Source organism: Apteryx rowi, unplaced genomic scaffold, assembly GCF_003343035.1.
Source record: "Apteryx rowi isolate R43461 unplaced genomic scaffold, aptRow1 scaffold_1135, whole genome shotgun sequence".
Taxonomy (NCBI): Eukaryota; Metazoa; Chordata; class Aves; order Apterygiformes; family Apterygidae; genus Apteryx; species Apteryx rowi.
Window position 1 is genome coordinate 4,488 of NW_020447348.1, and position 72,089 is coordinate 76,576.

Here is a 72,089-nt window from a genome sequence, read left to right on the forward strand (position 1 = left end):
TCTTTCATTTCTGTCCCCTGGGTCCTTATAAACCTCATGGCAGTGTTGTGAATCTGCACAAAGAACCCAGTTCTGCAATTCCTTGGTAACACGTTTTGGAAATGCCATGAAAGTCGGTGGGAATTTCACATTTCAAAGTTTGCAGAAACAAATCCAAAGTGGTTTGCTTGTGACAGTTCAGCATTTTCTTATAGCACTAACCTGGTGGACAGAAATGTATCTTAAATTCTTTTGCTCTTACCTGTTCCAGGTTACTCTGAATATACTGCATACCTAAAGTGCCAGAAGGCTGTTTAACAGCAGTACCTTACAAATTCTTTGCACAGAGATGGTTGCAGAAAACTGGGAGGTGAGTTACAGGAAACACATTAACAAGCATTTGATACATTGGGGACCTATTAAACAGATGAATTTGCCTCTGCTGTTTTGGATTCATAGAAGATGACAACTAGAAGATTAAGTTATTACTGTCTTGAGCCTTTTCAACCCTGAGTGCATCTGCAGTTTGCAGCTTTTCTGGTTTGGATGGGTATTCTTCTGGTAAGCCAGAACTTTTTTAGAAAGAGCTGTGGTCCTGATATTTTGCAGAAATAGCCCTTGGGATATTCTTGGCCGCAGGCAGCTCTGAAGACCTGAATACGTTTATCTGGATAGCAGCCATGACAGTGAAAGGCAGCTCCTTGAATAAGGAAAAGCTGCAAAAATACTCTTCATAGGCTGGTAATTACTGTCTACATCAATAGGTGGTGCACTACGCTTGGGGAAATGGTGTAGAACTGCTGTTTCTGTTCCACTAATGAGCTTAAAAATCTGCATTTGGGAAAACTTGTTTCATTTCACCCAAATAATCAATTTCTGTAGCTTGAAAGCTGTAAGAGAACATAAAATTTTTATGTGTTTCTAAACTGACGTTGACATGGAAATAATTATTGAATTATATATATTTCAAGCTCTTGCATTCAAAAGGGCATTAAGTGTTGTATTTCTTTGTTTTGATGCTTTCAGTTAATGACCACTGTCATTTTATGAGTAGTTGGAGAGTATACTTAAATCTGGAATCATGTTCAGGAGATTTTGCTCATGTAATACAGCTGTAGAACCTGCATGAATGAACAGTGACAACCTTTCTTTCTACTATCCCTTTGTAGGTTTGGAAATTTCTTTTTCCTCTGCATTGGCTGAACTTGCATCATCACCTCTACTTTTCACCTGTTTATGCCATGTTCATGCAAAGGCACATGCTTTGGAGAGCCCCAGCTTGCTGAGCCTGCTGAAACGGGAAACAACATGCACCAGCCTGGCACTGGATCCGAGACAGTGAGTTCTGCTCAGGAGGAGCAAGGGAAGGGGAGACTGAATTCATCCCTCCTTGGCATCTGCTGTTTTGATTCCAGTCTAACCAGAGGATTCCTCTGTACATTGGGATCACAGGCTGTGGGAAATGTGGTTGTGCTAAGAAAGCTTATGGAAATATATTCTTATAAAAGTGAAAACCAGTCTCAAGTTCTGTTGTCCACCACAACTAGCAAAATTCAGGTGACAAGAGGAATATGCAATAGGCCCAATTCATTCACACAGAGGCAGTTTAAACAGTTCTGAAGACTTTTTAGTAACAGTCGCAGATGCAGTAAGGATTATTTGCACTGGAGACTTTGGGCTTCCAGCTTAGATAAAATTTGCCTAAAGACAGGAGCCTTGCATTCTCTTTGGTCATTTTCTGGAGAAGGGATGTATGATGAACTGATAAACAGGACATGTTTACCGAACACAAGTGGGTGATCGAGCCCACAGCATACGAGGAAGGAAAAAGATTGCTCTGAATCCTTTGGTATCTTCATTTATGCAGTCATATCACAGCTGAGCACTGTGTATGTCCCCAGCTCCTTAGCCTCTTTTCCCTGTCTTGCCTGGCCTCTCCCGCAATTCTGTTTGTATGCAGTACAGCCAGGTATTGCTGCAGCCTTTATCTTTCAGTTAGTTCCTACAAGTTGCTTTCCTTTCCTCGCAGGTTTCTTTGTTGTTCTGAATGCATGCTTTACCTGTTTGAACCCTGTTGTTTCGGCTGCAACTGTCCAGTTGCATTGCTGCTGATGCATACCTGCTAATAGTTACATTCACCAGAGATAATCCTTACAGGGAGGCAGGCAGCTTCTAAAGATGGTTAAGTTCACTTCATCAGAAGTCTGTTCAACCTTTTACATACCTGATGTTGGACACTCTAAAGGCTCCCTGAGCTGTCTGCAGTTTGTCTTGCTTACTTTCAGCTAGGGTCCTTGAGAGGAAAGACAATTTCTTCAATATTGTACATAACATAGATAAAATACTTGATTGTGCAGTAAGATTTCCTTACCACAAAACCTTTAGGCCAAACTATCTTCTAGATACTAATGAGGGTTGTGAAGTGGGTGATTTGTATTATTTCCTGACTTGATTTCCAAGTGAGTCCACTTTTGTAGATAAGGTACAAAATCACAGAATAAGGTTTTAATGTGGAGGTTAGCAAAGGACTGGTAAAATGAAAGTGTTCTCTGCCTAGCAGGGAGCTCTGTGTGATAGATCACAGAGAGTAAAGGAGAAATCACAWGGTGACAAAAGATAGGGCATTGTAGTTTCCTTTCAAAACCCCAACTTTAACTGTTTTTTTTTCTCCTTCCCTCAACAGTAGTCAGCAACAGTCCAGCTCTTAGTCCTAGCAATCACCCTTGCCTGCTTCCTAGCAAATTACATGGACCAAGAGAAGTCCTTCTCTCTTTTCAGTCCTTGTACAAACTTGCTGGCTTCTAGATAATCTGTGTTAACAAAGAAACTCTTAACATTTTAAAGCATTTTAAACATAAAAATAAAATTTTTACAACAACAACCAATATGTTGAAATACAAAAACAATGATTGAAATACTAACATTTAAAAAAATCATCAATGGTCAATGAGTAGAGGCAGGTTTTTACATGAAACTGTTTTACTCATTTAAGAAAGAATGGACTATATTTCATTATGCCAATTCCTGTTTGACTAATTCAGCTCACAGCTGTGGGCACATAGCAGCTACATTGAAGGCAATGTTTTGATATTTGCCTTTTTTTCTTTAAACAACTCACTACAAGCAAGAATGAAAAACTTTCTTTAGGAAGTTTTTAGGGCTTACTCCTCCTTGCACTGGTCATAGCTCCCTTTGGACTCCCAGCAGCTGAGATATCACTCCAACTTTTAGGTAGTGCATTCTTCAGGTTACCGGGACCTTCTTCTGGATGTCTTCTCCATGCTTCCTTCTGTGGATTCCTGATAAGCCTGTCTCACCTCTCCCCTTATCTCCTCTTGCTGTTGTTCTCGTGTTCCCTAGTATGTCCCCCCCACTGCCTCCCAAATTTCTTTCTCATTCCAGAAACACTACTGTTGAAATGGCAGGTCATTTTAAGGCTTTCAGAAAAGCACTTTGAAGCATCTTGAAAGACCTCAGATAGGAACAGTCTTTGGTTCTCATGGTGCTTTTTGTGATTGTTCTCAAAGGTTAGAAAGAGCAGACAGTTTTGTGTCTTATATAGAACTGAATGAAGTATAAGGGCCTAACAAAGCCTGATCTTCCTGACAGGACAACTGAATTCAGAGATTCCTTGCACTGACTTTTGCATGTAACTTCAAAAGCACAGAGGCACAGTCCTGCCAATTGCAATCTGAGCGTTAGCCAGCACACCTCTCCTAACACTGAGGAATGTGTGTGTTCTGCCTTTAAGTTCTCGATAGCAGTCTCATTTCCCTGCTACCTTTAAGAAAGACGATCCCTGTTTTGGCCACAAATCCTGGTTAGCCTATGGAAAACAAGGAAGGAATTATGTCTGTTATTGAAATTCTCATATTATGAGGCATGGTATTATGGACTTTCTTGTGGCCTTTTCAAAGGTGATGTTGAAACGAAGAGTCAAGCAGACAATCACACACATAAAAAGTTTTAAGCAGTCTTGGAATGCTCTAAGCAAATGTTTCACAATAAGCTAAGAAAGATATATTTGCAATAAGGCAAATGTAGTGTAAATTCTGTTCAGAAAGACAATAGAAAGTCAATTTCATCACTTTTAAAACTGCCAAAGGAGTTTAAAGCAGTTGTATGCATGTGTGGAATGTTAAAAGAGTTGAATTTTAAATGGTGTTGCACAGCAGGGTAGATTACTATAAGGTGTAGCTGAGCAAACAACTGAATTCTTTGCATTTTAAAGAAAATATATTTTACAATGGCTATTTTCTCCAAATCTTAGCTCTAACATGGAAATCCTTATTCTTATGTAACTAATCTAATTCAGCAATTAGCAAACCAGCAGACCCTGGGCTATAGCACATATATGCTTGGTGAGCACCAACTGATGCTTAATTTGATATTACCTACAAAAGTAGCTAATTTGGTAAAAAAGTGAGCATCAGCTGATGCGTAACACATTACCCTGAAATACTGCTGCATCCTCGGCCATATTCGGTATATGTTCAATAAATATTTTAGCATATTTATAGTAAACACAGAATTCAGAACAGCAAAGTACAGACCTGGACACATCCAGACACACTGCAGTGCTGTTATATCTTGCCCTGTTTTAGCTTTTAGAAGTCAGGTATTTGATGTAAATACTGGGTGTGAATATCTACCAATGTATCTAAGCAAGTAACTTTACTCATTCAATAGTCTCTTTTGGAACACTGGACATGCTTTATTTCATTTTTTTTTCCACAATTTATTTAAACATCTCACATATACAAAATACATTTTCTTTTTTTTTTGAGGAATGGTGATTCTTTTTTTTATCCATTGTAGAGGATGAAAATGAGATTTAAAAGCAGGAGCACCTGACTTTGGAAGAAGAGGACAAAGATGAGGAAAAATGATCCACATGCTTAAGCTGGGGGTGAGATAGGACATTCTAAGTTTTGAGACAGATTTCAAAGAAACAGAGAAGTTGTATATTAACGGCTGCTAGCACCATCAAAGTTCAAGTATTGGAAAGATAATCTGTAAAAATGAAATTAGCACCACTGTATTATAAGTGGAACTGAAAGTACTTCAGATCATATGAAGTACCTACAAAGGATGTGGATCACACTTGGTTTAGTGTATGAGGTAGTTTAAACCTTTGGAAGCTGTGGTTTTAAACTTCCTCTGTTGAAGATATTCAAAGGCCACAAGTGGTGCAAACTTTCATGATTTTTTTATTTTGTTTTTTCTTTACAAAGGTTGACATTTCCCAAAGCAAGGTGTTAAATCTTGAAAGACTTCCAAGTCCTTTTGGGGCTGCGTTAAATTTCATTGCACAATACTCCAATCAACTCTTCTCCTTCTTTTTCGCCCAGAGTTTAAGCAAGTAGATGAACAGAAGAAGTGGAAGGAGTCAGCTTTCATTATAAAAAAGAAATGACAAAGAGAATAATTTTGGGAGGGCTTTAAGTTAGTTTTAGTTCATTCATTTGAAACAGACTGGGCCAATGTCCAAACCGAATTCTTGGTCAGCGCCACCAATGTCCAAAGGTGCAATGTCAAGGATGGGCAAGCGAGATGGCTTATTTGTTCTGTATTCAATGATTGTTTTGCCCCATTCATTGTTCTTTCTCTGCAAGAGAAAATTCATTAGAATTGTTATTGCACTGTTCATAGTATTGAGAATTGTTTCAGATAATTGGTAACTTCTGAAAGAAATTCATATTAATTTTACTGCTATCGTTTGCAAATCAGATACCCAAGCCTAACTATTTAAATCTTGGATACAGAGAAAACATTTACTTTAATCTTCTGAAATAATATGTTTTATGCTCTGCATTAACTACTGTATTATACATACTGCTAATAAATCTGCAGAGAACCTTGTCTGAGTTGTTCAGGATTTAAGGATCCTGCCTGTCCTGCACCCTTGTGTACTACTTTCTCATCATTCTTCAGCTAATATAGAATTTGAGTCTGTTCCCTCTGAAATGCTTTTTCTTTTTTGCCACACTGCATAGTATAGGTAGGATTTATTTGTACTCCAGTCCTTGCACATTCATTAAAGACCTAGTATAATTGTTTTTACAGGCTATTTATCTTCACTGGGTAAAATTTTGCTGGACAGACTGATTATCTAGTCCTGTATCAAAGTGCAACTCTGTCTCAGTCATGGTGTCCATGCTTTGTGCTACTTACAGAGCAGCCATCCTCAAGAACACTGAAGGTGAATCTGCTGTTGCCCTCAGCTCGTAGTTCAACATCATTGGATCCCTGCAGTATAACAGCCTTCTTAAGGTTTCCGGTTTCCTCATCCATGTAGGCAATGCTGTTCTTGCAGTGGTAGGTGATGTTCTGGGAGGCATGGTTGGCCAGCAGACGCATGAAGGCAAGTTGGGTGGCCATATCCTTTGAGGTCACTCCTTCCTCATTGTATTCAAACTGAAAAACAGAAAGGAACCCAGTCAATTGTATATCTGGGGGATGGTGGATGTTTGTAATGGAAATGTGGTATGTGCTCTAGGAACATATAAAAAAGCCCAAAACACCCCACACAGAAATCTGGGCGCAGTTGTCAATTGCAACTGCAGAGCTAAAGAGCCTCAAATGAAACTAGGAAGAGGTAGGTTCAAAACCAGACACAAGTGGATGTGGGTAAGTTGTGGAACACTTTGTCCCCAGATATTACTATGCTAACAGTCTATGTGGGTTTAAGGTGAGATCAGGCAAGTTCAAGCATGTGAAATCCACTGTTTCCATAAATACACAGGAACAATGCCTGGCTTAAGAAAACTCTGAATTTGTTGGAGTCTAATAGAATACGTGTGTGGATATTATAAATACTTGCTTCATTCTTATATTTTTACAGCATCTGCTTTTAGCCACTGTAGCCACCTGGACCTTTCTGACTCAGTATGATCACTGTTATTTTCTTACATTAAAAATCTTGGACACGGGGATTTCATTATAAAACCAGCTCAATTTCATTTAAGAATTATTTAATTAGATCTCCTTAACTGTACAAAATTGATTTATTTTCATTAGGATGGTACAGTACCTAACATGCAGGTAGACATATTTCTTGTTTTTACATAAAATGGTGATTCTGAGTGTTATGGTGGCATAAACTTTGGGTCTGTTATGTTTTTGTAATATAAATATCTTTCCAGAAACATGTCAAAAGTAAATCTCAATTAAAAAAATAAGCAAAGATGTTTTGCTTACTTTTTCAGATAATTCCTGGACTGTTTTTAAACTGATGTACCATGCTCCAGTCCAGACTTCTCTTAGCAAAAGCCATTAATCATGCTGAATTGATCATTTGCAGATGCCATAAAAAGTTAGAACAATGCTGAGAAACCCTTTTAGCAAATTGTGATCCAAGTCAGAACTGGGACCATGTTCTCTCAAGGCAAAAGTTAGTTCCCTTCTTCATATTTCTCCTCTAAGAGAGGATTTCAATTATCATTATGTTTGCTAAGAGTCATTGGACAGAGAATTCTCTAGACAGCACTGCAGGAAACCAGTCATGCTCCAATACATCACTCACCTGACTGCCACCATTGATAGTTTCACCAAACCATATGTGCTTCTTGTCCTTGGGATTCTTGTTGACATACCAGTTCTTAGTGGGAATATTTTCAGGGTTAGCATGAATGCAAGTCTCACCAGTGGCAAAGTCACAGTATGCTCTAATGGCATCTGCAGAGCAGCCTTGGTTAGGATCAATCCAGTAGAAACCTGCCATGGAAGAAAGAAACATGAACAATAGTTCAGTCAGTCTCGCATTTGCATTCAGTTTATATTTAGCGGCTTGATATAGGAACTCTGATGTCATAAGTATCAGAATTAGGTATGGTATTAAGTTGATAATTGGGCAAAATATGTATTTTTGATAATTAATGTATAACAAATATTTGAAAGCTAAGCTTAAATATTACTGCGTTATTTTGAAAAGTTATTGCAATAATCACAACAATAGATATAAACAGCTTTTCAGAATGTCTTTGTATGCGAGTACTTTCAGTGGAGGCAGACAGAACTTCATTCATTTAGTATTTTCACTGGTTGGCCAAGGATACATCAAAGAAAGCTAATAAACTGAAAGTACTTGAGCTGGAAGGGTCAAATATCTGGCACTAACATACCGCTGCTCCATTCTGGGTGGCTAAGTCTTAGGTCACGGCATGTGCGAGCTGGGTTCTTTCTGGAGCCCTCGGGGGTCAGCAGGGTCTCAATTTGGTTGTTCAATGTTTTCAAAGTGGCATCAACTTCATAATCCTTGGGTCTGAGAGAAGGCTGATCAGCCCGGTAGTACTCTGCATCGTAGCCAACTTCGTATCCACCACCATTGGGACCAGGAGGACCAGGGGGACCAGGAGGACCAGGAGGACCCTAAAGTTGTTCAAAAACAAAAGAGAAGCAGCATCCTATTGTAAATATGGTTATCTCAGTTAACTTTGTCCACAAGTGCATAGTCTTGCTGAAGTCCCTCAGCTCTAACCTGAGCAGCACATATGGACCTGTCATGTAGTGACTACTATGTGCTACAGAAGTAGAAGATGCACAGGGTAGGACTACCACATTTTCTTTGTGTGTGCTGACTGGCCACAAGGAATGAACAAGGATTTCAGGTTTAGGCCCACTAGGACCTAAATATTTTAATTATAAATATATATTTAAAAAATAGATATAATAAATATGTTTAATGTTAAATAACAGACATTTGAAAGTCTCTTTTTTTTTTTTTTAAAATAAGGACATGTCTTCCCTTAAAGTACTAGGCTCTTGAAGCAGTTTTCTTCTATCTGTGACCTAGCTGTGCTAAATCAAAAAAAAAAAAAAAGTTACTCACAGTAGGGCCTTGGCTACCGTGAGAGCCACGTACACCAGCAGGGCCAATAGGTCCAGGGAGACCATTGCGACCATCTTTGCCTGGAGGACCAGAAGGACCAGGTGGACCCTAAAAGGAAACCTGAACAGTTTAATGACAGTAGAGAACACTGCAAATAGGGATTTACATAAATAGATGTGTACATACATATTCCACAATAAAAATGGGAGGGAGTTATTTGAATATGCTTTTAAGTTCACATACTCTTGGGCCAGCAGGACCGTTGTTACCAGGAGGACCTTGATCACCATGTTGGCCCTGTTGGGAAAACACACATACATAGTCATTAAAAAAAAAAAAATGCAGTGCCACACATTTGTGTCAGCATGATTCAAGAGGTAGCTACAGTCAAATGTATTTGAGGATGGGAATCTGGGATTAACCTAGCGTATTAGTGGAGTTGGGATTTAAAAAGCCTGTTTTGGGCAGCGTGGAGAGAGTGTAAAGAGATACTTAATGGGATAACCTATAGAAGTCTCTATAATGTCTCTCCAGATTTTCAGAGAAGGCTCCAAAATGAGAATCAGAATTCAAAAGGGAATACCAGAAATTAAAGGGAAGAAAATCTACAAATGACTTCTGCTTCTCTGTAAGACAAAAGCCCTACAATATTCTGCTCAAAATAAGCAATAATATGTAAGAAAGGCAGAGCTTTCTGAATTCTGTGCTGGCCAAATACAGTTGAGTTGCAGGGCATGCAAAGGTACTGACACACTTCTAAAGCCAACTATCAACAGCAAGATCAACTTGCCATTTTTGTGGGGAATGATGAGTATTAAAGAGGATCCTATGGCCTACGAAAGATGATGCAAATAGTTAATGGTATCAACCTGCAGGGCTGCACATACGTATCTCTATACTAGGGTGACCTTATTTACTTGTTTTGCTCTTTATATTCAAAATCCTGAAAATCATTTACTTACAGCGAGACCAGGAAGACCCTGCAATCCATTGTGTCCCTTCAAGCCAGGCAGACCTCTATGTCCCTTATCACCAGGTTCACCCTTCTCACCACGTGGACCTTGTGGGCCCTAGGAAAAGGATATAGGTGTCAGAGGAATAAAACAGAAAGCTTCAAGTAGATATTACTGTCAAAGAAAGAATTAGGCATGAGTATTCTACATTAGGCAAAAAGTTGCTCCTGATATATGCATATACATTCCTTCAACAAAGATGGAAGAGTGTCAATACTGAAAAGCTTCAGGATCGGTACCATGAGAGACAATGCTGATTCAGATTCTAGGTCTATAAATATTTGAAACCCCTTAAGTAGCACTTTTTGGGCCCCTATCTTGAGCACAGTTGTGGACTCTTAGTAATAAAGCCTGTGTTCTCTTTTTGCATCAGCGTAGTAATGTATTTAGAAATCAGACTTACAGCAAGACCTCTTGGACCAAAAGCACCAGCAGGACCGACAGCACCAACAGGACCCTGAAACAAGAACAGAGAAATGCATGTCACTGCTGTATCTCATACATGAAGTGTTCCATGCTTAACACACCTCTGCAGAAAGCAAAACAATTATCCACACATTACAGGGGTTTGACTCATAATGTATATATGATGGAAAAGCTTTTGTCTTAGGCCATGCAAAAAATAAGGTCTCATGAACTTACAGGGTCACCACGGTTTCCATGCTTTCCAGAAGGACCAACTTGACCATGAGGACCAGGAGCACCCACAGCACCACTGGGACCAGGGCTACCAGGAGCACCACGCTCACCCTGGGAACAAAGGAATGCAAGAGGAGAGACTGTGTGTTACCACTGACTTACACATACTGGAACAGTTCATCCATGAACATGAAATAAAGAAAAGAGCAAGTTACCTTGAAACCAGGAGCACCATCCCGGCCTGGAGGACCATCATTTCCAGGATTGCCCTGTTAAAATATCATTAGAATATTAAATTCCATCACTTCATCTCACATAGAGCTGTGTGTCAGCTTAATTGCTCCCAATGAGAGTAAGAAGACATTGAGATGGGATAGCATAAATCTTGAAGATAACAGACTCTTCCTTACAGATACCATTCTTACATTCCTTAAATATGTTAACATTTTCAGAAAAAGAAGATAGTCTTCAAATATTTTAGGTTCTATAAGACCAATACAGAAGAAAAGTACTGTACTACAGTATTTCTTTAAATGAAAAGTTTAAGACAATAGTGACCTTTATCTAACTTGCACTCTTGTAAAACTTGGATCTACTTAGGTAAAAAATGTCAGTGTGGAAAAAAACGGCAAGGACTTGAAACAGTAGTCACAGCTGAATACTCAGTTGTGGTACTTCACAAGCTTAAATAGCTTCCTTTGCGAGTGTTAATTTCACTTTTAACTGTTTTTCTGTATACACAAGCAAACCTTTTCCTTCAGAAAATTCCTATGGAGCAGGAACATTTTTTCTTTTAAACAATATTTGTAAAATAAAATCGACTATTCACTTATCTCTTTGAAATCCTGTGAGTCTCAGTATCAGCAATGCCTCAGGTTATCAAATAGCTTTCTCTGGGCCTCATCAGGAAAGCTTTTATAACAATCATCTTTACAGGAAGCAAGATAATGTGTGTTTATTTTATTTTAGCTGTCCTTATACTGTAAATCATCTATGGCCCCTCTATGTATGTCCTTCTTCAAGGTGAACTTCTAACTTGGATGGTTAAGTTTATTCTCTCCTCTAAGAACCAGGTTGCCAAAATGGGCTAGAAGAGCTGGGAGCAGGGCCCTCTCCTCCAAATAACTATCTGTAAAGCAGAGGCAAAGCATCAGAAGAAGCAGTTTGCTCCAGTCTAGTGGTCCATTCTCCCTTATGTACAGGACACAGCTCCTGCATTCTGCCTTTACCCACATTGATTTGTGTGGCTCACAATACCTGTTACACAAGCCAGACTCTGATCCATTACGTTTTAGCCTACAAACATACTTTGTGGTGAGGGAATGTAAGTCGGGAAATGTTATGCAGCTCACCTGCAACGCTAACATATATTTGCTGTGCTAGGACTCCAAGACACACTGTGTTACACAAGTCTGATAACTGAATTTCAAAATTGTCATGTGCTTCATATGCTTTTTGAGTAGGCCTTAAGTTAAAAAAATGCTTTGTCTTTGTTATGAGTCATTACATCCCTTAAGTAAACGTGAGTGCAATTTTTATACTTCACTGAAAGATATGCATATTGCATCTAACATGATGTTAAAAAAATGCTGATAACCAGCTTTCCTAATAAATTTTTTTTCTCTAGCCAAAACCTTATCTCCTGGGATATAGTATTTTTCCCAGCTCCACCAATGAATTCTTTTTCCCCACACTCCATCTTTCTTGTCAATTAAGTAGAAAGCCAAAAGATTCTGACTGTGACTCCAGGACACATTTCAGACACCATTTCTGCCTTGAAGAATTTGTCACCTAGCAGGGGAGAATTAGCTCCACGGTGATCAGGTCCACTGCTTTGTTTTAGACCCTGCCAAATCTAGAACCTGTGTGTGTTAGTATCCTGCTATAATTTTCTCTGAAGGCACCAGAATGCACAAGTTTGCTAGCAGAACTGCCCACAGTTGCATCCAGTCTTTCTGTATATTTGTCTCTGGTTCAGAACAAAAGCAAAGCAATCCTGAAGAGGAAATAAAACATAGCTTACATCACGACCAGCTTCACCAGGAGCACCATTTGGACCAGGAGAACCCACGGGACCAGAGGGACCACGAGCACCAGGAGGACCAGAAACACCCAGGGGACCAGGTTCACCCTAATACATGAACAGTGATAACAAAACGTGACATATACTACAACACAAATGAAACTTACAGAATCTTTTGGCCTATATCTAAGAGGAACATTTCTCTCCAGTCAATTCTGGAAGTGAAACAGAACAAGAAACATATCTAACTATACAAAACATTAATCTTCACTCTTAAGTTTTCTACCTCTTCCATACCCTTCTAAAAACAAAAACCTCTGATGCCATTCAAAGCTGGTATTGTTTGCATGGTGGTAAGTTTTAGAACAGGTAAAGTTCAGGCTCAGAAACGCATGCCCAGAGACTATGCTCAGATACAAATCTTGTTTGTCTGCAGCAAGCAATAGTTTCTTCCACTGCTCTGTTAGGTTCATATAACTAATCTTTTTTCTGCACCAGTGATGGGAGACAGCAAAATCTAGATCTCATGTTCCCTAGCTCAGCTTTTTTCTTTACACAGGTATGTTTAAAGAAGTTAACCAGTGTTATATACTCACTGTTGCTCCAGAGACACCTGGAAGACCACGTTCTCCCCGAGAGCCAGGCAGACCAAGGATACCAGGAGCACCAAGAATACCCTGAGGACCTGGGCTACCAGGAGGACCCTATGACATAATGAGAAGACTTTTTATTAATGCAGAAAAATCATTTATGGCCCTCCACATTTGTCATTTGCTTTGCTCTGTAACAATACCAACTGCATGCCAAGGATCTTACTGTGTGTCAGTTTCAATTCCCACATGCAGAAATTTATAATTAAGCCATATGATGTTTTAAACACCAAAGCTGAAGATCTCTAAGTAGGTAATGCTGGTTGTAATCCCCATCCCACTGTTTTCCAGGGATAAATACTGTTTGTGAAAAACACTGTGCATATACTTTTCCTTAATTTATAGTAGAGATCTCTTATTGTGTCATTCCCATGATGCATGAAAATTGTGGTATTCAGTACAGAGAAGATGCCTATTTGAGGGGATTCTATAGTGTAGAAACTGATCTTCTCATCCTGAGACAGCCTTAGAAGATATCTAAGTAATATCTGACATCTTTAAAAAAAAAAAACAGGGTCCTTTGCTGACACTTTGAAAGGGAAAACTAATTTAGTTAAGGAGAGACTTTTCAATTTCTCTGAAATTTGAGCATGCATGCTACTAAACTGGGCATAAGTGATCATCTTAACAGATTACCCTACACTAACCAATTTACAATCAGGCTAACTAATTCAGTTACGCTTTACTCACCCCGTGAAATTAGAAAATGTATTGCTTTATACTCAAAGGGCAAACATTCAGGTGTCACCTACAGACCTTTAGCATGCATATCTGATAATGACAGTGAAGATTTCATTCTTAGCTGCAACTTCTGCAGATCAGAGAATTTCATTGTTTCTCAACAGAAATTTACAGAAGTGCTAATTCACACAAGTGCCTGCTTCCTCAACACAGAAACATGTCTAATTTCAAAAGAGCCAATAATTCTGGATGTGCAAGTTTAAAGGCACTTATAATTCATTTATTTGTATAATCCTAAGCCAGCCCGGGTCTTTAATCACTTTAACCGTGTGATCCCCCAGATTAGAGTTTCTGATGCAGAAATGACTTGAGATTGTTTAAAATGGACATTCACAAGTTCCTTCTTTTTCCACCCATGATGCTTAATCTGAGCAGCAGACCGTCTTCCCTTTCTCAGCCTAGAGTACCAATTTCTTCTGAAGCTAGCCTTGTTGCTTTCACTTGGATTGCTTGTACGAAACAGTGCTATTCAGCACAAGGGAAAGAGAAATACCTGGCCCAGAGATCAGGCTCGCTTTTTATGACCTGTTTGCCAAATATGTTTAAACAATTTCTTGAGTACAGCTCTGCTGCTTAAGAGCTTTGCTAAATTTGAGGATAAAAGAGAAAAGCCCTTCATAAATACCAGAATTGTCCTAGAAGCCGCAACATTTACATGAAGAACCACATTTTTAATGCGAAGAGATACTGAGCAACTTACAGCAGCACCAGCCTCTCCAGATGGACCTTTCTCACCAGCAAAACCAGGTGGGCCAGCAATACCTTGTTCACCAGTACGGCCAACTGGACCAACATCACCACGTAGGCCTCTAGCACCATCTTTGCCAGCTGGGCCAGGAGGACCAGGGGGACCACTGATACCCTAGGATTGAATAAAAACACAATGTCATTACAACGTAGACCCATTATTTTGTGGAAGACAAAAGTAAGCTTCCTATTTTGTCCATGGACAAAAACGGCACTTTGCAATAAAGAAGTTAGACATTTCTGGCAGCAACTTCTATTGCTTTTGTTAGCAATGGATATCTGGAATCAGTGGAATTATCCCACTGAGACAGTTTTTTAAATCACTGCAAATAAAAGTAGCAAAATTTGGACTGAAAATATCAGTTTGGCTCTACATTAGTAGCAACTATAAAGACAATGAGGAAAAAAACTTTTCCTGTTCAGCAGGATTGTTTTGTTTTGTTTTATTTATTAGAATATATTGGTATTTACAATATATTTAAATGTAGGACACCTAAGGAAAGAAGCGCCTTTTTCTAAGTGATGGAAACAGCTTTGTGAAAAGGAAATCAGCCTTACAAGAATTATTAAACTATAAACTCAATTTGAAATGAGAGTTTTTGGATGATAAATAAAGAAGCAGGGGCTCGTGTTCTTGAATGTGATGAGAGGTTGCCCTGCTTGAGACAGGGACTGGAACTGCAGATACTTTCGAAAGCATGGACACAACAGAACTTTGGCATCCTTTGTCAAATGGGTCATGGCCTTCTTAGGCCTCCTTCCAGTACAGTCAGAATTTGCGTCCATGTAACAAGATGAGGATTGTCCCTAAGCAATGCAATTTCTGACTTGTCTCCCAATGAAATTCCTTCATCAGTTACTTACAGCAGGGCCAGGAGGACCAACCCTTCCAGCAGCACCAGGGAAACCAGTCATGCCCTACAAATGAAAGTCAAAATGAAGATTTGGTTTAAAGGAAACAGTGACTTTATGAAAAGCAGCAATGTCAATACCAAAATCCTGAAGACTTACAGGAGGACCAGCATCACCACGAGGGCCAGCAGGACCAGCAGCACCAGCAGGACCCTGTGTGTGAATGATGGAAAGAGACATGATGAACCAAGCAAAGAACACTAATGTTTGCTATTTAGAATAAGGGCCCAGTCTCTCTTGGGAACGAGAAGGTCAACTTTGCCATTGGTTTTAACTGGGGGCAGGGATTGGACCCCAAAACAATTCCTATTCTGATACTAGGACTATGGACATTTTGAATCAGTATGGTAAAGGCTGAGAAGAGTTGCATGAAAGATTCATGATTCAAATGAATTTGCCTTGCAAATGTTGCATGCATCTAAGCAAATTTGGGAGTCAAAACATGAAAGGCTTAGTAATTCAAAGAAGAGCAAGTCCTCTGAACTCTATGGCTATGGCAGCCAAGTAGTGCCAGGGCCTAATATTGCTCTATTAGAGGCATACAGTATGATCCCCAAGCCATGTTATCCTGCAGCATTTCACAGTAGCTGAAACACTAGGACCTGACTTTCTGCATTATTTCAACTGGTTCCCCAATAATGGGCTGCATGCACATGAAGTAGTGTACATCTTTTTGCTACAGAGGCGTTAGGACATGAAAAGCCTGTGTGCAAGTGGGTACACAGACAAATTTGCACATATGGTTCTGGAAGATTGCATCTGAAAGTCAGACTGTAACAGCACATTCTTTCTAAGAGGAAGATATTAGTGTCCTCAGCTCAGGAACTTACCCACAAACACCCCCCTGAATGGTCCAAGATAGCCTGACTTTGCTGATCTTCAGGGCAAGTTGAAAATTACTTATTTTTTTCTCTTCATTTCAGTTCCAGACTCACGATCTGAGCCCAAATAAATAGACTGACAAAGTTTATATAATGTGTGAAAATCAGAATGGTGACTTTCCTCACAGCCTACTTTGAAGTTTTGTTTTCTTTTTAATTGCCTTTTGAAAATTCAGGGCCTTCAGGCTAGCATACTGCTTGCATAGCACAGGTAAGAACCATGTGTTTTACAGACAGATACAGTTCACTTACTGGTGGTCCAGAAGAACCAACTGGGCCAATAGCACCTGTTGGTCCAGTTTCACCCTTAGGTCCTTTAGGCCCACGCTCTCCTTTAGCACCAGGCTGACCAGCTGCACCCTGTGGGCAGAAAAATAAATGGGACAAAGGGTTGAAAAAACATGTAGAAGGAATAAATGAATGGTGCAGCATCAAGAAGAGGAAAACATTAATGATACTCACAGGAGGTCCAGCAAATCCACTAGGACCTACGGGACCAGGCTCACCACGTTCACCCTAAAGACAAAGAGGATAGGAATTGTTAGGACTGACTTGAAAGGGGTGTTTTTCGGAAGGCAGCATCTTTGATACAGGCATAGTTGTCAGAGTAGCTACTTACAGGAATACCACGGGCACCAGCAGGACCAGAGGGACCGGCAGGACCTCCTTCACCCTAAAACAGATGGCAGAAATCATTATGACACTGTGAGAAGATCACATTGTAGTCAGAAAAGACGTGATCTTGTGGTGCAGATGCACACAGTGCATAGAGAGGATGTTACTGGAAATGCTTCAGTGTTGACCTGCCCTGTGTTAATAAACATTTCTCGTGATATTTGGACGGGATAAAGAATCATTCTGAGCTAACGTGTGGTCATTTATCACCATATCAGACTCTCTTTCCACAATGTGAGGAGGATTGTGGAGACTGATCTGAAATGGAGAGAACTCAGACAAAGCCCAAATCAAAATCTTCTCCCCATATAACCCACTACCATGTAGATGCACATCTCCTCTCCCCTATTCAGGGAAATGCATGAGGTGCTATGGCAAACTTCCTTGAATAGTTCTACAGCCCCAATAACCCCTCCCTCCCAGATGTGAAAAACTTACAGAACTTATATACACTAGCAAGATAGAATTGGGTTTTATTAGAATAGAGACTTTCCTATATTAAATATTCTTGCAGTGGGTAAACTGTATAAACAAACAGACACTTTTTTGCTCAAAGAGACTTACCCGATCACCAGCACCACCAGCAGGACCAGGGGAACCAATAGCACCAGGGAGACCCTATAGATTAAGACAGGGACAAGTCACCATTTCTAACAAAATGTAAGCAAGAATGATCACTTTAAACATTTTTTTTCTCTCTTTCACCCTGGAATAGGTCTGTGACTTTGTTCCAGCTGTTTTAAATTGAAAGGACACCTGATTTTGTAAAACAAAATCTGTGCTGTTCAAAAGTATGATTCCAGGACAGGCAGCCAAAATTCAAGTTAACGATAATGTTTTAAGTGGCTTTGCAGGCTGCCTTCAGAATCAGTTTTCTGGGCCAAACCCATGAAGTTACAGAGGGTAACATCACACTTAACAACTGTCTATGAAATATAAGGTTCTCTGCTCACATCATTTCTCTGCTTGTGTGCATGATGTGATCACTTTTCTCTCCCACCCCTCAAATTCAAACCTCCCTGGACAAGGAGCAACAAAACCACATGGATTTGGATCAAAAGCAAGCAACTATAAGAGGAAATGAAACACATCAGGAAGCGAAAGTCCTGAACATCCTCTTTAGTTACTAAGTTCTGAAGTGTAGCAAGGTAAACTCAGATATAACCAAAGGATACTTACACGAGAACCATCTCTTCCAGTTGCACCAGTATCACCTCTCAGACCTGGGGCACCCTGGAATACACAGAGGGGGAAAAAAAAGTATTATGCTGGAAATGAACACAATAGTTTGTAAGAAAGAAGCCTTGAATGGTTTGCTGAGTATGCATGTATTAACAGAGATATTTGCCATGTTGATTTTGGTCTGGGAATGGACTTTGATTATTATTTCATTTTTATTGCCGAGTATGCATGGACTTGCAAGAAGAGAATTTGCAGAGAAAGGGATTTGGCATGCTTTTGAGAAACGTGAACCTCTCTCTTATATGGGAAACCTATTTGTTCACTCCCAGGTGGCAAGAATTTTGAATGGAATTAAAAATTCAAATACAAGTTGGAGTGTATTCCAGATGGTGAGTATAAATCCTCCTCAAATCCTTTTTCTTTTGTCCAACAAATAACTGTATGTAAAAATTCTCTTGGGAATTCATTTTATACCTTACATTTGAAGCAGGAAAAGAACAGTTAAAAACAGTAAAGTTGTACGAATGGTCACATAAGACACTGTATATTTTGTATGATGACAAAAAGTGACATCCAAGACCATCACTCATGCCAAGAAATCAGACYAGCACTTTGTTCTATCTCTTTTCAAACGCATCCCTCTGTTCTGCATTAATCTGCATGACAGTACATAGTGTTTTATAAAAAGGTGTAAAGAATTTCCATCTTAATTTCCTTACAGTTGAATTTATACTAAATGACTTCTGATTCTTCCAGTCAAAACAAATAAAGCAGTTCTACAAATCTCAGTTTAGAGTCTGAATAGTGAACAGAAGAGAATATGGAAGATGTACCTGACAATAAAAAAATTATATGACTAATTGTATGGATAAAGCAGAGGTAGTGACAGGACTTGCACTTGGCTAGATTTCACAGCATTATAAAGGACTTACACTGTCTAAAATATTTTCAGATTTTTTATCTATCTGATATAATCATGTTATTTTGGTAAATGATTAACATATTACAGACACTGCACCTAGAGCAGAGCTGTTAAGGATTTGATCACAGGCTCAGTCCTCTATGATCAGGAGGCCCATTCCTACTGTAAAGCTTGTACTGAAAGACAGCTTTAGTATTTCTTTGGTACAGGTAGGCTCATGGTTACCAGACCCTGTGAAGCACTGAATAACTGCCACTTAAACCAATTCCAAATGCTAAGCAAAGATCAGAGTACAGCCTTAGTATATTGTGAATCTGTTGGACCAACCAAAAGTTTACTTATTGACTATTAATGATTCATCATAAAATACACTTCCACAGTAGATAAGTCACATTTGGGTAACCTATATTTTTTTCAGTTAATGAAATTTAAACATCCCCCAAACATGTACATGCTGTAACAGAGCAGGTTAGACCATCTACCTTACCTTTTCACCCTTGCCTCCTGGAACACCAGCAACACCTCTTTCCCCTGGGATTCCACCAGAGCCAGCAGGACCAGGACCACCAGCAGCACCAACATTACCAGGCTCACCCTAGCAGCAACAGAATATCATGTAAGACAGGGTCAAACCATTCATAAAGTTTGGAACAAAATTTCCTTATTACTACTTTGTCCCTCTATCTGCTTGCTTGTAAATAGATTGACTAGTAGTATTTGGCTCTAATCTATTGCATATATTCTACTTTTTCAACTGGTGAAGATGCTAGACGCGAACCCTCTCCCTGATTCTGTGGGCTCCTGAGGTTTTACCGAGTCCCATATTCTAAGCCAAACTTTAATGGAAAGACTACTCTTAATAAACTTGAAAACTCAGCCCCATATTCAATTAGCATCAAACCAAGTTTATTTTGGTAGATGATCGCTCATTATTGTGCTAATGCATTTTGGAAAATATTGCACATTAGACCCAAGAACTTCTGTCCCAGAGTATGTGCAAAGAGAGGTCAGCATGAATGTTGGCTAAAGTCTTCGACCCCATCTCAAAACAGACTAATAGTATACCCATCTGACAAGCTGCATTCAAAATGGTTCCAAACTAGAGTTTCCTTCCCATTGTCTGTAGTGCTAAACATAAAAAACTTTTGTATTAGTGTGGGCAAGCTGGGATGGAGCTTTACCACTTGACAACACTTGAGGACACAGCCTAGTGGCTATGGTGTATAGGTAACTAATTGTTACCAGCAACCAGTCACACAAAGGAGGTGTTTGATTTCCCACATCAGGAATTCAAATGAGGCAACAACAGCTGGAAAAGGCATACCTTGTTACCATCAGGGCCTGGTGGGCCAGATGGACCACGGCTTCCAATGGGACCAGTAGGACCGACAGCACCGCTTTCACCAGGAGGACCACGCTCACCCTGCAGGAGGCAGCCTGATTTGAGTTTTTCCTTGAATAGTTCTTTAGCTCAGAAACTTAAAAGCACTGATTGGTAGCAGTGATCATTAAATGTGTTTTTAGCTGAACAAAACATTAAGAACTACATTAGAACTGGGCAGATATTAACTAAAGTGGCCTGAAAACTAGCTCCTCCTTTTGACAAAAGGACATCTAAGTGAAACGCCAAAGCCTTTCATCATAATAACAGCTGATAGTTTAAGTACAAGTACTTCCTGAACACAGACTTTGGCTACTGTGCTCATTCTGATAATAAATGTCCTGCATACCATTGTCAAATGGAGCTTCTAATACCAATTTGGGGTCGGATTATAGAACCTAATGAAATTAGAGCCATAGTAATTGGCAAACAATTATTTTTACAGTGGCAAATACCTGCGGAATATTGGAGAACAATGGCAACAACTAACACCTAATGTGACCTCTATTTTATAACAAGTATAAGAATGAATTCTGAAAGAAAGGTCAACTAGAGATGTGGAGGTTACCAGAAACTGGGCTCAAATGCACAACAATTTATCAAAGATAGAAATATCAATTTTACTAAAGAAAGCTCAAATTATCCCAGTGTGATCAACTATAAAGTAGTAAAAAAAAAAAAAAAAAAAAAAGGCTAAAGGAAAGTTGGCATATTGTGCCGAGAACCACCTATGATGCAGAAGACAAACTTGTATTGCAGTGCTGTTCCCCCAGGGATGTATATTTTTTTCATTAAAGCCAGAGCAGCAGAAAAAGAAGGAAAATGTCTATGAAATATGCAGATATCACGAAGATGGAAATTCCTGTTAAGAGGAAGGAGGACTGACTTATTACACAGGAAAAAGCAGATAACCTTGCAGATGACAATAATAGTAGGAGGGGTACAAAATTCAATAAGACAAAGTATTAGGCCATGTTTTTAGGTACCAAAAATGAGGATTTGTGTTGTAAATGAAAGTTTTACCTGGCAAAAATGACAGAAGGGGAAAGGTGATAACCATTGGTGGCTAACAATAGGATGTGGACATGAAAAAGGCAAATGTGACCTTGAGCGAGCAGTGAGGTATTTTTTAGAAGTGTTAATGCCATTGTACAAAGCACTGGTAGGACCTAATTTGGAATACTGAATGAAATACAGTCTGTCTGGGTTCAAAATGCTTAAGTCAAGCTAAAGCAGGTACAGATAGCGGCTACTACAGTGATGAAGGGAACAGAGAGCATACCTTAGAGAACTTGGCTTGGACAGATTAGCAAAATGAAAGTTGAAAGAGGACAGGGTTATTGTCTATAATACGGCCATGAGGCAGTAAATGTAGGGAGGGAAAGTGCTATTTAAACTGAATGATGTGGATGATAAGAATGCATGGCAGCATTTGTCATGAATACTTTTAGTCTGACAATCAGAAGGTTCACAACCATCACAGAAATGAGGAAGCAGTATAGCTAGTTTAAATGTCAACCTCAGTTTCTTTATAGGGGCATTTGGAAAGCAAATAATTAATCAAGTATTTTATAAACTGAGATTCTGAAACCTGACTACTCATTCCTCCGCATAAATGGGACTTTTCTCTCATCTAGGAAAGCCTCCATACAAAGCTCTCTGCAGATGCTTTTTCCACAGTGCAGAAGTGGAGGGAGATGGGGCAGTATCTTTCAATGACTATTCCAGGCTTCCAATGACTATTTCAGCCCACCATTTGTTCAAAGGTCAGACACCACCTACATGGGAGGTAGGAGCTGGCTAGCAAGGCATGGTATGACTGAACTGGCCAGGATGAGCAGGTCTAGCCAGAGGTACTGGAGCTGAACATTTTTACATGCACTAAGCCTCAGTGTAACATTGTAGGATGAATCTTTTGCCATCCACCTTCCCACTGTGAGGCTCGTTAATTCAAAAAATTGGATCAGCTCATCAGGATATCATTCCATAAGTAATCTTTGTACTGCTTATCTAGAAGTTTACTAACACCGGCAACTAGTGTATTATATAACTATATACCCCAACATGTGGAAAGAGCAGAGGAAATTCTCTCTCTTTCCTAGTAGTCTGCTGCAACAAATTATGTTCTGTAACTGAAAGGAGCTGTTTGTTTTGAAAAACTTGGAAATGTATATAGATAATATTATTATTAAACACTTCATTAAGACAGTTTGTAGTAGATTATAGATGAGTTACTCACCCTTGGGCCAGCAGGACCAGGAACACCAAATTCACCATGAAGACCCTAAAAGGGAGAAGATGGATTAGTAAAGTTTATTTCTAAAGCAAACTTGTTATAGTTCTTAGCTTAAAATGTGTTCTGTTTTGTTTCTTAGTAGCAAATAGAAATGCTTCTCAAATTGCAGCAGCATATCAGAAACAAGTCTTTCAGATACACAGAAATATAAAGAAACACTTCTCATCCGAAGAAAGAAGTAGTTATTAACTTCCAAGCTCATTGCTCATTTGTCAGGAACGTGCAATGTAAACTCTTTAACAGGGACACAGAGAGACGTAACTATGAGCTTTAAGGGTGGTTTTGTCCCGCAGGATGTTCAATTTACAGATTACATCATGCACTTCTACTGTGCGGAACCTGTAGCTTGAATTACCACTGAGTTACTTCAGTTGTATGCCACTGTTAAGCCACTGAAATCAACTGAAATGCAAAGGTATATAAGTGGAGTAATGCAGGTTAGATTGAACCATGAAGATTTCAAAAGAAATTTGAAGTCAAATATTTTTCATGTCTTGTCTTGTCTTTTGGGGGGCATTTTATTCCCTCTTAAGACCTGAAAAGCAAAAGATTGGCTTTGTTCCTTTTCATACCAAAACTTTGAAAAAAAATAAGTGTGTTGCAAATGCCAAAAGAACTTCATCTGTGGCTAGCTTTAACAAAAAGGACTATTAAACTTTGCATTTAATGCAGATCACTTTGTTTCGGCAAAGGAGTTCAACAGGCTGTTGTTTCACCACATGTGCAAGCATAAACATAATGCTTATGCAATGCCTGTCCCTACTTGTGGAGTACTGTATCTGTCACTCACCCTTTCGCCTGGTTTACCAGCTTCACCGGCTGGACCTGAGGGACCTGGCAGACCCTAAGTGTAAAGAAACAAGGATACAAATAAAGTTAAGGGAGAAGCACTTAATGCATGTAAATGTAATCCATGGATAAAATGGAGCAGAGCACAGTTACTTACCTGGAAGCCAGGAGGGCCAGCAGGACCTTGTTCACCCTTTCCACCCTGGTTGCCCTGGATAGAATGAAAAACTAGTGATTAACTTGGAAGCAGAAATAAAGGAAAATGGCTTTTCAAATGGGAAGTCCCATGGATGCAAGGTAAACCACAAAGTGGATCTATGTGGAAGTTGTTACTTACAGTGACACCAGGAGGACCTTGAGCACCATTGTTTCCCTCAGGACCAGGAGCACCCTAAACATGTTAAAAGTTGTTACTAAAAGTTTTGATTTGTTATGAATAGCATCTCTCTAAAGCACTTCTGTGCTGAAAGCAGAGGCCTCCAGATGCCTATTTTGAAGTCACACCTGTACACTGAGGCAAAAGTCTTAGTTTTATTCAACTTATATCCATTTGCTTATAGGGGTTTCACGATCAAAAGGTAGTGAGGGTGCTTACAACTTTAGATTCTGGTGATTGTTTTAGTTATTGCACCAAATTCATCCTTAAGAAAATTTCTTTCAGAACTACAGATCCAATAACCTGGCAGAGAGGCTGCATTTCCCCCCCACGCACACCAGGCTATCAGTCATTTGATCTCTTAAAGCAGTTACTGACTGACAGTAAATTTGTCAGCCGTAACAGTCAGTTATATGACAGTTATTTGATCCCTTAAAGGTTTAGTAAATTTCAACCATCAGTAAGAAAGCTCTGGAATTTTGCAGGATAAGTTAGAAACCATAAACTCTCCTCTAAAATTTGGATGGGAAATGCTATTTTTTTACTATTAATAGGAAAGGCAACCCAAGAAGGGTAACTTTCATATATGTTAGTGTTAATCCTTAAGTAAGAGTCCCCACTGAGATGAAGTTAGATGCATGCATTGCAAAGTGCTATTCTGTTTCATCATCTATTCATGCTTGCACAGGACAATGCTATCTTGTTACAGTGGCCTTGAATATCTACTTTTTTCTCTCCATAGGTTGATAGAGAAAACATATCCACATACCCGTGGGCCAGCAAGACCAACATTGCCTTTTTCACCAGGTTTGCCAGGCTCACCCTGAAGTTGAAATAAAAAGATACAAAAGTTAATCAAGACTTTGTATTAGGATAAAGACTGATACTCTCCTTGTCTGAAGATTTATTGTAATGCTTTTTAGCCCTAAATAAAAAAAAAAAAGCTCCATCTGGCTTGTTGAACCAGTTAGAAAGAAAACCTATACCAATGTCATTTCTTTTCAAAAATCCTTTCTTTTTTTTTTTTTTTTTTTTTATAGATGTGTGGTGGAAGGGTCCCCACAGCACCTCTTCCAGCCACTCCAGCAGCTATACAAGCAATAAGCCCTTTGGTACAACAGATCATAATCCAGGCCTACGACACCCTGCATAGTGGCACATGTAATACATTATACATATGTGTGCATGTGTATGTATAGCAACACCACACATCCAGGAGATAATTACTGTTATCTGTTGCATCTGTGGGACATATCAAGAACCGTACTGAAATTGGTAGCCTTTCTTCCATAAAGAGTGAGCTTTGGATTGTGCTCCATAAATAACAATATCCTGGAACTGAAACTTAGGCTTGGTGGCCAAATTTTACAGAATTTTTACTGAAGTATGTATACAGAAATGATAAAATAGACATGCAAAAATGATAATATGGACATATATTATCATTTAATGTCCAAATATCCATAAACCATTGTTTTTCATTTGTTTAATCATATTTTGAATAATTGGAAAGTAATTCAAGACAGAAACTTTGAATGTAAGTGGATGTTTTCCAATGAGCAATGCAGCAGGACCCAGGGAGACTTGTATGATTGTTAGAGTTGGGGACCTACAGCTTTGTCCAGAAATACCTTCATAGTAACAGAAAGTTTCTCTATTGTACTTACGGTGGGACCTTTTGGTCCAGGGAATCCAATGTTGCCAGGTTCACCTCTATTACCAGCTGGACCAATTGGCCCAACCCTACCATCTGCTCCAGGGAAGCCCTAGAAGAAGAAATCATGCTATTAAATGGCTGGGGTATCTTAATTGCTGCTTAGAGTTTAGTTTTAAGAGAAATGTGCATGGAGTTAAATGCCCTTTAACTTTTAAAAGCTGGTTACAGATCACATGTACATGAATTCTTCCATTTTTCTCCCTGTTGTAGAGGTCCTTAATCCAGGACATAGGCCTGATCTGAGACCCACAAAAATGAATGGAAAGATTCTCACTGATCTTCTGGGTAATATGGTGCTAAACAGTTGTGTTAGAGCTCAGTAGTGAGGTCTCTGCTTCCTAAATCTCAGTTTATGCCTATGTTTAGAATGCACTGGGGAAACAGAGTGAAAAACAGGTACTTACAACAGGACCTTCCTTGCCAGCAGGGCCTGGGCTTCCAGGCTGACCTGGGAGACCCTGAAAAAGAAGAGGTTTCTCACCAAACAGCTTACCAGAAAAAATTCTTTTTTCTACACATACACACAGACAGTATCTATATACATTCTGGAAACAAGACTGTGCGTCCTATCAAGTTTACATCTAAAACACAAAGTTTAATTTGGCAGTGTGTGCTTCCACTTCAGCTGAAAATGACTCAGTTTAGGTATGTACCTATTTCATTAGAATGAACTCATTAGACCCTGCTTTAGCAGAGAATGTGCTTAAATAGTTGCAAGTCCCTAGTAGTCCACATGTGCACTGGAAACTCTTTCATGTCATGGGGTGGAGTAGGAAGGGAAGAAGGGAGGATTAAAGAGGATGGAAGTAAATGACATGGACATAATCTGGCTGGGATCCTGCACCACTGAAGTGGATGGCTGTTTTCAGTGAAATCAGTTGTAAAATAAAATCAAAATAATTGAGATCAGTCATCCTACATCATTTTAGTAGGATTTGCTTTTCTTTTTGTTAGTATGAGTTACAGAGGACATGCACACTTCAACTGTGATCTTAATGATCATGTTCTGTAAATCATCACAAGATGAACCACCTCTCAGAAGTTAGTGCAGTATCCAGTCCAAGGAAACCTGCTTCATTACCAAGGCAATCAGATGCTAACCACATACAAAAGAAGTTAATTTCAGTAAACATTATGATGCTGCTTAATCATTTCCTTATGGGTGTTTTTTCAATGGATTGATGGAAATGCCTGTGTGGTTAGCACAGACTGATTTTTGCAGTTGGAATTCTGAATAATTTTATCCCTAAAAGTTAAGTCATTTATTTTTGCACAGTTCTGTAATAAAAACCACAGAGTTCAAACTTACTCTTGGACCCATAAGACCAGGCTCACCAGGGCGGCCAGCATCACCACTAGGACCCTTAGCACCAACAGAACCACTAGCACCACGGTTACCAGCGGGCCCCTAACAAAATAAATAAAATTAGACAGATGTAACAAAAAGCATCACATCCATATGTAAAAGGAGATGGTTCAGAAATAGTGACTCAGACAAAAGCCTCACCATGACACCAGCTCTGCCATCAGCTCCAGGGAGACCACGGGATCCAGGCACACCCTGCAAATGAACACAAAATAAATCAAGAAAGGGAAAGAGAGAAATCCATTTCTGTAAGGTGGACACATTCACTAAATTCCAGCCTTCCAAGCAGATCTGCTGAATTTGAGATGAGTGTAGCTCTAAACACACAGAGCTCAGTGCAAATGAATATTCTGAATGAAATCACCCTCCCTCTTTCTGAGTTCTTTAAATTCTAATCTTCTGGAATCAAAGCATTTTCAGTGTTCAGTGTAACCTAACAGTGAGTCTGGCCAGCAGCTGGGATTCCCTACTCAATCCGTGCTGTTTCACCTTCACTTCTCTGCAGAGCCTTACTGGCTTCTCTATGGCTTTGCGGACCCTACATATGGTGCAATACCAAATCCTTATTTCTACGAAAAAAACTGGTGGAAACAGTCATTTTTCCTATCCTTTCCCAGTGAATTCCTGCTCCCACAGGAGGCCATGTGCCTCATGAAGGTCACTGAGTTGTTTTCTTGCCCAGTGAAAAGGGCACCCTTGAAGATGTTAAAATGAAACTTTTGCCTCATGTTAACATGTGAGCCAGTATTTCTTTTAAGCAGTTAAATCCTCTCACAAGGTTTCAAGAAAAATCAAAGATAATGCACTAAATATTAAACAGTAGATAAAGAAAGCAACCTATAATTACATTTCAGGGGTGAGACAGTAAACAGCATTAATACAAAGCAAAAAAGGCTTGGTCAAAAATAATCAAAGGACTCAGAATGGCAAGTGGTCTTTACAGCAGCATTACTGTAAATTTAATGACTCATAATTTCTTAACTTGCCTTTGTGAGTCTAGCTTTATTTTCTCTTTCCTTTTCACTTCTACTTTGGAACATGAAAAAAAAAAAAAAAAAAAAAAAAAAAACACAAAACCCCAAAAAACCTACTCTCAGACCAGCGGGGCCTGGGGGACCAGAAGAGCCAGGTTCACCATTGCTGCCTCTCTTGCCTTCCTCACCACTGGAACCAGGAGGACCAGCAGGTCCAGCAGCACCCTGTTTGAGGCAAACAGGAAAATAAGTCATTAGATGCTGTGCAGGAGATGCTATCAGACTTTATTCACTGAAACAACTTTCACATGTCACCATACTTACAGGCTCACCCTTGTTGCCACTTTCTCCCTTGGCACCTGCAGGGCCTGGTTCACCCTAGAGTCCAACACAAAAAGAGATCATAGAATTAAGCATCATTATAAAAATATTTCTTCTACGTAGCTTTTTCATGAATCAAAAAATAACCATCCAGGGTCATGCCTGCTTCTATTTTATAGTCAGAGAACATTTTTTGCCTTAACAGGCATGACCTACACATAGACAACAAGCATATTAAAGATGATTAGAAATGGCATTAATTGAACTATGAAACATTCAGGGTTGGTTTCTCTGGTAAGGATACCCACTGAGGGCCTGATTGTGAGACTGCTGCCGGATAGCATCAACATGGACAGAGCTTAATAGTCTTTGCACCTAAAGGAGTACAAAGCGAATCTCTTCAGTCTCAGTGGCTGAAGTAAGCAGTGAGATACATAAATGAACTATAATGTTTACTTACAGTGAAGCAATGAAAATATCTGCATTAAATACAAAAATATAACCAGAGAAAATCCTTTACTACTGTGGACACTTTGTTCAATTTTCAAAAGAAGACGTGCAATAGACAAGGTCACTTACCACAAGTCCTCTAGCACCACTAGGACCAGAGGGGCCAGGAGGACCAGGAATACCCCGGGGACCAGGCAGACCAGGAGCACCAGCAACACCAGGAAGACCCTGTCCAGCAGAGAGAGAAAATGTGTTGTGAACCCATTATCTTTTCTGTAACTGAAATGGTTTTTGAAGAAAGGAAGTGTGAGTATGGCTGTACTTACAGCTGCACCTTTAGCCCCAGGAAGACCATTAGCACCAGGGTTGCCCTATTAAGACAGAAAAAAGGATACTGGTTAATTCAGAGTCTCAGATGAACCCATCCGACGATAGTTAAGGTTTGACAAATTACTTACTGGAGGGCCAACAGGACCACTAGAACCAGGAAGTCCAATCTCTCCTCTTGGACCAGCAGGACCAGTAGGGCCAACATTACCAGCAGGTCCGATTTCACCCTGTTTGAGAAAAGGACAGAGCCCTCTATCAGTGTGCACAGTGTTAGGGCAGTAGTGGAACAATCCGGTATTAGCCTGATATTAAGAAGACAGTCTCATATATATTCCTGATCAGAGGCCAGGCAATTAAGGAGCTGAGAGCTTTTTTGGGATTTTAGAGGCACTGAAGCTGGGAAGCCTAGGCAGGCCCTGTTGAAGCTCATGGGTAACATGGAAACAATAGGCGCTGAACATATYTGAGAAACTATGTTATCACCCCAGATCACACAGAAGAAGTAGACTGCAGTAGACTGCAGTCTAGTGCCTCCAGGACTGGCCTGAGATGCCTCCCAAAGTTTAACAGACCTTATTCACCATTACCTTGCACCTTAAACTGTCATTTGCACTGATGCTAAATGATGCCTGATCAGAATGCTCYGGGACAACGTTTGCAGTGGAGTAAACAACACGAAGAAAGATTCCTGGTATAAGTATTCACTAAGTCTACTAAAGATGCGCAAACTGAATACGACAACTTCTCTTCAGTAATTTTATAAGGAGTCAGGATTCACACTGGAGATTTAGGTCATCTTCTCTCAAAATTACATGCTGTAACCACATTGACATCTGCATCAGAGAAGACTTCACGGTTTCCAGAAGTATTGCATTTTGACAAGAGTAACCAGAGTAGGATCTCAAATTTGTCTCCTCTTCCCTGCAGCCTAGCTGCAGGCCTAGCAACCAATGCTCCAATTTCTTCTACATGTGGATCAAGATAAAAGTTTTGCCTGCTCAGATATGGAGTTTGTGTATTTGTGTTAAGGGTGAAAAAAGTGCCACCCTACATCTAAGTGTGTGCAGATTCAATACAGCTCTAGGCTTCTTGACAAACGGTCAGTGGAATTTTTAAATGCAGCAGAATTGAACACTCTTGTCCCAAATCTTCTGTCATTCCTTGGACAAACTAGAGTTCAAAATAATGAGTTTTACCCAGATAAAAATGCTAAGATCTGAACAATAAACTGAATCATCCATGTTAAGGTTAGCAAGTGCAAAAAGGTATTATTCTAAACCTGGAAAGTTTAAATGCAATTTCTCCATTGCAATTTTAAGAACCCACATTGGAAGGAGCCTGATACTCAACTGTAGCTTCTGTGCCCTCCAATACTTCTGTAAAGTGATGTAAACTGCTACTTTGCTTAGTTGTCATGATCCATGTCACCTTTCAAAGGAATATACAACTGAACCATGTAGGAAGCAGAAGAAAAATTAGGTTCTGTATCTCACTGAGCCTGCCTTGCATCATTGCTCTGAGTTAGCATCTACCTAATTAATTAGTAACTATAGATCCTAAACCATGACTTGCTGGCTGTGCTGGCCTCCTGGTCTATACCACATATATTTTGGATGTAGAACTGCAACCATCACACAAGCCGATACAGTCACTTCTGGAAAAGAATGAGACTCAGATACCATAACAGAATTCTCCTCTCAGTAATATAATATTGTATTAAATACCTTGGGAACATTGAATGCTGAGGGCAGGAGGGTGAGGGGAAATCAACTGTGAAATAACTGATGTATTTTAAATTAGCATTCCTATAAATGAAGTTCTGCAAGTACTGTAGGGTCTTATCCTCATTCTGGTCTACAACTGTCTGATATGAAAGCACCCCCATTTCAGAGAGGGGTGTTTTTTGCTGCCCATCAACACTAATCACTATATTTCTTCTCTATCAAATGTACCAGTAGAAGCAGATATTCATACCTTAGCACCAGGAGCACCTGGGAAGCCTGGAGGACCAGCAGCCCCAATAGGGCCCTACAAAATGAAAGAAAAGTAGTTGTTTAAAGGTGTTTTGTGACAACACAAGCACCTTCTTGCTAAAATAAACAGAAAAAAAAAAAAAAATCAAACAAACAAAACCAAAGTTACTTAGACATCACATTATCACCTCAGAATATCAGCGTGCCTTTGGCATCTCCAAACCAACAGGTTTGGTTGAGATCAAGGCTGAAAAATGTTTGCAGTGCAGCTACGAGAATGTGAATTAAGCAATGTTGGGTCAAATCTTGCCCTGAGGCCAAACACCCGAGAAAGAATAAATAGAGGATGGGCAGAGGCAGGCATCTGCAAGGCAAGCTGTCTTGCTGTACACTCCCACAGTGAAGGAAGGGGAGCATTGCACCCTGCTACTGTAAGCATTAGGTGGCCATTTCCAGCATATTTCCCACGCTGAAGAAATTGTGCACACTTTCACTTCAGCAGCCATTCTGGCCAGCAGCAAGAGCCCTGTGTGGCTGAGAGCATCCGTCCTTCTCTGCACACGGGAACAGGTCTGATTTCCTAAGATCTCTGCAGCACTTTAGAAATCAGTGCCTGACACAATCTATACTGAAGTCAATAAGAATGTTTCCATTGACTTCTCTAGAAATTGTGTCAGCCTTAACAGCAGCTGAGAGCAAGAGTTGATTCTAAGGGATGAATGGATTAGAAATCTTGATTGATACCCAGGGGATATGTTTTGAGGCAGTGAGTATGTACAGTCCCTGTGCCCATTCACTAAAATTTATTTTAATGGCAAAGGCAATGGCATGTGAGTTTGAAGAGGGCCTCTACCAATTCTGCTATATCTTGTTATCACTGTGAGATTTATAATTACTATGGGACAAGCTTCCTATAAGACGATACCCAGACACCACAGGAGAAATACACTGATTGATTCATAGCCTTGGTTATTTTTTAATACCTACAAATAAAAAGGGATAGCTTTTCCTAAATTATTAATGAAATATCCAACTCATTCATAGCTACTGGGGACTGACATCTCATTTCTAGTGAGATAACATCTTTTAATTATAAATATTTAATTATAAAACTTATTGGCTTCAGCTGCCTCACAAACCCAAGGGAAGGCAGTGGGTCAACCTGTAGAGCAAGGAGGAACTGGATTCTGACATTCTATAAGCTATTGTGGTTGTTATGTATTAGGTCCCTGAAATTCTCACTGATGTCATGTAAGTAACAAGAAAGAGGCTAAATGCACTCTGAAATACATATGAAAATATCTACTTGCTGAATTTCCGTTATGTTGACTCTTCTGATGTTTTAAATTCCCAGTGGCAAGAAGAATATAGAAGTATATATACACATATATATAAAAATTATATATTTTAACACTCATTTTTTTAAACTAAACTGATAAATATTTTTATATATATAAGAAGTGCTACAGAGAACATTTATATCATCATATCCTAAGTACGTGTAAAATAACTTCAGCCTGGCATAGTTCAGATACAGGGACCCAATGCAGATCTCATGCTGTTGCACATACAGAATAACACCTCAGCAGTCAGCAAATTCAGAGTATATTTTCCTACAGCAACTCATTACCCTTCAAGATACCTAAAAAGTTTGGTTCTACTAAAAAGTTTAAATCAGATCTTGACTGTAAGGTCTCTATTTGCCTGCAATTAAAAGGCCAAATCATATATACTTTTAAAATGTCCCATATGGGAGAACTGAAGTGAAATTCATACCTCTACTAACATTCTACCCTGTTAAAGCATGACAGATGTTTGCATTGACTGGGAGTATTTAAATCACTTCAGCAAATCTGACAAAACTGAGTGCTGCTCCATCAGCTCCATCTATTCAGATTTTTAAGGCTGTAAGGGAAAGCTATTCTGGGCTATTCCTGAAGTTTTTACAGCTTTAAAACTATACCCCTATACACACATTTATTTCAGCAAAATAAATGAGGTTACTGAAGCCAGTGGTAAGCTATGGCAATACTAACTCCTTTTAAAGGAATAATTCTGCATTGGGTCAGCACTTATTAGAGTAGTCATTGTTTTACCAGTCAGATCAGAACAGTCACATCTTGCTAGCCTTTATACTTAGCTCACATAACTCAGGTATCAGTGCCAAATGAAAAAGGTTAACTCCTGTTAGTCAGACAGGACAATTTGCAGGTGCTCAAAGTTGTGTCCCGGAGTACAAATACAGTTTCAGGCTGTGTATAATTTTAGTCATTTGCATGTGCATGGTATGTACCTGTCAAAAAAGTACACAGTATCTTTAGTTTCGGGAGGAGAACTGTTCTGCTAGACTGCTGTAAATGAGGAATCTGATCACCAGATGTTTCCCCATAAATTCACCAGTATAAACGACAGAACATTTGGTTCCTTGACACAGATAACAGCTGTGTTTAATCCAAACTCTAAGGCTCTTAGGAAATAGTCTGCAAAGGGTTTATGTTTTATTAATTCTTTTTGTGATAGTCTGATATACAACAAAGAACAGTGTTAAAGAAGTACACAAAGTCAACTTCCCTGAAGCCTGAGAAGCCCTCTGTAAGCAGAGCTAGACACAAGACCTAATGGAACTGGACTGTCAAAGATCAAGAACGGAACTTACAGCAGGTCCGGTGGGGCCAGCACTGCCATCACTTCCACGAGCACCCTGTGAGTAAAGAACATGAGAACTAGAATCTGGCAGAAGATTCAAAGATCAGAGAAAGCCACAATAAGTGGCTGGTCATGATAACAGACAGATGGGTAGCCACTTACAGCTGGTCCAGGGGCGCCTACTCTTCCTCTCTCACCAGGGAGACCGCGAGCACCCTGCAAAAAACATTGAATTAACTCATTTAGACCTATCTACTGAACAAAGATATAATCTTTTTTCTTCTGCTAAGTCTCTATATGAAGTGGGTTGCAGCCAGGCAATGCTGTTCCAGATATTCACTTTCCATTACATTAGAGCATCTTGCTAGATGGAATGTCATTGATGACAGTAGTTGGCCAAGATGCTGGCTGAACTGTTTCTATCAGATCATCGTTTTGCACATTATGAACAGTAGTAAATACTTACAGGTTGTCCTGGGGTACCATTTTCACCAGGGGCACCAGGTTCTCCCTACAAAAAATGAAAGTTCAAAGGCTTAAATTACTCAAAGGACACTTCAGACAGACAGCACTAGAGCATCTAGAGACATATTCAACAGCTGGATCCTGCTCTCATTGTCTTCTGTGGCACTGACAACACAGTGTACAAAAACAGCACATCAGCTCCTGGGGGTGCAGAGGCTGCAACTGTCCCTGCATATATTGGAGCACAGCCGTTTGCAGTCCTCGTAGAAGAGGAGGCCCAGAGCAAGTAGTTTCACTTACCCTTCTCAGCTTTCTTTACCCCTTTCTTTATTCTCTGATATTTACTATGTAGTACACACTTAAGAGAGACAGTCTGGAGAGCCAACTACCTGTTCAGATTAATTGACAGCTTTTTCTTAGCTAGAGCAGAAACAGAATTATGTTATTGTTTGTTTTAGATTAAGATGACAAACTTCCCATGCTGTCCTGTCAAATGGCTGGAAATAAGGATCTGCCTCAGCTATTTATATCTTAAGACTAATAATATTGAGATATAAACGACAGCCATTACAACATGACTTCTCTCCCTTATGCTATTAAGTGTTCCCAACAGGTCTGCAGTTATCTACTCTGGCCTATAGTGACAAGATCTGTCCCAGAACACTGGTGTCCTGAATATATATGAATATACGTAGTCTCAGATGCTGCAAACAGCACTGGTTTTTGTTTTCATCACTGTCTTTAGCACAGTTACATCATGAGTGACTTTGATTTATTATGCTTGTGTTTTCCAGTCAAATTAGCACTGTCACTAATAACTGTTCTCTCATTTACTTAATTGCTTTATCTGCTTTTAACCTCCAAAGAATGGTCAGACTGGGTGTTTGCTGTCTGGTTACTAAAACTTTCTGGAGGTCAAACTGCACTGATATTGGAGAATGCTATGCTACAATCAATAACTCTACAAACAAGTAGTGCTAAGCTCTTGGAAACAAACAGTAGTGAGAATTAGTGTCAGAGTTGTGCATAGTTATATAAATGGTTCTTGAATCCATATCTACTGTGAATTAACAGCATCCTTAAAATTTCCTACACCCCAGGAGTGGTTTTAAGAACATTGCTATTAGGGACTGAAATGGAAAGGAAGAACAGAAGAAGGATTTAAGAGATGGAGAGTTTGCTAAAAAATGTTTCTAGACCATGTTGAAAAAAATTTTGTAAGGATCGTCTTTAAATAAGTGCTAATCTGAGCAAGGTAAAAAGGAAAAGATTTTGGATAGATGATTTCGGTCTATTTGGTTTTCAAAGTTTTACCAGAAAGCCTTAGAGTAGAGCATGTGCCTCACACAGCAAAACTGTGTAGAAAAATGAGGTATTTTAATTTCAGTGTGCTCAAAAAAATACCCAAACCCAAAGCACATTCCATAGTACAGCAGGGACAGGAAAATCAGCCTTATTTTAAGTGCTGCTAGAAAGTTAATTATTAGGAGCCCAGCTCTGCAGCTCTTACTCTTTAGAGGCACTCACCTGACTAATCGCTCAAGGATGAGGCCCCTGGCATGATTTCTCATGTTAAGGTACATTATTTATCTCACAAGGATCCTCTGGCTTTTAGGTTATTTCAGCTGAGCAATGTTTAATGACAACATGGAAGATTAATTGGAGGGGACTTCATAAGTATCTTGCTAGAAAGAGCTGTAAATGCATTCTATATTTTCAGATTTCATCTTTACCTTGGTGCCAGGAGTACCAGCTTGTCCCTTTTGACCATCCAGACCGTTGTGTCCCTATATTGGATAGAAAAATAATTAAGTATGTTTTTCTCACCAACTGCTATATACAAACTCTTGTCACATAAGGTAAATCCTTCTTTCCATACAAAACTATTTCCTAATGATTATAACCATGTGATTTTTTTTAAAATCATTCTCTTATATCAGAAGACATTCAAAACTTCAAAGAGATTCATGCACTTAGAATACATACTTTCATCTTTGAGGGAATTTCCAGAGGTTTTCAGTATGCTGAAGTGTCGTCAGTCTTAACCCTACTGGTAAAATACACACACACACACACACACACACTCACCCTAATTCCCTTAAAGCCAGGCAGACCAGGAGTTCCAGGGAAACCACGAGCACCCTATGAAACACAGAGCATGAATGATTATCTCTCATGTTACATACTTCAGTCAAAAAGCAAGTAAAAGCGTAAGCCTTTCAACAGAAATTTGTGAGTAGATTGGGGCCCTGATCAGTCAAATGAGGAGTACAGTCAATTTCAAAACCTCCCAGGATCAGACTTGTTCCTAGACTAACAATAATCAACCCGATTTTCCAGTTCTGAATCCCACAAATTTCATGCATCAACACGTGATAATACAGCTATTTCAGTTTTTTTATGCCAGTGTGCCTGCTCACCTCCTCCTGTGTAACTCCTAATTAATAACAGAAGTGACACAGTGGGAGTAGCTTTACTGGGGAAAAAAGATCCATAACTACATAATATCCCTGAAGGTAAGGACTAAAATTGACAATTATCCACACAGGGAATATTGTTACTACATTGTTAATGTGGTGCAATTAAGAAATGTCCTTATGTTTCATTGATATGAAAACTGTTTTGCATTATATACAGTAGATTTTTACTTACCTGAGGGCCAGCAACACCTCTCTCACCAGGTCTTCCAGGTTTGCCAGGGTGACCCTAAAAAAATGCAATAAAAATGCACTAAAAGGAAAGCTCCTTTTAAAAAAGAAAAGACAGTAACAGTTTCTCCTTTTCAATAAATACAGAGGGCTTGTATGCTTTTAAGTTTCCCTTTTCCTATATTCAGAAAGCTAAATAATGTATTTTGGAGAGATTTTAAAGTTATCCATTTTTCTGCATATATTTCCAACGTACTCCATCCCTTGTACTATAAAATAAATTTTTCAGGGGTTTAATTCTTCCATCAAATATTAATGAAAGATGTAAAAAAATTATGGCCACTAGAATGCTTAGCTTAATAATAACCTAATGTAGAAATCTGAAACACAGCCCTAATGGAGATGAAAAACATTTAATAACCACTTACGTCTTCACCAGCCTTTCCAGGAGGACCAGGGGGACCACGAGGACCATGGGGACCCTATTAAAAATAGATTGAGGATTACTTCAAGCATCTGTCTTCAAATAAGACTCTTTACTGGTTTCTGACTTGAGTTTGGGCACAACTGGAGCCTGAACTGAATCAAGATCCTTCCATCCCAATTGATTTTGCAGTTCATGAATTTCCAATCCGTAGGAGTCTGAATCTGAGAGTTCAGCTCTGTTTCTGCAATAGGATCAAGCAGGAACATCCAATTTGAACATGCATGGATGTGCATATGGTTAGGAGTAATAGGTCTAAGCATTACAGGCCTACCTCTGCCTCCCATGTCTAATGCTAACAGTGTGTGTGGGGGGAAAATATGTACTTACTGTCTGACCAGGTTCACCAGGCTCACCAGGAACACCTTGGAAACCAGGAGGACCCTAAAAGAGGAGTGAGATTTTGTTAGTGTTTGAAAATAATACTTTGGGATTTTATAGGTATGTCTAATCTCTCCCAGTGAATCATCAATGTGACTGTACTTACAGGGGGTCCAGATGTTCCAGGTGGGCCTCTAGGTCCCATTAAACCCTAGGGAAAATAAATACAAAACGTTAAAAAAAAAAAATCACCATTATTTAAACTCGTCTATAACACCAATTCCCAATAATCCTAAAAGCGTGGCAAGGATTACAATTTTCAGTATGCAATGGCTAAATCAAGCAACTTAAGAGAAAGTTAAGAGATCTGTGTGAATTTGCATAAGGCGTCCAAGTACAAGCAGATCTGATGCCAATGATCTGGCACAGAATCCAGAAAGACCATTAAGGATGTACTATTATGGCTGAGAACCCTGTAATTAGCTTATTTTTCCATTCTAACTTGTTAATGAATACTTTTGTGCACCATTTTATTCCTCTAAATGCCCTCTGCTTTCCTGTGCAGGGACTTCCAGAGTTAAGAGGGAGGGGGTCATAACTACACACACACCCACAGTAAAACCAAAGCCAGATATTATTAAGAGAGGCTGTATTTTGGGGCCTGTCAATTTTATGAGAATTTTCAAGAATAGATGTCTGGAGAAGAACGATCATTAAAAACAGTAGACAAGTATAAGGGAAAATAAATTTATATGACCTTGAACTGGAAAGTTCATGCATTGTTTTGGGAAGAAATCAAACAACTCTGTAAGTATTGTGTATACATCTACTTCAAATGATGACCTATTTCTATTTAAATCTTTTTACATTCAGTTTTTGACTAAATTCTCTTCATTTCACCCCTGAAAATAATGTCACTAACATACTTTCCTTGACTGAATTTAGAAATCTACACACATCCTGAAAATGCGTCCAAAATCATTCTTAAAAGGAATTTTTCATAGTGTACTGCACTTTATTAACAGTTGTCTTAAGCTTTATTAAGCAGGTAAACAACTTCAAACTGAAATTTAATTTAAGCTTCTATTGTCCAAATGGATATTTTATGGGATTGTTTCAACAGAAACCATTAAGTTTTTAATTGGTTTTAATCTTGCTTGGGAAGGCTTTCTCATTACAAGATGAACACCATGTAATAGCTTTTCAATAGTTTATGTAGCATTGCCATAAGACTGTACAGTCTACTTTTGTATTAATAGTCTACTTTTGTATTAACACTTTTGTGTTAAATGCAGGCATTTATTTATGGGATCTAATGCAATCTTACTGCTACAAGAATATGTAGCAATCCTAGGAAAAAGCTGTTTCTGGACAGTCTGAATCATATGTGCTAAACAAGCCCTGTGAATCTCTTCACAAATTTACTTTTCATAGTTGTTTTGCCCTGCTTTTCTGTCTTCCCAATCCCTCCCATCTTTGTGGAACTTAAAAATTTCTCATGGTAAGTAGAATCTACTGGTATTGCTGTCAGATAAACCATAATTGACTCAAAAATTGGAAATTTTAAATTGTGAGACCCCCAAATAAATTCCCATTTCCTCATTTCTTCTCAGCGCAGACGCTGAGGACAGAACTTGTTTAAAGAAATTAGACACTAATCATAGGAAAATAGGAGTTAGCATTACTGTTAAGTATAGATGCCAACACATTTTCAAATATTCATTTAACACTACACTATTTTCAGAAATAGAAACAAGTACTTGACCCAGAATAATCCCGGCCAGCCTTCATCCTGCTGCTCATCCATTAAAAACATCAGTGATGAGTGTGTGTGATGAATTTAACCCATATTCTGCTATCTATGTACACTGACAAGATCTGTTAGCACCAGGAAAGGTTAGAAATTCATGTGGAGAGGCCATGGTCTCCTCAAATATCCATTTGGATAGTATACAGTAACCAGAAAGGATTTCTCCTCAGAATAGCCTTGTAGTAGCAAGTACTAACATTCAAATTGCTCAGACCCAAATGTGGTGGCCAATGTTCTACCAAACTTGTGCAATGCAAGAATGTCAAAAGGGTTGTGCACGCATGGGAGAAAAAAAATGGTCACCAGCTGGGGCTGAGATACGGAGTTATTTTCTAGACCTATGTTATTTTCAGAGTATCTTCACAGTCAATCTCATTCCTAAAACACAATTTTCTTCTGTCTCAATATGAGTAAAGCAATACTAGAAGAAACTAGTTATTTGGCATCAGATTATGAGATTCACTGATTCACAAAAGTGATCAGACAGATCAGAATTACAGCACAAGAAGTAGAAGAAGTAGTAGAACTACATTCAAGTTGAAGATATAGTGCATAGAYTATACTTTAAACACTTCACATTGTCCTATATCGAAGCATCAGCTTATAGTCTGACTCAACGACACGATCAAAATGCTAATTTTAAAACTATGCTTTGAGTTAATACAGCCAAGAGAATGATTAAGATTCAGCAGAAAACACTGAACACAAACATCTATTCAAGTTATCAAGTGATAAATCATATGCCTACCATAGGTCCCGGCCCAAAATCAGCTGCTTTAGATGGATCATATTGAGCAGCAAAGTTCTGTAGGTGATAAAAAGTTTGAAATTAAAATACTGAAAATTTTACTTTAAAACACAGTATTAATAGTTATCATTCTATATATACCTGTCATCTGACTTACTATGCTTGTGAGATGGTATGTTAAAATAATGTACTTAAAATTCAGTAAACATGACCCTATTATAAATAAATTTCTGTTCACTTGTTTCCAGAAAGACTTTATTTTACTAGGAAGGCCCTTTTACACATTGGCCTCAAATATTTATTCAGTAGTGGCAGAGAGGCACTGCAATAGTGTGAACCGAAAAGTAAGAACAAACTGAATGACCATTTAAAATTAGAAACTGTGCAGAATGATTTTAGTGTTTCAAGAATGTTTTCAATCAGAGAAGTTGCACATATTTTTCATTGCATTGCTTAAGTAAAATTCATATCTCATCCCTGACAGACTATCAGATGAGGTGGGACTTTCAGCTTTAAAAATATTGTGAGGATCCTACAGTCTTAGAAACATTGCATTGGATTCTTGATCCTTTGTCAACAGAAGTCTTGCAGACATTTTCGCAGGGCACATTTTTCCTCTTCAGTTAAAAAAAAAAGCTCCATGCAAAAAAAAAAAAAAAAAAGTAAATAGAAGACAATCCTTTCTTGCTTTTTTTTTTTAAATTTCCAAATTTAAATAGAGACTAATGAAAACAGTTTTACGGTTGGTAATAGGAAAATAAATAACTATACACACTGAAGGCAAAAGAATATCCTTCCATGCAGGAAGTTTTACTTCACTTGCTCAGTAAGATACTGTCTATATGCCTTCATGCTCTCTGTGTAAGTTAATGTCAAGCAGATAAAGAGTTAAAGCCAGCATTCTTCAGAGAATAGTGATGGACACTTTATTACTGCAGAAAGTGTATGTGAGACATAGTCCACTTATGTTCTGCAGCATGAATACAGATAGAAATAAAAAATTCAAAAAGAAGTGGGGTATTGACTTTTAAGTATAGAATTTTAGTTTAACGGTAGATTTTTTCTTCAGCTTGTTCCAATACAGTCACTGCCTCTTGAACCCAACAGCAAAGTGCTGTTTCCTTTGCCCATCTGCTAAACAGCACAGGTTTCATTTAGCCAGTTCCTAATCAATAAACATTATGGGTGCACAGATCTAAAGCTAATTAACAGGGTTGATTTGCTCCTGTGCACAAGTCCCTATTGAATACAGAATCCAAACTTGCCATGGAAAAATATATATCCTAAGGAGAGTTTCATTGGAAGGGGGGCCACAAATTTCATGCTGAACACCAGAGAATGTTCCCACTACTATCCAGTCCAGTCTCAGTGTTTTTTGACTGATGCTCATTTAGCCTTTAGTCGTCACAAAGCACAGATTATCAGTTTCAGTAATAGAAAGTTTGGATGCCTTACTCCACCAAGACCTGGAGGACCAGGGGGGCCTGGAGGACCTGGTAGACCGTCTTCACCATCTCTGCCTGGTGGACCTGGTGGACCCTAGAACCAAAAAGACAATTATAAAGTGAATATTAGAGGTAGATAAAGAATCTCTGAAGTGATGAATTCCTTAACAACCAGGCATTACAGTACACATTGTAGCATTGCTATATACATTGTTTCAGTTAATCGCTAACTTTGGAAGATAAGCACAGCCTGAATTTATGTTGCTCTGCCACTCATCATATCAGATATTTATTACAGTTTCATATTTGAGAAGATTTACGGGGGGTATATTGGATCTACGCTATCAAAGCATAACCTCCAAATGGGGGGGTTATTGTAAGCAACCAAATTTTGGACCCATGATTTCCACACAGACTGTCAGGTTCTGCTAGTGAGAGCCAAAAAATCTCCCTGGGAAGCTGAGGACTGGTAGAGGTTAGCCTTACCGGTGTGAACTAGAATAGCTCTGTCAGAGTAAATCAAAGGCCAGTTTTTATCAGTCCACATTATTTGCTGGTATAATTGCAAATTTGATGACAATAACACTGCACTGTCCTACAGACTTTTGATACTGTCACTCTGCTACCATTGTCATAACTACTTTTACAATGGCTTGAAATGACATGTGTTCAGTCCAGCAACATTTGCCTTTATTCTTATTAAGCCTCAATGCACAAAGCTGGTAAAGATTTTCTATCAAGGTAATTGAGGCGTAGTATTTCATTTGGTCTGTATTTTGGGCCCAATTCAGTGTTAGATGAAACCCAAAATAAACTTGTACGGATTTCTGAAAGGGGCAGGATTAGGCTTGCTATATTCCGGACATAAAATACATATCTCATTTCATTTAACAGACTTGGATAGTGGTAGCATAAAGCAAATGTACAGTCCACCACGTAGATATACTCTTCCTAATAATTCTCATTATGTTTGTAAGCATTATATGACCTAAGAAATCTCCAAGTGCTAACCAACAGTACTATGGCATTTTCATTTCAGGAGAAGATATGAAAAGGGACACATCATAACTGCACAYTGTTCAGATAACTATATGAATTTCAAAATAGTGCTTTACAAAAACCAGCAGTGATACAGAAGCAAATCAGAAAAGCAGATGTCAACAATATGAATGTGAATATTACAATTAAGTTATTCAACTGGTGTCGTTTACAATTACTTTTACAATAGTCTTTAACAATACAATATCCTCTTTGACTGGCAGGATGTAAATGACAAACATCTAACTGCCAAGAAGAGAGTTTTTTCAAGACACCTTTGGAGGCATAGGTAATGAATGATCCTCAAGGCTGTTTTGTCTTTTGGGGTTTGATGTATAGAGTTTATCTTTATGCCGTAGCCTTGCATCTGTATGTGACAGCTTTCCCTTCTGCATTTTCATGTGCTATTTCCAATGTGTGCATTTGGAAAAAAGTTATTCAAACAATCACTTGGAGCACTAAGCTGATTTCTGAACTCAGTCACATCTGGTCAGGTACAATGACCATAATTAGGTTGCAGAGGTATTGCCAGGGCACATAGGCAAGTTACTTTCTTTTTAATAAAATTGCCCATGCAAGCTGCTACAGGTAAATTCATTTTATCTCACATTAATGCCTAAACTTATGTTTTTCCCTACTGGTCTTCCAACAACTGTTCTAATATCACAAATAAATTAATGTCAATCCAGTTCCTTACCCTTTCTCCTTGCGGTCCTTTGTCTCCTCTGGGGCCCTGTTGGAAGAAAACAAAACTTACTGACTTACTGTGGACATTTTCCAGGGAAACAGACACATTAAAGATAATTAGTGTACACGTAAAATGGAAACAACACTGCCCATATAGGTTCTGTAGTTATTTTCCACAGACAGCATATACTTTTTCTTCAATATGATACTGGAAATAGATTAATCAATACCAGTATTATGTCAGTTAAATTATCATTGCACAGTTCAAAGAAGTACATACAAAGTTTTTATTTTATTTCCTACCGAATAACTAGCTCTAATTTAACAGTAGTGACTTTTGGAAATTAAATGTAATCTACCTAGCCTTTTTCCAAAGCAACTCTTGCTGAACAAGAATCCTTCCTTGATGCAGTTTGGTTCTTGGTAGGCTTTGTTCTCCTCTTAGGTAAAGCAATTTAAATCCAAAATTTGAGTTTACCTGGGTGTTAAGATGGCCCACCCATTGTTCCCTTCTCTTACTTCATCTCAGTGCTAATGCTATTCTCATTGAACACTGGATATAATGAATTTAGTTAATTTTCCTTTCATCCAACATTCAACAAAGTACTAGTCCACCTACGAATATCTGATATTATCTTCATTTCCACACAAGAAAAATAAAAAACGCTTACCTTCCGCCCTGCAGGTGTCTGGAAAAAAATAAAGCAGAGAATTAAAAAAAATATATATATATATATTTATATATATATATATATATATTTAAATATATATACACACACATATATATATATATATATCCCAATACTTAGGCTCATCTTACACTACAATTTCCTTGATAAATATATTTAAGCATGCCCTATGCTTTTTAGATTACTAGGAAGGCTAGGAGTTCACTATATTATGAAGATATATGCAGCTATGTTAGAACATTCCATTGAAGACTGACTATATTTACCAGAGCCTACAAAAGTGGTGTAAATGAAAGTCACACCTGAATTCTTTCATAATCCTTCTGTTGCAACGAAGTTTAGAGTGGAAGACTGGCTTTAGAGCACAGTCCAATCCAAACTGCCAGATATAATATCCAAACGCCACTGCTCTGTTATTTTCTCCTCATGTTCTTTACACCTATGAAGGCAGTCTCTTAAAAAGGCCAGCCCACTTGAAAAATTGGGGTGGGTACATTTCCAGGCAGTCCCTTCAGGACTTAATCAGTATCTTTCCATGACCATCTTAGGAATTAAAGTTATTAAACACTAGTCTTGTGAGAAATAGTCTAGCCTGTTAAATGAAGTTGAATGTAACATATTAGACGAAAAATAATTATACTGACCTCGTTCACATCTGGAAAAAGAAGGGAGAGAAGAGAAAAAGAGATAATTAGACTGTGGATCCAATTATTTCAGCAGGTTTACATTTCAATGCTCTTAAAACAAAATGTAATTTTGTTAATTTTCCCAATGTAAGAAACATTTTCTTAATGTATTTTCTTTCTTTCAATGTAATTACCTTAAAACAGAATGTAAAGTCTTACAGGAGCAATTCCAAATTCAAAACAGATTTTCTAATGAAATTAAAACAAGTGATATCGTTGATACAATAAAAAGAAAGATATTTTATATAAGCTTGTTCTAAATACACTTCTTAAAAAACTATGGAAAAAAACAGAAAAAATGGTGTGTGCGCACACACACACACATATATATATTCACATACGCGCACATGCAACAAATAGACAAACCCAGAAATGCTGATGCATGCAAAGATATTAATCGCAAGGAATGATTTTAGATTTTAATATAAGTGGCCCCATTTAACATTTTATGGGAAACGGGCCTAACTAAACATACCTGCTTTCAAAATTTCCTGTAAAATTGTGCATAACAGAACAATTTGAAGCTATTAACTAAGAAATAGAAAATAGCTTTCTTTTTGTATCCTATTTACTAAAAAATAGATTCTCATTTATTATTGGAGGAATTAATTTCAAAGATGTTTTCCAAATTGCATGTAATTAAAAAAAAAATCTATTTGGGCTGAAATTTATCGCTGTAAAAACATCCTGCACCATACTTTTATCCCAGTAGTATGATTTACTTTTGCTTACAGATTGTTGGGTTTTTTTTCCTCCATAAAATATGAGTTCGGCAATGTATTACCACACTAAATTCAAATGGTTCATACAGTACAGCGAAAAAAGATGAAGGAGAACATTGAAGTGTAAAACATTAGAAAGCACCGAAATACCCTGACAGAACTGTGATTTACCTGTACTAACACAACATAAAATTAAAAAATATATATATATTGCCTTCAAATGCTGATGACACAGGTGAGTACCCTATCTCATTTTTGGTAAAATATAATCTGTTGTAAATACAGGGATGACTGACAATCACAAGAGCTATGAAAACTCTCAGTTTTCGCAGCTCTACCACGAAGCTTTTGCTGCTCCTGCGTGTCACCGCGGGGGGGAAACGTCCGCGGCCTCGCCGCGGCGGCGGCCAGGACGCGGCCCGGCCAGGCCCCGCTAGCGCCACCGTCACCGCTGGCGGCGGCAGGGCCGCCGCGGCGGGGGGAGGCCTGCAGGGCAGGCTGCAGGGCGCTGCGCCGACGCGGGGGGGCTCGCAGCGCCCGTGGGGCGAAGGCGAGCGGGGGGCGGAGGCGTCCACAGCCAGCTCGACCATCTTGTGTCTAGAGACGCACCCGGAGCCCGCTCTAAAGCGGGACCCTCACAGGAACAGCGGTGGGGGAGCCTCACAGCAGGCTGCAGAGCGAAGGGGGGCGGCGGGCTCCGTTTCTCCCCCAGCAAAAAGGGGGGGTTGCTAACCGCTCATCCCAGCGGGCGGAGGGGAGCAGCGCAGCGCCGCGCCGCGCCGCTGGGAAGCCCCGTTCACATTTCGCGCTAGGGCCACGGAATCTCCCCTCTCCCCGTCCTCGTGCGGTCTTTCCTTTCCTGCGGCCTCGGAAAGGGTGGGCTTCGCGCTCGGGGGCCCCCCGTGCCCAGGGACGCTCCTCGGGAGCTTTGAGCCGCTCCCCCCGCGGGACCGCGCTGGCGGGCGCGCAGCGCCCCGGCCCGCCTCCAGGGGGCGGCGCGGTGCGCGGCGCGCAGCCCCCGCGCAAAGCTGTGCGGCGCCCTGCGGAGCTGCCGCTGCGGCGGGAAGGGGCAGCCGTAGCTCCCCGGGACCTCCCGTCTCCTCCGCCTCAGAAAGCGCGCCTGAAGTCTCACAAAAGTGCAGTTTGTTAGCGGCCTGGTTTGTTCCGCTCGCCGTAGATACTGTACTCCTAGCTTTTAAGCATCTGCGCTGGAATTAGCGTTTTGCATTCTCCTTTGGATACGAGCCCATCTTTTGGGAGTGGGGGGATCTCGTTGGCCTTTTGCCATCCCTTGCTATTTCTGAAAAAAAAAGCTAGATTCTGACCTGGGACAGAGGTGGCAGTTTATGAGATGCTCTCTCTAGCTTGGAAAGCTGCGGATCGACACTTCCAGCCCCGCAGACTACCATCCGCGGGGACGACGTCGGGATAGCGCATAGAGAGTAGGACAGCCACCCCATGACACCACCCATTCCACAAACAAGCTAAAAGCACTTACGTTGACTTGTTGCTAGGTATGAAGTTACTGCAAGCAGCAACAAAATCCGTGTATCCACAAAGCTGAGCATGTCTAGTAGCTAGACATGCAGACTCCTTGTGTTGCAGAGTCCCTGGTCCGTGGTTAGCTATTACCTGTGGGACGCAGGCATACAGTCTTGAGGAGTAACTCCAAACTTAGCAGAAACCTGCTGCCCGGGATGCTAAATTAATCAAGCCCCGGTCCGCCCTATTTATACCGCAGGAGGGTCCCGGGGCTGCGGGTCGGCGAGCGCGCGGCAGCCAATGGCGCGCGGCGCGGCGGGGCCCCGCGCGGCTCCCAGGCGGTCACGTGCCGCCGCCGGGCGGGCGGGGAGGGGGCGGAGGGGACGGGACGGGCCCGGCCCGGCCCGGCCCGGGAGGGGGAGGCGAGGAGGCGCCGGTGTTAAATTGGTTCCATTCTTTGAGGACGTGGACACTTTGAGGCTTTCCGAAGGAAAATCTGACTCGTCGTCTGATTTTTTTTTTTTCAGACATCCCCCGCCCCTCGCGCTTTTTGTGCGGGGCCGCGCCGCTGGGAGCCTCGCAGGGCAGCAGGCTGGCAGCGGCCGGGAGCTTGCTCCGGGAGCTTTCAAAGCAGGAGCTGTCCAGGTCCTGCGATACCTCTCGCCCAGCTCGGATCGAGGTGGGTGGGGAAGCAGCGGAGGGAACAGGGAAAACGCTGGGTCCTTTATCCAAGCCCTCCCCGCTGCCCCACCGCAACCGAGAGCAAAGCGAGACGCTCCTCTTGAACGAGTAAAACAGAGCTCTGGAGGCATCCACACACGGGCTACGGCCACTTTTTGACCCCGCTCCCTCGCCCCTTCTCATCCCCCGCAGATAACCGCTGCGGATGCTCGGCTCTCTGCGGCGAGCACCGGGCCGCGACCAGCCGCAGCAGCTCGCTCGCAGCCGGCCGGGCAGAGCCCGCTCGCATCGCGGCCATTCACCCTCCCCGAGGCGGTCTCTCCAGCCGTGGGCCTCCCGTCCCGGCTTCGCCGCCGCGTCGGCGGCGTGTGCGTGTGGGGGAGCCGGGGGTGCCGGCCGGCCGTGCACACGCCACCGCGGGGCCGCCGGGGCGCCCGCGGCCGCTGCTCCCCCGCGGAGCCGCAGGCTGGCGGCGGCCGCTCGCCACGTCCCTCCGGCAGCCGGCGGGTCCCTTCCCCGCCGGCAGCGGCCCGCCGCGGAGGGGAGCCCCGGCCGCCCGCGGCCGTCCGGGAGGCAGGAGGCGAGGACGGAGCCGCGGGCCGCCCCTCCCGGTGTCTGGGGCCGGGGCCGGCGGTAGCCGCTCGGGTCGCCCGTCCTCGCCCCGCYCGCCTCCGGCCGGGGGAGCTGACGTGGTGCCGGGGGCCGCGGCAAGCGGCGGCCGCGGCCGCAGCCAGCCCGCCCGCGCCGGCCCAGCCGCCCCGTCCCCTCCTCTCGCTGAAGGAACCCCGGGCAGAGGCGACCGCCGAGGGCCCACGCAGGCCAAACAGCCTCTCTGAAACCGGCCCCACACGCGGGACCTCCCCTAGCGACCAAGGGTATGATGGAACGGGTAACATGCATGGCAAACATACACGGAATTAAACTCATTACCTGTAGTTTGACTAGAAGACAGCATTAAAAAAGTCTAATCTAACAAAATATGTCCAACCACAAAATGGTAGACCAGTGGATGATGCTATATGGAAACAATATAATAAAAGTATATAGCATGAACAGTACATAAATACTGTTTATGATTACATCTTTCATGTGAAGACAGAGATTTAAATTGAATAAGATTTAAAATTAGCGTGGGCAGTAAAGTTAACTCAACTATACTTACAAGTTTATACCAGTGTAAGTCTAAAATAATTAAATGAGCTCCAAAGAAGTTGAAATAACGACTGAAGTTAGACCCAAAGCATTGAGGCTCTAGTCCAAGAATCAGTATTTCCTGACATTTCCACTTTCAGTGAATAGCGCTTTATTCAGACTTGTCCCTTGAAATCAATCATTTGACTCTGTAGCCAGAATTTCTCTTAATTTTTCAAGTAAATTTTGACTCTGACACATCAGCAGGAATGTTCATTGCTTAATAATAATCAGTGTCTTTTGAGATGAAATCTGTTCTAATCTATCTAATAGATAATGTCAGACAACTATTGCTTGCCTACTTATATCCATGTTTTCAAGAAATGATAGCCCTTACCTACTAATGGAATTCTCTGATAGTGCAAGAGTCTGGGTACATATATCCAAACTACAGCTTGCAGGCTTCAAAAGGGACACATTTTAGGTGGGCTCTAGTCCTTTTTAGGCATGGAGCACATAGATAAGGATGCCTTTCTCCAGGAAAAAAAAGGAGGAATTAGGGAAGAATAATGCATTGGTATGGCTATTTTCCATTGACTAAAGATCAATGTTCAACAAACCCCCATGCTGAAAACCCCATAATTGAAGTTCTATAGGGCTGACAGCTTTGACATAACATTATCAGATGTATACCTGGCCCTTGGCACTTATGGAGACATGGGCCATTTTGTTCACTCATACTCATCCTTCTCCATGTTTGTGATGAAGGAAACAGAGGGATCTATTTTCCTCTCTACCATGCAACACTTTCTAATTCAAGCAACATTAAATGATTTTCTGATAAGTGATAAAGGTCTACATGCTTATCTTCCTGCAAAATATCTTTGTCATGCAGATATAGTAACAGCTTCCATTTTGAAGGTAGGTTACATTGCTCAGCTGGTCTAAGCATGCAAAAGTCATCTTGTTAGAAGCCTGGAAAAACAAAGATCAAAGTATTTCCAAAAAAAAGGAGTGCTCAGTGAAATTGGATCTTTAGTGTGAACTTGGAAAATATTTTTTTCCTTAAAATACAATTATTACAAATGCTTGTTATTATGCAAATATCTTCACTAGTACAGGAATCCCTAAATTCATTAGAAGCAACATGACAGCCTTTGGAGCTATTAACAGAACAGAAGTGATTTGATCAGCTAGCTTTAACAAGGAAATATCTGAGAACTCATTTTCCCTTTGCATTATATCAATTTAAAGAAAGTATTTCACACTGAAGCCAACAATGCCTATGGCACAATTTAAGCTGAAACTGATGATAAAAAAAATAACCTCTGGAAAATTTCCTGTTAAGGCAACCTTTGAAAGAGATGAGATCCCAGGTGATGTCAAAGCAGATTTATTTCATGTAATTCTGAGCAATTCATTAAAATGCAGACCTAAAAATCTGAAAGTTATAACTGCTTTTAATATATGCACTGAGAAGTGTTTGTCCTGTCTACTCCTTCAAAAATTATGAGACAGCCCTTGGGCCACTGTTCAGTCTAACAGTTTAATACTGTCTGGCCAGTACCATATTACAAGAAAAAAGAGCAATGCCAGAGGCTGAAGGAAGAATCTGCATCATTTTAGGCTATACCAAAACCTCATACCCTGAGGCTGGTAACTGGGCTTGGAACGCTCTCCTCAGGCTGGTGCGAATGGGAGGACTGCAGCATTTGTGGTTGTAATTAGTTACAGATTTCTCCACTTCTGTTCCAGCACAAAGCTTCACATATTTGCTCAGATAATCGATACACACACTGTTATACAGCAGTGAAGGATCAGCAACAAAGCTGTGTTAAGGGGGAGAGAGTAGCTTCCCAGTGGAACCTGTTTGAGGGCTGGGGCTGGTTCAGTGACACAGTCTGGCTGCAGCACAATGCTCTAAACTATCTTTTGTAGGATATGTGGAGATATGAGGGTCTGTATGATCTAATGTAGCCCTAAGCTGGACCTTGGATGGATTCTTCTTTGTGTCTGCTGTGTAGACCTATCAGCTTAACTGGCACTAGCTTGAATGAAACACTGCATGATTCTGCACTTAACTTCTTAGCTTGGTAATAGCCAGTATCTTGCTCTGAGTAAAAAGGAGACTAGTGCTTTGTCAGCAGAGAAAACAAAACCAGTAAAACATATCCCCCTCCCCTCAATTAATTATTTCACCTTTGTTTTTTCCTTCCTGTTTGCTAGGGAGAAAGGGAGAAAGGGAGAAAAAAGTTGTGCCAGGCCCTTATAGGGATGCCCTGAAGAAAGAAGAAGGAACGCAAGAAACTTTCACCAGTCACCTGCATGTTGTGTTGAAGGGTGAGGTGTGCGGAGCTCCTGTGGCCAGGGCAGCATTCCTCGTAGGGCTGAAGGTAGGCAGAGCTCTGAGATAATGGCACAGGTACATAAAGAGTCATGACTCATGCTGGTCCATGGACCACATTTAGAGGGAGTCTGTAGAGTGCCACAAAAAGGTATGGAAGGGGGAACACTGTTCTTAATGCAGAAAGCTCACAACCATCATTCTTAATGCATCTTTGATATGTTAAGAGAGTTCTTTCAGAATCATCTAAAAAGGCTTTTAAGAAGCAGTCCAGCAAATTGACTTTTAATGAGAACCAAACAGGTTCTATATGAACAACTATAGCAGTTGCTGCTTTTAGTTCGTCTTCCCCAGTGGCTGTAGACGCTTGGAATAAGTCACTATCCATTACTCTCAGCAGGAGCAATGGTCCTGGATTCTCCAAGAAGGAGCTGCTGGTAAGCAGCTAATGAGAGGAAAAAAAGTACAGCTTGGGGAAGTGCTAGTAAAGGGATCAGTGAACAAGTGTAATGGACACTTTTCCTAGATTATGCTTAAATAAGGACAAAATGGGCTTGCTCAAGGCTGCCTCACTGAAACTGAGACATTTACTCAAATGTGGTAAACCTCTGCAGTGACAGTCAGTGAGCTTTCTGGGTGCTGCTTTCTTATTTAAAACAAGCTTTTTTTTTTTTTTTTGTTCCTCAAAGATTATTCCTCGAAGGAATTGAAGACATACCTGCCCCATTGCCAAAACAAAGGCTCAGTCCATGAACAGAAGGCTCCACTGGTCTTTATTGTAGCCAAACTAATTTATCAGGCTTAAGTAAATTCAGGACACACAGACTACTTTTAAGATCATTATCAACTCAATCTCCATGATACCGACAGACATCCAGTAAAATAATGTAATAATTTAGTAGTAGTAGTTATAATGTAGTAGTAATATACTAACTTAATTTACTTCTGAAAGTGAATTTTAAAATTAATTTTTTAAGACCACTTGAACTTTACCTCTCTTCCATTTAATGATGCTGTAAGTCTGCGTGGCTATTCGAAGAAGCCCTCCACACTGGGTCTGATTCTGTTCTCACGCAGATAACAGAATGGAAACTCCCACTGACTTCAGTAATAGCAAAACCAGGCCAGTATTCTCTGTATTTGTAAATCTCACATGCTCAGATTTAAATCTCATATGTTCTTCTGTCATATCATAGAACTGTAAAGATGTTTTTGTCTGTTTTAACCATCTCATTAGTTTTGTTGGCCCATTCTATTTGCCAGCCTTAGAAATTTGGTGCAAAGAACACAAGATTCTAATCAAAATAAGAAGATGAGATAAAATGAGATAAATGAGATAAAATAAAAGCAGGTGATGCTTTTAAAATGATCTTCAGTCTCAGTAAGCAAACTCAAGTAATGCTGGTGAGAATACTTTATCTACATGAACACAAATGTTAATGAATGTGTGTAGATAGACCGTAAATAAACTGGTAAGTCTCTGATGTGGCAGTGTGTTCTGGTATACCAAGGTTGTACCACTGTTAATCAGCAGATCCCTGAGATGGAGATCAAATAATAATAATAGTAATAGTAATAATAAAGGTTCCATTGCATCTTTTTGGCATAGCCCTGTGATGTGACAGCTACAGAGGCCCTCAGCTCCTGAGGAGTTTCAGAATTTTCTTTACATTGCAGACAGAGAAAAGAAAAAAGAAAATGCAAACAATGGCCATCACTTGTAGCAGATCTGTATAGATCCATTCTTTCACATTCTCAATAGGTTTGGGAGTGATAAGGTCAAGGACTTAGAGGTACATGAATATCATAAACACTAGAAAATGTAGGAGATAGAGATCAGTGGAGTAACTGAAAATAAGTGAACGTGATCATGTATTTGGTTTGTGTGAATATGTATCTGCACAAAATATTTTGGAGGGTATCACATAAAGCTTTAATTACATGATCTAGCTTGAAACAATTAATACAGCAGTCAAAATCACACAGGCAGTATTCCAGGAGATTACCAAATCATTGGTACCTTGCCTTAAAATTAAATATTGAAAAAATTTGTTACACATTAAGAAAAAAAAAACAACAACACAGCTCAACCCCCCACAGCTATTTATAGCTTCTGAAAAACTAATCAGTCATTTTGTTATTTTCAAGTCTTGAATTTCAGCAAATGTTAATAAATGGTGGTTTTAAATATCAAGTGATAATTTCCAGCTGGAATAAATCTGGCTCTCATCAATGAAGGAAGCACCTTCAAGATGATCCTTCAGTATATGAACACTGCTTGGTAGGCATGCTGACACTCTGACACAAGCAGCAGTGCATGTGATGACTTGTTACCTACAGTGCACATCACTGAAGTTAGCTTTTGAAGCAGCTAAATTCCCATAGGCAGTGGGTGTAGTTTACATATGCATCTAAATCCTACTTTCAAAAATAAAGCAGCACCTAAATATCAGTAAGACTTAAGAACAACATTGCTCTGTCAGTTCATGCTTTTCCTTGAGTTTTAAGTTTTTCACCCCTTGTCATCCCACAGAGAGAAAACCCTTCTGAGCAGGCCTGAAATGCTTTAATCTCCTCCAGCAGCTAGGGACAGAGATCTGCTCTGCTTTATGTGTAGTTTTGTAACTTGAAACAAGATGCTTAGTAGGGAGTATGGGTAAGACCTGGGCAGAAGACCTCTAAATGAAAAATACTTATATAAATGTCAACTCTCTTACAAATGAAAAAAAAATATATTTTATAGTTAGTGTATTTTTTTCAGTGTTAGAAATAATGGAATGAACAATTAAGAGACAGGACTTCTTTCTGAAATTTCTGTGTGCACATAGGCCCCAATTCTAAACCATTGGGAAATCTTTTTCCTTATGAAGCCAACATATTTTGCCTCTTAGGAACAACTGCAAGAACCTAGGACGATCCCCAGTGGAACTGAGGCTATATTGCCTTGTAAGAAAGGTGCTGGAGAAGAACAGGGTTGTACTGCTAGTGAGCAAGCTACCCTGCTCTGAAGTGGCTACAGGTAAGGTAGGGAAGAGCATGCATTAAATGGGAACCCTATGGTGCAAGGTGCAAGAACACAAGCTGCGTGGATTCCTTCCTGAGCCCCTCCAGAGCTCAATGCCCTCTCATGATAATTTGGGGCTGCAACCAAAGTAGCCTGAATAGTCTCAGGAGGGGTAATTCAGCAGCCACTCAGTCTCTCCTGCAGCTGGTCACAGGACTGGGAGCACAGGCTGTGGTTACATCACAGTTTATCCAAATTGAAAACAAAAATGTTTCCTTAAAAATATAAAACTTGTAACAAAAAGAAAAAGAAGTTTCATAGGAGGGAGAAAGGAACAAACAGAGAGTTAACAAAGAGTTAAAGTGCTTCCAAAACAAAACAAACTGGCTAATTAAGTGAGTAATTACAATTTAACACTTGTTTGCCTTTTGGAAGACTACTCTGAAAGGCTTCCAACCACAGGGGATGGTGCTTCTGTGTTATAAAATTGCTATAGACAGGAATAGGGGATCAAGCCTACTTCTGTCACCTCAAGCATGTGGCAGCAAAGCTAGCCACGAGACTGATCCAACCTGCCTTCCATCTAGTTAAACTGAAAACTCCAAGTAATTTTCTGAACAGAGCATGATTACAGGCAGGCATTTACTGAGACAGGGATCGGATCCTACCTTCATTGAAATCAGTAGGAAAACTGCCATTCACTCTAATGGCAGCAGTGTTGGGCCCATAGCCTGCGTCCTAAAGCACAGAAGGTTGTTCTGAAGAGTGCTTAAGTGTTCAGAAGTGCCACTTGCGGCAGCCCCCCCAAAAATTAGCTTTTCTTTTTCGCAGAGCTCTTTTTAAATTCACACTTAAAAATAAAGCGGACTTTAATTAAATGCTGATCTAGCCTGATCTGCCACCATGCTGTGGCCCTCCCTACAAGGACACTTCACACACATGGTGTCACCTGAGCAGGGCAGATGTCTTGTACAGCCAGTTCACAGAGCAGGCAAATATGCAGCAGAAGGTCCTGGGAAGGCGTTGCGGCATTGGAGGGATTCCCAGGGCAGCCTTCACTTAGTAGAGGCCCTTCAAGAACAGGGTCCTGCTCAGAAGCATCCAGCATCCAACCTATATTGCTATGACCTCTGGAATGGGAAACAGGGAGTATCAGAAGGAATTTCATTCAAACCTGTCAAGTTGCAGACTCTGAGCACGGCAAAAGTTTATAGGCTTAGGTCTGAGAAGCCTGAACACTAGCAACGTGACTATAGTGTTACTACTTTACATAATGGTTATTTCCAGAGATTTAACTTTCATAATTCATACCTTACCACTTTTTTTTTTTCCAAGCCTCAGGACCCACCCTGTAAAAGATCACACTTTCTGAGAGAACACTCAGCTATATCTGTTCTTTTTTCCCCCTATCAGATCTGGATTTTGGATTATTCAGCCATCTGAAGCTCAACTCTCTCTTAGCCATCAGATGACACACTATTTTCATGAAGTGAAGTAAATATGTTTGCTGCAAATGAAATGTGTCTCCCTGCCTTGATCCCTGCCATGAATTTGAAGGAAATCCAAATGAAGGCCACTTTCAGCTCTTCTGAGAGCTGCTGGGTACTTCTGGAGGTACAACCTAACTGTGTGTGTGCCCTCCAATACTGATTTGTAAAATTAATCTCATTTTAAATGCTCCCTGTTCTGCATGGATAACTTTGGATGTATCCTAGCACCCAGAGACCTGTGCAACCATACATACCTTTGTGTGTATATAGACACATTGGCATAGTCAGGCTTGTAAGCATGTATTCCAAGAATATAACACTTTTAGCTCAGGCAGATGTATGGTTCAAAATGCAGGCCTCATCCTGTCTCTGCATCATAGGCTCAGGACAAGATTTGCTTGTTCATTACATGCAAACTCTAACCTCACCATACAAATACATGATCACCAGGGAAGTCTGAGTGGTAACAAAGGGAAAAGCAAACTGCAGCATAGAATGTGTGTCTGAGCTCATGCAGGAATTCACTTTTTTCTTTGCTTTGGGTTAATTACATTTTCCTTACCTGCTTCCAAGTTCATAACTTACCCTGCAAAGCATTCAATGTTGCCACATTCCAGATGATTTCTGACTGCAGTTGCCCAGCTGAACTTTTATTGCTCTGCTTCCAAACTCTCATATTTCTTAGCTCTTTCCAAGTTGCTGGAACTGCTGCCCCTATTGCAAGGAAGTGAAACACACAAGCTTGCTGTCTTTTATTTCTGCACAAAGATGAACTTGAGATAAAGGGAATGGCATTCYTGATGTTTAGGCAATACCAACTGCTACAACTGTGTTTGAATGGTGAATTTTGTCATGCAATATGTAGTATCCTAGGATTTCACTAAACAGCAATAGGGAAGCAGCGATCTTGCTTCTATTTTAAATCAACAGGAGAGATGAGTGGAAACTGAATCATTCTGTCTGCTTAGCAAGAGTTAATCGCTCTCCAAGAAATTCTCATGATTCACAAACTTGACTTCAAAAATGGAATAATCTAGAGAATAGTGTAAAGTTCCCTCTCAGGCGCTAGTTCTTTAGCTAAGTGAAATATGATAATTTTATGCAGGGAGAAGGGTTTTTGACTGCTGTTCACTGATGGTATCTGGAACAACAATATTTCTCACCAACTATAGGAGATACACTGGATTATAGATAGACTTTATGTAACACATAGATAACAAATCCATCACATGCAAGGTAATATATTAATTTGTAAGTAGATACATACTTACAAAATAACTAAAGCCATGCATCTTTAGTATCATAGGGTAGAGACTTTATAGCCAGAATCGTGGGATTAGATTATAGTCTTTTCCCCAATACACTGCTTTTAGATAAGAGCGCAGAGCCACAATGACTCAATTCTGAGCTGCTGGTGCATTCACAGGAATTAAGACTATGAAAGATGAGTTTGAGTCCTCTTCCTCATGGGAACCTGTATGTCTGCAGCTCTGGTGCACTTGAGAGAATTCTTCCAATTACAACCAGGGAAGTGGGAGAAAGAAAGAATCAGAGGGGTCTGTGGGCAACTCTTCTGACTTTTCCAAGGAAGCCTTGTTCAGTAACTAGCATGGAAGAGCTGACATCATAATTTGGTGAGCAGCTAGATTTTTTCATTCTAATTCAAAATATTGGGAGAATTCCTGGGAAGAATTGAGGTTTCAGGGTTTTGTTTGGTAAAGGAGAAAGCCCGTTGTAAATTCATTCCTATACTATTCTTAAGTCCAGAAAATTTAAGTTTGTTCTCTCTCTTCCAGCTAAGTTTTTAATCAAGAATATTATCTCTTCAAAAATCCAGGGAAGAAGTGTACCTAGACTGACCTCAAACATTCCACCTCCCAGTGAGTTCTGTATCAAAAGCCTCAAAGCAAACTTCAGATCATTTGAAAGCTGCCAAGAAGTAGAAAATCTTTCAAAGGACATCAGATATTCAGTGGGTCCAGTTCTGTCTTGTGATTCCCCACCTTTGTTTCTATAGTGACCAATGGGGATATCTCAAAAATGAGGATGTGGGAAAGCTTGTCTTCCAAGGCTGGCAGTGAAGATGCCAGACAGACATTAGCCTGCCTGTGAAGACTGTCAGAAAACTGGAAGGAGGTAACAAGTATCTGTGGTAAAAAATAATGATAGAAAATGTAACAAGAAACAGCTATTTCCTTGTTTAGGCTGATGATTGATGATTTTTACTCTATAATCTTTACCTCTAATAGCTTCAGTGTTTTCTCCACAGTTGGCCTCTTTTCCTGCATGCACAATCCTCTTTCTGGCAATATGAGAGATTTTCTCAGTTTTGTTTTTTGTAAGCACAAAAAAAAAGTCTCTCTAGCTTGTAGATTAATTATTTGTATATAAAACTGCATTTGACAGTTGCTAAGTTTTTCATTAAAAACAAGAACATACCTGTTAATTACACTGATTTCAGGTTCTCAGTTCTTATTTCACTAAAGTAAGAGTTACTACTAAACTGAGGTCAGAGCAGGAACAAGGGCTCACTTATTAGAGAACCAGAACTAATAAGGATTTCATTTACACCTGGGAGAATCTATCACAGCACACCATGCAACTTCACTGGTGCAAGAATTACACTATTAAAAGTGACAGCACTCGACTCATTCTCAATATCCTTGCCAAAATTAGACAGTAAAGCAAAAAATACCTTTACACTCACTCCCTGCAGTATCAATTTGATAGTTTGCTCTTCAGTTATCAACTTATTTTGCTGTTTTTCCTCCCATGCCCTGGTTTACCAGTTAATCTGATTTTCATTTAGAAATTTGGCTAATATGTTGTATGACAAACTTGTGGCATACACCAGTATTCAGTTTTCAGGTGATCAGTATAGTCAAGGGACTTAGATTAGTTAAGCATATCTCCTACTTTATATCTTAATAGAGCTTAGAATCCCATGACTTCAAATGCCATTAAGCTTCCAGATCAATTCTTGATTTCCTACAGTAGTGGGCTATTTACATACAAGTTATATAAACAGGCAGCATGATGGTGTTGGCCATAAGACCAGCAGTCAAGCATTTGACCTCACCTGAAGCCAATGATTTACTAGTTAACCTTTGGCAATTTACCTCCTGGGTCCTTCTTTCTTCTTCCCTGTATAATGCATACAGGACCCTTCATTTACATGCCTTGTAGATGTGTGATGCATGCTAATGGTTTCATGCTGGCACAGGTCTTTGAAGACACAAAGTACAACAGTGGTGCTAAATATTCTTCTTCAAGTCAGTCCTGCCTTAATTTCAGCTGACACAGAAATGTTAATGTTTTGGCACAAGCAGAAAGTATGGCTGAGCTCTAATGCTAGTCTGAATGTTTAGTGTTGTGTCTATTCACTTAGCTCTAACTATGCCTGGGCATTAATATCTCAGTGAGTAATTGATCCTTCAGGAACCATCTTTCAGTCTTCACCTGTACGCTTCTTTTAGACTGCTTGCCATTGTTATATTTGATCCCTGAATCTAATCCTTATAATTCCACCAAGTAGATATTAGGTCTTATTTACTACTGAGTTAGTGTAACTGTGAGTAAGGTTAGGAAACTACATTTTCACTACCTAAATTTAATCATGGATATAATTCAGCTCTTCAGCCTTCTTCATGCTATGAAGGTGTAGGCAGAGGATGTTTAGCCATTAACACACCACTTGGAAGACTGTCCTGGTGGCCAGCTCTACATAAATCAGTTCTAGTGAACTTCTGAGGGAAAATTTGTGGCTGGATATGGTTCTGAGGACCTGAGATACTAGCTTTGAACCAGAGGAAGGTGGCTGTGCTCTAGCTATGCTCTTTATTTCTCATATACACTTCTTAATGAAGCTGCCCAGAAATGGATTATACTGTCACTTATAGAAACTTTACCAGTCAAGTAAGGCTGTGAAACAACCAGAGCAAAACAGAAGACCTTGCATTCAAGCTCTGATTTGAACAGTATGTATGTTTACATAGAGCTAGCTAACAACTGCTTAGCTATATGATCATGCAGATGAGAGATTTGCAGAAGTCTGTCGGGTAGGCAGAATGCAAACATGTTTTTCATTTCTATGTGGGGAGAGAAGACAAAGTACAGCCAGAAGATGCAAAGATGGGCCTGTAACATAGGGATTGTGACTGAGGTCAGGAAATGGTTTAAGGCAACCTTTCTACTGCTTTAAGAGTTACAAGTATACATGTGTGTTTGTATATGTGACATAATCTGCTTTTCAGGCAGAAGGAGCACAGTCCTACTCATATTACCTTGTTGTGTATGTTGTTGTGTGGCAAATAACTGTCCCAGGACGTGGCCCGTATTTCTTATCTTTTTTAACTAACCTGAGTTATTGTATCCCTACTGCACTACACTTGAGTCTGTAATAAGCTGGGTGCTGTGTTGTAGGGAAAGCAGCCAGTCTCACTCAGGTAGCACTCAAGTAGCAGCAGTATAGAAAAGGGATGGAGGGAAGGTGAGGACCTTTGAGAAATGGCTGCTGTTTATCTGGCAACAAACATATGCCTGTGTCCTGATGGGCCAGGAGCTGCAGCTGTGTGCCAGCTGAGAGAGAAGCAGGAACAGTATGCTTTCGGGGAAAGACTGCGGGGAGGTGAGAGAAGCTGTATGAGCAGGCAGAGCTGGCTTTTCAGGGAGTGGATGGAAATATTGTACTGAAATGGGAATCACTTACCACTTGATTTCTGGGTTGTTCTTCGTGATCTTCTTTTGCAACTGGGTCTAAACAGCTAATAAGTTAGAGCTGCAATTCCTGGATGTGAAGTGGGCTGACTTGCTCCTGCCTGCACAGAAGATTCTCCATTTTCTTTTCTATAAGCTGTTGTGTGTTAATGCTATGAGCTACTAGAATAGTTTCTTTACCATGCCACGTACCCTTTGATGGCAGATGAAGTACATCCCATTCTTTGGGATAAAACATTCTGCAGTCACACAAATTGGCAAAATAAGCACAGAGCCCTATCAGTCTTCACAAGTCTTTGTATAAAATGCAATCATAAATAAAGACATGACTACTGAGTATATGTGGTTTAACAAATTATCTGGCACCAGCTGAGCTGTGATAAGTGTCTCTGAGCATGCACAGATTAAGAATCTGTGGCAAACATGAGAAAATGAGATGACAGTATCCCTATTCCCCTAGGAGATAAGGTAAATTGTATTATCTTACATTTTACATGAACTGAACATGTGCACGTATGCAATGTCACAAATAGTTGATATACAACCATGTCTTAAACAACTAATTTGATTGTGTGTCTGAGATTTTATCTGTCTCCATCTAAAACTGTGTAATTGTGGCAGTTTATTGTGTTCTTTAAAGAGGGAAGACCTAAATGTGTTCTTAATAGAAATGTTTGGTAAGTAAACACATTAATTCTGATGAGATTACAGTCTTGCTATAGTATCAATAATTATTATTTCAGAGCAATACTCCCTGTTACAGAAGAAGTTTTCTTTTGGTATTTATATGGAATGGTCAGCCTTTTTTTGGATAGGTCAAAGGCTAAATTTTGATGGACTGGTCCCAAAATCTGTTAAAAAAAGAAAGAGAAAAAGCTGTAATGAAAAAGTGGGAGTTCTGCATAGTCAGTTCTGTATCAGCCTGTGTCCCTTCAATATTGTAATTGGGAAATCTAGGAATGAGCCGATATTCCCTCTTCGTGTGTAATGCTCCAGCCATCACCCAAAATGGTGGCTTTGTCTGTTCCAACTGAGCTCCCTATGCTCAAAGAACTGAGGTGCTGGATATTTTTCAGCAGATTAAGTAGAATAAAATTTTGACAAGTTGCTTGGTGTTTTAAAGATTCTAAAGCAGCAGAGAATCATGAGTCAGAGTAGACCTAAGGAATGTTTTCCATCCCAAATAGTTTATTTAAGTAAAGCGCAGTCTGAAGAATGGGGGCAGGGAGGGAGACGGGACTTCAGCTCAGACATTCTTATGATTTCAGCTGAAGTTTTTCAGGTTCTGGGGCGGAGTTATTTTTCTTAACCCTCTCACTAGAACTTGACTATTGGAATAGCTACAGGCAGTGCTGCTGACAATCGATGCATCTTTTGTATTGTTCTTACTACAACAAGAGGTATATTTTCATGAAAAATAAGAAAAGGAGAATAAAAATACAACCAAAATAATTGACATCTGTTTTTTGAAAGGGAAAATAAAAGCTTCCCTCATATACACTAGTTTTAATCTAGAGCAGCTAGTAAATTCAGTGATATTTTTTCATGCAATCACTAGTTTGAATAATCAAAATTATCTATACCTTTAGCTGTCCCATTTGCTGATGTTTATATTAGATTAATACTATAATGGACCACTAAATGGATTCCATCCTATAAACTTAGCATATAAATCACAGCAAATAGATAATGTCTGATGATCTGTGTTACTGACAACTACCTATATGTGTGCACCAGCCTATATACAATGGTGTTTTGGCACAGTTTTTTTTCCCTTTTCTTTCTCCCCTCTATCTTCCACCATTAAAAAAGAAAACAACCCAAAACAGTCTTGTCTGGCTTTTGTTTCCACTGTGCTCTAGGGAGCTGCTGCAAAACTATTTTGTGGTTTGCCTTGATGCAGTGCAGCTGTTGGGAAGTACAGTGTCTCTCCTGCCCTCCAAATGCTCTTTATAGCCATTTCCCTCTTCTTACTCTTACTAAAACTGCTTGCAACTCCTTCTTGATTTCAGGATCGAGGCAGAGAAAATTCATTCTGAGTATGCTCCTTATCCTGAGTGCATTAAGAGAGGAGAGGGAGAGAAACCACTATAACTAAAGCCTGTGGCTGTCATAGGAAAGTAAGAGACAGCCATCAGTGGCTGGAAATAATCATATTTAAACCACTCTTTTTTTTCATGCAGTCCTTCAGAAGAAGAGAAATAGTGTTAGTCTCATAAAGAAGTCTGAACAGAAATTGTCAGCAATGCACTTTGATTCACTTGAAAATTAGGGGGCATGAAATGATGCAGGGATAAGTTAGCTGCTTTGTTAGAACCCACTTTTGATAAAACCTTTCAATTTTCCTGCTCCTCTGGTTCTCATCAGTGCCGTGCAGGATTTCACAGGCATTCAGCTCGCAGCGTATAAACATGGATCCCAAAATTGAAAGCTCAGAGAAGGGCACACCCTTTGGTCAGTATAATAACCATTTACCTTTCAGTGAAATCCACATGACTCATGGCTTTTTAACCAGACACATTAAAGAACTAAATATATCTATTACTCTGAGATGTGAAAGGCAGCTGGGAAGGACTGGTTGAACCATAGTTTCTATCTGGCTGTGACATCTAGTTGTACTCTCTTATTTAAACACAATGTCCAGTGAAACTCCCATTTTAGACTTTAGTGGTAATTTATTCAGAGTAATCGCATTGTGTGTACCGCACTTCTTGGACAATATTGTCTCTTTTCTCAGTTAAATGAAACTTCCTACTGAGAGCCAAAAAAAAAAAAAAAAAAAAAGTGCTGTATACATGCTCCAAAGCCCCACAACAGAGAGCTTGTCTGCTGCAAATCCTGTTATTTTAGTGTGTACTTTAGAGCCATTCCAAAGGTCCTTATAATAAGGGATTTTCATGGCTTCTGATTCAGAGTGAGACACTATGAATGGGAAGGTGGAAAGATGGTTTAAAATCTCAGTGCTGATATTACAAGACTCAGTGTCTTCTCTCTCCTCCTCATCATGAGATTGATTTAAAAATCACAACATGGGAAATAAGAGATATACATTTGACATTCTTTTGCTCATTCTCTGATTTTTGAGCATAAAAATTAGGCCTGGAGTTGATTTTGTTCAAATAGAAGGCTTGCATTCTTATTTAAACGTCTGAATCCAGGACCTTCAACTAAAGAAAAATACCCAATGTCTTTAGAATTGGAATTAATCATGAGACTGAAAAGTGCCTTGGTGTATGTGTACAAAGAGCAATGAAACTCATTGCCAGTACAGATTACTTTTGTTCCTTTAGCTTGGGGTAAAGTCACTCCTAGAGAAACTGTGTTTCAAGACTTTAACCTTTTTAACCTCTCTGCCTTGCTGTTCTCTGAAAGGTCTTCCCTCTGTATTCCACCTTGGCATAGCCTGAATGACCTCATTTAATAACACACGCTTCTCATAAAAGTATGTATCCCATTTCTGACCACCCTGATCATCCCATGTGTGTGAAAATAACATATTTTATCTAGTAAAATATTATAATTGCTTAATTGTCCTCTAGTGAATGCTAAAAAACTGGCTTCAGCATTCCAATAGGGCTGGACATAGCTTTATTCCATGGCTTTTAAGACAGCTAAGGGCTTATTGCTGAGGTGAGAATTGTTTAAAATTGCTTGGTAATATTGCTAGAATTGTTCTTCTCTTTTCACTGTATTGCATATCAGATATGTTGTTTCCTTTTTACTACCTATTAGTCTGGAGTAAATACAGTTAGGTTGTAATTACCACCAAACAGGCTAAAAAAATATTAAGAATGTTTCAAATTAGTAAAGAAGAAATAGAAATATCTGTCTATGGCCCATGGACCTGGTGGTACAAACGTTGAAGAGAGACAAGCCTTGAAAAGGTTGATCTGATTTTTATCAGCATGATCCTGGAGCACTTTGGCAGGCACTGCCTCAGAAAAGGGACTTGGAAATATAAGGATGGGGGAGAAAAGAAGACTGGGAAATACTTTCAAAGGAAAGTCTACCAATCCTAAAGAGAGTGTGGCAAATTTTCCTTGAAATCCCTCCATATGAGAGCAAGAGCTCTGATTTGGAGAGTTTACTGCTGAGCCACGTTTGCTTGTATCTTAAGGAGAGGGTTGGAGAGTGATGGTCTGACTCTGTTCCAGCTAGTCAGCCATGTGGCACTGCTCTATTGCTGCAACAGGATTCTTTCATCATTACGTTTCTTCTCTCGGGCTCCACAAACAGTTCAGTGCTCAGAACCTATGCTTAAAATTATGACGTCTCAGAAAAAAAAGAGAAAAACCTCCTTCTGCCCCCTCCCAGTAGTCTGCACATGAAATATTTGCAATAGAAACAGAGTTCCCATTGAGCAGGCAGGAGACTTGCATTAAATTAAGCAAAAAGCAGTCTCTGGCTATCCCTGCAGTGGGCTGTAAGCATTATGATGCTGTGTATGCAGCACCTAGAAGATGCATAGTCAGCTCTGTAGGTGTGTTTGACCTGGGAACTGGAGTTCCCTTAGGGACCAGGGAGAGATGGGTTCTGGGAGGATTTGCAGCACACAAAACAGTGAGTGCAAGGTTTCCAAGCTGGCTAATAGGGAAAGAGGTGGAGAAAAGGTCACCTGTAAAATCCTTTTTCTCTTCTGCCCTTGTGGAAGTAGGATTCATGGACTGAAATCACATCCTGGGCATAACCTCCTATCCCATCTCCTTGGGCCTGAATAGCTGACTTGTGCTTTTCTTTTGTTACATGAGAGATACTGATGGACTCAGAGAAATGTCAAGCATCCTCAGGTTTGGGCTGCAGAGTCTGAGTGCTTCCTGTCTTAGCCTGCTGGCCTCACACATTTAATTTTGCACAGTGGTCTGAGGAGAGGAAGATATGGTCCATACTTTTCTTCTGTCCTGGCAGCTGGATCATTCTCCTGAGAAATAGGTATTTATATCTCAGGGCAAGGAAGGGAATGTAGCCAGCTCTTCCTGGGTGAGTGCTGTGGACAGTTGGCCATATACAAAAGGGGGGATCCCCTGAGTCTGTGTGGCTTAATGACAGAGTTACTTTGTGTTGCTGTGATGTTTCTGTACTCTGAGCATATCTAATGGGCTGCTCAGTGGCTGTTGGCATGGGGATGCTAAATACACCCTGGGCTAAAGGAGAAATGCTTACCTAAAAAGGTAGTACTTCTATCAGTGCACTTTCGCAGTGGTTCAATTACATAAATGAAGCTTTTTCCAGCAAATCTTATGTGCCTAAGTAATTAAAAGGGTTTCTCTGCCTCAGCGTTTTAGAGTCAAGTGCCTAAGGATTTTAGAGCTCTCCCTACATGTTTCAAAAGCCATAAATTTCTTCCATGCATTACAATGAAGTCTCTAAGCACTAAGTATTTGGCTCATCTTATGGACTTTGATTATGTGGAAAGAAGTATTACAGATTGGGTCGCAGATGGCAGCTGTCAAATTCCAACTTAGTCCTAAGTTCCTGCAGCTTTTCTGCTTGGAGTATAGTATGACTTGTAGTAGATCCTGTTGTCTGAGTCAGACAACATTCACTCCCACTTCTCTGATCCCTTGGAAGGCTAACCCTCTTCCAACTATCTCCATTCCCCCTGAGAACACCACCTCCCTCACGATCACCTTTGTAAAGACAGAAAGACAACAAAGAGTATCAGCTCCTGAACAAGGCACAGCACGCCTGCTCAGGATATTCTCATCTACATGAATTTATTTCAGGCACCTCTCTGTCAGGAGTAGCATTAAGCATGGCCCCTGAAAGGATGAGGAGGGAGGGTGAATAAGTAGACACATGGTGCACAGGCAGATGGTCATGGCAGTGGTCCAGAAACCATCATTTTTGGCTTCTCTTCCCCACTAGAGCACAAGTCTCCCTGCCAGTGGGGCTGTCTGCCCTGCCTGCAAGGATGTACACACCCGATGTAGGCAACGTGCCTGGGGACCCTGGCCTGCCCTCACAGGATATGCATTCTTGGAGAGGCAGTGTAGCTCTGCACTGAGCAAATGCCACAGTGTTGGTCTTTAGCAGGAGATACTGTTGCTGTCTGTGGACAAAGGACATAGATTGGCCCTAGCCTTTTCTGCAGGGCAGTAATGATGCCTGAGAAGGGCCAGCCTGTGTTTTATTGTGTGTCAGGTCTCCTGAGTACAAGCAAGGCTGTGTTTTGATTTATGCATATACAAGACTAGCTAAACACAAACAATAAAGCAAGGAGAAACTGTCAGAAATTTATTATTTCTCTATAGGGATTGGAGGGAAAAAATATCAAATGTGGTAGCTCATGAAAACCATTAAATGAACACTTTTTGAACTATTTGTAACATAAATGTGCAGGAGCTGTTTGATCATATAACAATGACATACTTGTAGAGTGATCATCTCTTCCCAAGATTTTTCTTTCAAAAGGGGGGAAGAAAAAATTTTTCTCTTCAAATCCTTTTGATTGGCAAGACTGAGTTAAAAAACACTCTATTATTCCTCTCATTCTAGTGAATATTTAAAAGTTAGCTCATTCATGTCTCATGATTATCAGTTTGCATTGTGTTTAGCTACTTCCACACAACAGTAAGATTCTAAGATATATAAATATAAAAATATATATAAAATATAAAATATAAAATATAAAAATACAAATATAAAAACATATAAATATAAAAATTTATACATATAAATATATAAATATAAACATACACTACAGGAAGTCTTTACAGATGGCCAAATTCAAAACCTTTATTTCTGAAACCAACTAAGGTCTAAAGTTCATTCACTTTTTTAAAAAAGTGACTTTTGTGAACTTTCCAAAATGCTTTGCTTCATTTACAGATGAAACCAGAAATAATTGACACAACATGTTCTTACTTTCATCACTAGGTGCCCATATAATTATCTGGATAAGGAGTAAGTATTTTACTGCTCTTAGTGAACTGGCCTTTTACTGAGCTTCTCTGTTACAAAGATGGGTGAACCAATTCAAATAAATGAGAATCTCTGTGAAAAAATGAGTGCTTTGATGTTTCTCCTGTTCCTATGTATTCTTCTCTTTATGTGGTCCTGCTCCTTTTCAGGTGGTATTTGTATCTTGTATATTTGCAGTGAGGAGTGTTGTAGGTTTAGTGTATTTTAAAGACAAACGAGGAACCAAATGCTGTTTCTACTTATGGTGCAGTTACCTCAGATGGACTGAGCTGGTCTAACATCTCACAGCTGCCAAAAAAGACTGTTCCATTCCCATGTAGTCCTGTCTGTACAGTCCCACTTTTGCCAGCTTGAGCTCTCCTCTGACTCTTTGGTGAAACAGCTCTGTTCAATAAATCAGCAGGAACTACTGATTTTTATTTTTGTATTCATTTTCTGGCAGTTTAATAAGCCGAACTGACTTGCAAAGGAGTCAGATGAGCTTTGGACTTCACAGAAGAGGTGTGGTAGGAACACAGAGCTGCCAGAGGTTACAGGGGGAGCAGAACTGCCCCTTTCAAGATGCAAGCTCTTAGTGTCATTCAGCCTTCCATCTAGATGTGCATCCTTTTCCCATTGCCTAATTTGCATTTGCAAGAATCAGGATAACAGATTACTAAATCACAGTCTGGGATTTCTTATTGGAACTACTAACTTTCTTATACACTTTCCCCATTTCCTTTCACATACCCAAAATCTACTACTGAATTTGTCATCGTCCTAACCCTTTGCTACTTGTGTTRTATTAGAATTCACCAAAACTTTAAATTCACCAAAAAATAAAAATTCACCACAGCTTTATATTAAGGTCAACTGACCTACATTAAGATTTTCTCTTTTAAGAAAAATTGTGTTATTGAGAGCTTTTCCTTTTCACTTTCACAAAGACAACACTTCTCTTCCCTTCTTTCTAGGTCACCTGAAAATTTCTCTTGCTCGATCTTCACCAGTTTTGAGTCTTTCTTTTCACTTCCTTCTATACACACGGAAAGCCAGCTGCAAACAAACAAACAAAAATCAAAAGAGAAGATCCCCAGACAAGGAACCAAATACATTCTGCTGGATTGAACTTAAAATGAAAGAGGTTAAAATTTTTCTGAAAGTTGCTTAAGGAGGTTGCCATAGATCTGATTTCAACTGTTTGCACCTCAGCTTTGTTGACTGTGAGTGTAAAACTGAAAGCATAGAAGTAAATCAAAATACCCTTTCATGTCTGGGCTCCTACTGTTCAGGGACTGGGCAACACTCTTGTTTGCTGCAGCTAGCTCATCCATTATTTGCTGCAAAATGACATGGCTACCAAATAGTAAAATAACCAATACTGRAATATAGAATTACTGCAGTTACAAATCCTAAACAATCATTTTCTCAGTAGTACATCTATCCTACTCTTTGGCCTGTACAATAATCATACTATGAGGTATATATGATGCCAGATTAAGCAGGGATGCAGGAAAACAGATCTAAAAAGTCTTCAGATCAAGCTGATGAAATAAAAATCTGTGCACCTATAGCTCAGTTTACTTTGTTTCAAGTCTTCTCTGAACTCCTTATGCTAGTAAGTATCAACATGAATTGCATCATCACAGATCACATACTATACTAGATAGGACTATAGTTTGTATATGCAGGTATCAATCCTAAAGATATGCTCAGGCTGTAAGGCAAGCACTAAGACTGAGATTCATGCTGCTCAGCTTTAGAAATCTGCAATATATATATATAATATATATTATAATATATAATATAATAATATTACCACTAATATAATATATATATATTATTACCACTAATATAATATATATTAGTAGTGCCTAGCAACAGGATGCGAGGCAACGGGCACAAACTGAAACACAGGAAGTTCCATCTAAACATGAGAAAAAACTTCTTCACTGTGAGGGTGACAGAGCACTGGCACAGGATGCCCAGAGAGGTTGTGGAGTCTCCTTCCCTGGAGATATTCAAAACCCGCCTGGATGCGATCCTGTACAATGTGCTCTAGATGACCTTGCTTGAGCGAGGGTGTTGGACTAGATGATCTCCAGAGGTCCCTTCCAACCTCAACCATTCTGTGATTCTGTGATATCTACACTTGAACTAGTCCTAAGAGCTATACAGAGAAAATAGGGGATCTAAGGATATGGCTTATCTTGAGCTACTTTAGACACTTTTGGATGAGATGAACTGCATGGTGAAAGTATGCATTTTCTTTCTTGAGTGTAAAGGGAGCAGGGGCAGGCTGCAGAAATGATTAGGCTGGCTACATTAGGTCTACACTTGCTCAGATAAGTCCCACCCTACTTGCCTTAAGAAAACACTCCTTTCACACATTTGTTTAAAATAGCTGCAAAAGCAGATAGAATTCTAGCAGCAAAAGATTCATGTTATATTTTTCTAAATAATGTCCAATCTGCTTTGATTAGTCATTTAAGTAATGAATGTAAGGAGAGGAAGGTTTGTTAGGGAACCAGTGAGCTGTAGGTCCTATTCCTAAATTGCTACACTTTCTGACTAGGTCTACAGCCCCCAAACCCTAAACTCCCATAACTCACCCTACTTCATTTGTATTGCTAGCTGTTGCTTCTGCCAGAAGAAGCAGCTACAGCTTTTCCTTGTAAGAGCCAGCTGCTGCTGGGCTGAGCTTCAAGTGCTTTCACTTCACCTCTGTACCTTCTGTCCCAAATATTTTGAGGAAGAACTTAGGTTCATACTAAGGCGCAAAATAGACTCAGATTATCTCCTGCTCAGAGAGCTCTGCTATTTGAGTTGCAAAAGCTTCTCAGCATGGTTTTGAATGTGACAGATTTTGTATGTATCTAGTCTTGAAAACTGAACTGCCACACATCTTGTATCCTTGGTCATTTAAACCTGTCCTTTCCTCTCTGAAATGAGGACATTAACATCCCTTTCCTCAGAATGGAAGAATTTTCTGGATAAAGACTTGACTATGGAGTTCATTCACTGGGAGCACATACAGCTTTCCTCCATATTTCTGGTTTATCAAACACATTAAAAACACTATATATATATTTAACTTTCATGCTRTACAGCTGTAAACAGACTTGTTATGGGACCTTGGCTGTGAGCAGGGTGACTCAGGAGACTGAAGAGATGTTCATGAATTACCTTTAGTCCTTGACACTCCTGTCTGTATTTGACAGGCAGATCCAAAGTTCACATCCATCTTAAAGAGAAGAGACAGTCAGCAGTTAGGGCACCACCTAGAGATGCTGAATCACCTCTCATTTCCTACGTGGCCTTGGACATAACATTTCAGTTAATTCTCAAAGGGACTTCAGTGTGACAGTTGTGACCATAACTACGTCCAGCATTCACAGAGGTTGGGCACATGCCTAAATTACCTCCCTAAGCACAGAGAAATCTAAAACTGTCTATATGGGTAAGCTAAACAAGGACAGGATGTGGGCTTGAGCACTGGTCCATGATTCTCCTTACACTTTATTTATTAGCATGCTCCCTGGCATGATTTCGGACAATGATTTTCCAGACAATGCCAGGCATAGTTTGAAGATAACGCAGGTCAGCATCTGTTCTTTGTGGACAGTATGCAAGGGGTATCCCTCTTTTTTGGGGAAGTGGGGAATGGGAAGAGGACTTAGCTGTATATGTATGAGCTCTGTTGTGTGTCTTGCCACAGGCCCAGACAATAGACCTTGGTCATTCTATCTGCTAGTACAGACATAGCCTCAGAAAACTAGTAGGAAGTGATATGACCCCAATCCTGTCTCTTTTCTAAAAGTAAGCACATACCACACTGTCTTAATCAGGAGCTTGTTTGAAACCAGATTTCCCAGCCCAAAGCTGCTCCTTGCATGTGGGCACTTTAGTTTTCTTCAGTACAATTTCATTGTTCTTTCATGCAAAATATATCAGCAATTGCTCAAGCAGATACCAGAACCTAGTCCTTGACTGGTGATCCCATACCACACTTTGAGTTTTGTACTCCTGCATATTAAAGTGAATGTGACCATGACTGCTGTGCTTTGAGTTGAGCTAATACTAGTTGAAACTGGCGAGGCAAGATGACCTGAACACAGTTTCTTCGGTTTGGCCCCATCTGGCATTTAGGCATAGGGATGTACATGTGTGAAACCCCAAGAGGATGTGGGTGTTGAGTTTCCTAGATCGTCAGAGTGTGATCTAGGATATGGGCATAATTAAGGTGCTTAGGTTGCATTTTAAGAACTTCTGTGGATCTCGCACGTCATTTCTCTGTGTCTCAGTTTCTCAAGGATAAATTGCAGACAGCAGCAGTTCCCTGTGCTATAGATACGCTGTGAGAATAAATACAATAAAGTTGTTCTGAAGCACTGGGAGACTTTGAAAAAATGAGAACATTAGTGCCACTAGAAATTACTTTATGGAGATTAAGTAGAGGGCTACATTTTGCATTTTTATGTATACAAAACATGTAAACATACAAAATTTAAGCTATGTATTTAGACTATAAAAGAATACTTGAGTTGACCCTCCCTCCATGCACTCCTACCTTTTGAAAAATCCTCCTCACAGAAAGCCCTAGGCCCCACAAGCAAGTTTTTAAGCAAAAACAGCATATAGTTAAACTCTAAATAAAAGAATGGGAAATGGAGGTAATGCAACACTAAGGTCTGGCAAATGCGAGTAATGAGACTACAGAAACACATCAAACTTGTGAGATAAAATGCTGAAGCAACCTAAGGGATGATTTTTTCCAGTTTTCAG

The 72,089-nt window shown here is 40.0% G+C and overlaps 1 protein-coding gene across 1 annotated transcript; it reads right to left on the minus strand.

The window, feature by feature from the left end:
* Positions 1-4,670: 4,670 nt before the first annotated feature.
* On the minus strand, positions 4,671-47,304 carry COL1A2 (collagen type I alpha 2 chain). The gene is made up of 52 exons (XM_026078914.1): positions 47,055-47,304; positions 44,793-44,803; positions 44,131-44,148; positions 43,470-43,505; positions 41,745-41,828; positions 40,290-40,346; positions 37,898-37,942; positions 37,741-37,794; positions 37,355-37,408; positions 36,931-36,984; positions 36,367-36,420; positions 36,012-36,065; positions 34,280-34,324; positions 33,976-34,029; positions 33,824-33,868; positions 31,169-31,222; positions 29,323-29,421; positions 29,191-29,235; positions 28,994-29,092; positions 28,418-28,471; positions 28,211-28,318; positions 27,261-27,314; positions 27,063-27,161; positions 26,158-26,211; positions 25,704-25,802; positions 24,806-24,859; positions 23,998-24,051; positions 23,818-23,871; positions 23,662-23,715; positions 22,815-22,859; positions 20,519-20,617; positions 19,682-19,789; positions 18,270-18,323; positions 17,655-17,708; positions 17,035-17,088; positions 16,878-16,931; positions 16,668-16,775; positions 15,634-15,687; positions 15,487-15,540; positions 14,576-14,737; positions 13,081-13,188; positions 12,485-12,592; positions 10,677-10,730; positions 10,465-10,572; positions 10,226-10,279; positions 9,772-9,879; positions 9,053-9,106; positions 8,810-8,917; positions 8,103-8,349; positions 7,505-7,695; positions 6,154-6,396; positions 4,671-5,587 (listed from the first exon to the last, which is right to left on the minus strand). The coding sequence occupies exons 1-52, from the start codon at positions 47,122-47,124 to the stop codon at positions 5,441-5,443; spliced, it is 4,092 nt and encodes a 1,363-aa protein (XP_025934699.1). The 5' UTR covers positions 47,125-47,304; the 3' UTR covers positions 4,671-5,440.
* Between the last annotated feature and the right edge of the window lie 24,785 nt (positions 47,305-72,089).

Coding starts and splice junctions, on each gene's coding strand:
- COL1A2 (XM_026078914.1), bottom strand. CDS start 47,124: ATGCTCAGCTTTGTGGATACACGGATTTTGTTGCTGCTTGCAGTAACT. Junction 36,066..36,366: donor CTGGCTTTAAGGGAATTAGG/GTGAGTGTGTGT, acceptor TATCCAATATAG/GGACACAACGGTCTGGATGG. Junction 31,223..33,823: donor CTGGCCCCACCGGACCTGCT/GTAAGTTCCGTT, acceptor TTCATTTTGTAG/GGCCCTATTGGGGCTGCTGG.